This window comes from Leptodactylus fuscus, chromosome 1 (assembly GCF_031893055.1).
Source record: "Leptodactylus fuscus isolate aLepFus1 chromosome 1, aLepFus1.hap2, whole genome shotgun sequence".
Lineage (NCBI taxonomy): Eukaryota > Metazoa > Chordata > Amphibia > Anura > Leptodactylidae > Leptodactylus > Leptodactylus fuscus.
Window position 1 is genome coordinate 109,105,303 of NC_134265.1, and position 72,089 is coordinate 109,177,391.

Genomic DNA, 72,089 nt, shown 5'->3' on the forward strand with positions numbered 1-72,089 from the left:
AGTCAGACAATGGCACTGTATACCAGTAGTAAAAATTGTGGGTGCACGTAACCCCAATATATTCTTTGAATTCCCAGTCAGAAACTGGCACTATATGGCAGTAGCAAGAAATGAGGGTATTTGTATTCCCAATATACTCTTTGAATTCCCAGTCAGACAATGGCACTGTATACCAGTAGTAAAAATTGTGGGTGCACGTAACCCCAATATATTCTTTGAATTACCAGTCAGAAACTGGCACTACATGGCAGTAGCAAGAAATGAGGGTATTTATAACCCCAATATATTCTTTGAATTCCCAGTCAGACAATGGCACTGTATACCAGTAGTAAAAATTGTGGGTGCACGTAACCCCAATATATTCTTTGAATTCCCAGTCAGAAACTGGCACTATATGGCAGTAGCAAGAAATGAGGGTATTTGTATTCCCAATATACTCTTTGAATTCCCAGTCAGACAATGGCACTGTATACCAGTAGTAAAAATTGTGGGTGCACGTAACCCCAATATATTCTTTGAATTACCAGTCAGAAACTGGCACTATATGGCAGTAGCAAGAAATGAGGGTATTTATAACCCCAATATATTCTTTGAATTCCCAGTCAGACAATGGCACTGTATACCAGTAGTAAAAATTGTGGGTGCACGTAACCCCAATATATTCTTTGAATTCCCAGTCAGAAACTGGCACTATATGGCAGTAGCAAGAAATGAGGGTATTTGTATTCCCAATATACTCTTTGAATTCCCAGTCAGACAATGGCACTGTATACCAGTAGTAAAAATTGTGGGTGCACGTAACCCCAATATATTCTTTGAATTACCAGTCAGAAACTGGCACTATATGGCAGTAGCAAGAAATGAGGGTATTTATAACCCCAATATATTCTTTGAATTCCCAGTCAGACAATGGCACTGTATACCAGTAGTAAAAATTGTGGGTGCACGTAACCCCAATATATTCTTTGAATTACCAGTCAGAAACTGGCACTATATGGCAGTAGCAAGAAATGAGGGTATTTGTATTCCCAATATACTCTTTGAATTCCCAGTCAGACAATGGCACTGTATACCAGTAGTAAAAATTGTGGGTGCACGTAACCCCAATATATTCTTTGAATTACCAGTCAGAAACTGGCACTATATGGCAGTAGCAAGAAATGAGGGTATTTATAACCCCAATATATTCTTTGAATTCCCAGTCAGACAATGGCACTGTATACCAGTAGTAAAAATTGTGGGTGCACGTAACCCCAATATATTCTTTGAATTCCCAGTCAGAAACTGGCACTATATGGCAGTAGCAAGAAATGAGGGTATTTGTATTCCCAATATACTCTTTGAATTCCCAGTCAGACAATGGCACTGTATACCAGTAGTAAAAATTGTGGGTGCACGTAACCCCAATATATTCTTTGAATTACCAGTCAGAAACTGGCACTATATGGCAGTAGCAAGAAATGAGGGTATTTATAACCCCAATATATTCTTTGAATTCCCAGTCAGACAATGGCACTCTATACCAGTAGTAAAAATTGTGGGTGCACGTAACCCCAATATATTCTTTGAATTACCAGTCAGAAACTGGCACTATATGGCAGTAGCAAGAAATGAGGGTATTTGTATTCCCAATATACTCTTTGAATTCCCAGTCAGACAATGGCACTGTATACCAGTAGTAAAAATTGTGGGTGCACGTAACCCCAATATATTCTTTGAATTACCAGTCAGAAACTGGCACTATATGGCAGTAGCAAGAAATGAGGGTATTTGTATTCCCAATATACTCTTTGAATTCCCAGTCAAACAATGGCACTGTATACCAGTAGTAAAAATTGTGGGTGCACGTAACCCCAAAATATTCTTTGAATTACCAGTCAGAAACTGGCACTATATGGCAGTAGCAAGAAATGAGGGTATTTATAACCCCAATATATTCTTTGAATTCCCAGTCAGACAATGGCACTGTATACCAGTAGTAAAAATTGTGGGTGCACGTAACCCCAATATATTCTTTGAATTACCAGTCAGAAACTGGCACTATATGGCAGTAGCAAGAAATGAGGGTATTTGTATTCCCAATATACTCTTTGAATTCCCAGTCAGACAATGGCACTGTATACCAGTAGTAAAAATTGTGGGTGCACGTAACCCCAATATATTCTTTGAATTACCAGTCAGAAACTGGCACTATATGGCAGTAGCAAGAAATGAGGGTATTTATAACCCCAATATATTCTTTGAATTCCCAGTCAGACAATGGCACTGTATACCAGTAGTAAAAATTGTGGGTGCACGTAACCCCAATATATTCTTTGAATTCCCAGTCAGACACTGGCACTATATGGCAGTAGCAAGAAATGAGGGTATTTGTATTCCCAATATATTCTTTGAATTCCCAGTCAGACAATGGCACTGTATACCAGTAGTAAAAATTGTGGGTGCACGTAACCCCAATATATTCTTTGAATTCCCAGTCAGACACTGGCACTATATGGCAGTAGCAAGAAATGAGGGTATTTGTATTCCCAATATATTCTTTGAATTCCCAGTCAGACAATGGCACTGTATACCAGTAGTAAAAATTGTGGGTGCACGTAACCCCAATATATTCTTTGAATTACCAGTCAGAAACTGGCACTATATGGCAGTAGCAAGAAATGAGGGTATTTGTATTCCCAATATATTCTTTGAATTCCCAGTCAGACAATGGCACTGTATACCAGTAGTAAAAATTGTGGGTGCACGTAACCCCAATATATTCTTTGAATTCCCAGTCAGACACTGGCACTATATGGCAGTAGCAAGAAATGAGGGTATTTGTATTCCCAATATATTCTTTGAATTCCCAGTCAGACAATGGCACTGTATACCAGTAGTAAAAATTGTGGGTGTATATAGCCCCAATTCTATTGCTAGGGGACTTGCAGGGTATTTCTGGGGTGAAGGTGGGGGGGCACACCGTTGGAACGGGTATCGGGGTATATATCGGGTATACGGGAATACACTGACAGTGTATTCCATTCAGGATCCTGGGAAAGCTGGGTTGCGGCGATTGAGCCCGTCAGTGCCACGTTACACTGACAAGCTTCTCCCTGGAATTTAGCTCTTACAAGAGCTGTTGGTTGTCTTCTCCTTCCTATCCTAGCCTGTCCCTGCCTACCCAGAATCTAAGCCCTAGCTAGCTGGACGGAAACCTCCGTCCTCGGTGAATTGCAAGCTCAGAATGACGCGAACCTGGGCGGCGCTGTTCTTTTAAATTAGAGGTCACATGTATTCGGCAGCCAATGGGTTTTGCCTACTTTTTTCAACGTCACCGGTGTCGTAGTTCCTGTCCCACCTACCCTGCGCTGTTATTGGAGCAAAAAAGGCGCCAGGGAAGGTGGGAGGGGAATCGAGTAATGGCGCACTTTACCACGCGGTGTTCGATTCGATTCGAACATGCCGAACAGCCTAATATCCGATCGAACATGAGTTCGATAGAACACTGTTCGCTCATCTCTAATCAGTACCATTGTCTTTGACACAAGGGTGGGGGGAGTTTGGTATGTATGGGGCTTGGGCCATGGATATTTTAAAGAGGACACTGCACCACCTCAAACAAGTCCTGTTCATTACACATTAATTGATGCCATTCCACTGATCCTGAAACATTTGTAATTCCTGAGACATGAGTGCAGTTAGATTTGGTGCCTGATATCCTAATCATACTTTCTTATGTCAATAGGGTGATCTTTGGCAGGAGTGTGATTCAGTCAGAGGCAGACACTGTCAGAGCTTAGACTCACTCCCCCTTGTCTGCTTCTGCCTGAGACCACCCACTTAGAGCCACAGTAGAGAGCCTTATTAGCATATCAGGCTCCACAACTAACTACACAGACTGCCCAGAAATGGTAGAGGCTAGAGAAAAAAAATTCAACTGTGCTGGAATCAGTGTAGCAGTGCCTAGGGATGTTCAGAACTGGGGTTGGGTGGTCAAAGGTTCTCTTTAAGACTCTAACAATGCCCTTGGACCTAGTTTAGAGAAATAACCCTTAAACTAGAGAAAAAAAATCTAACTCAAACTTATTAGCAAGAAATCATCATCAATAGACCACTAACCAGACGTGACACTTTTTTTTTTTCATTAAAACCTTTTGGTTGGGGGAATTCGGATTCAATAATTTGTAGGCCTTTTGTACAAATCAAACAAAAGGCAGACTACAGATCACTAGGTTGACCAGCAAATTCCTTATGTTTCTATGCTACATAGCCATTGGCATTCCATAGCACCATTTTACACAGGCATTGTTATCATGTATATATCTTTTATATTTATCATGTCAAATAACTTTCATGTAAATGAGTTGTACAGGGGGACTAAATCAAAAACAGTCTCAGAGGTGGGTTAAAACAAAAAAGTGACCCCCCCTTCCTCCAGTCCCATTCTAACTGGTCCTATCTTAACACACAAAAAATGCTTGTTCAACCAATCACTGGCCACAACAATGATCAACCATAGAAAGTGATTGGCTAAACAGGCATTTCCTGCCACTCCCTGGACCATCAAGCAGAGGCCAGGAAGGACATGGTAAGTCTTGGCAAAAGACTAGAGATGAGCGAGTAGTGTTCAATCGAGTAGGTGTTCGATCGAATACTACGGTATTCGAAATACTCGTACTCGATCGAACACTACTAGCTGTTCGAAGTTTAAGGTTCGATGCAGAACCAGCGTTGATTGGCAGAATGCTATACATTCTGCCAATCAACGCTGGTTCTTCTCTTACCTTTAGAAGTCTTCTCCGTGCAGCGTCCCCGCGGCGTCTTCCGGCTGGAATTCACTCTGCCTAGACATCCGGCCTAGGAAGAGCCGACTGCGCATGCGTGGGCATGCCCTCGCATGCGCAGTCGGCTCAGCCTAGGCCCCGATGCCTAGGCACAGTGAATTCTAGCCGGAAGAAGACGCGGGGGCGCTGCGCCGGGAGAAGACTTCAAGGAGAATCCAGCCCGACCATCACTCGTGGATTTGGTAAGTATTATTTTATTGAATTTTGCCTACCCCTGAAACGAGCATTTCCCCCCATAGACTATAATGGGGTTCGAAATCCGTTCGAACAGTCGAACAGTGTGTGGCTGTTCGAATCGGATTTCGAACCTCGGACATTTTAGTGTTCGCTCATCTCTACAAAAGACTTATGATGAGGCTAGTGCTGATTCCAGATAAAAAACAAAAACAAAACATTCCTCTGCAAAACACCTTTGATGATTTATGTATTTTTATGGCATACAAATACAACGCCTGAATAAAATGAATTGGTATTAAAAGTGTTTATTATTTGTGTAGTAATTTGTTCATTAGATTAATTATTACCATGTATAGCACAGGTATCCTTTGCATACGGTGTGCTCCATATTTATATAATATATACATGTATTATCCTCTTACAGGTTTTTGTCTACAACCCTTGAGGTATAATTTCCAGTGTGTTGTGGCTGCCGTTTTTACTATTTTTCACAAACAAGACATATATATGTATTTATATGTATATTCTACTTGTTGTCATTATCTGCCATCTGATAAATAGCGCCCTGGACTATATAGTATCTGACAGCAATCTAATTTGACAGGTTTAGTACAACATATGCATATATATTAGAAATCAGTAAAGATATATTCACTTGTGGTAGGTTATTTGCAGAAATTTCTGAAAGTTTATCTGAATGATGTTGTGTGGTCCACAAGTACATGGATTACTGCAAGACCCATTTAGATGAATGGGACAATCACAGAAATGTGTGCAACAAATCTTCTGCATGTGAATATAGCTTTACTGATACTTAATGTATAGATTAAACAAAAGCATACACGCCAAGACTCATCCTGGCAACAGAAAACAGGCTTAACAAGTATGCTCAGTTACAACAAAAAGATGACAAAGGCTAAAACCAACTAGCTTGTATGCAGTATTTAGTGGGGGATGTAAGAAAAATTACCAAACAAAAGAAGAGGGAGAGGAAAAAACATGTTTGTGCTGCCATGAGGAACAGGTTGCTAATGTATTATTCTTATTATAGTATATAATAATAATACATTTTATTTATATAGCGCCAACATATTCCGCAGCACTGTACAATTTATAGGGTTCAGATACAGACATACATAACAAAGAACGTCATTTCACACAATGGGGCTGAGGGCCCTGCTCAAAAGAGCTTACAATCTATGAGGTAGAGGGGGTGACACAAGAGGTAGCAGGGGCGGCATTGCTTATACAGTGTTCAGACAATTTTGTAATAGAGGTTGCAGCCATTACACAAACAAAGCTTTGTGAGCCGTCACTAGTAGTGTCCTTTAACATGTGGATAGAGCTTGGACAACTATGTTAGGCTGAAAAGGCATCAAGAATGGAAGGGTTAGCATTAGGAATTGTGATAGACTTGTCTGAAAAGATGTGTCTTTAGTTTGCGTTTGAAACTGTAGAAGTTGGGAGTTAATCTTATTGTCCGGGGTAGAGCATTCCAGAGAAGTGGTGCAATATTATATATTATATTACGGCTGAATAAAAGAAATTTTCAGGTCGCCACATAAATTACAACATCTAGGTGACCATTTAGTTCCCAGATTGTAAATTGAGATTGATATAAATCATTTTGTTATACAGCAATGGTTTTGTGGGGAGTCTGTGATGGTTGACATCTGGCCTATGTCTACAGTATGCTGGATTTTAGACTGTTGAATATTTTGGAAGAGTTAAGGGGATATAGTCACTCCTTAGGCAAAGACCACCATATAGGTGTGTGGAGTCTTATTAAGCCATAGACGCTCCACTGTGAGAGATCATGGGAAGAATATGCAAATCTGTCTTCCATGATGTAAATAGGAAGACAGTGCCTCAGTCATGCAGCCCACTAAAGGGAACGCCCCCTAGTGGGCTGCATGACTGAGGCACTGTTCATATTTACATCATGGAAGACAGATTTGCATATTCTTCCCACTATTTTGGAAGAAACATACACAGGAGCAGAGTAAAAAAATAAAACAGTAGAGTGTTATTTCAACATACTGAGTACAGTGTGCTGACTATAAAGAGAAACATTGTTATTAATAATTAGCTACTTAGGATTATATTATGTAATTATATCATCATTGGAGTGGAGAGAAAAATTACAGCATAGACTATCGTAAAAATGACCAAATCTCCTTCATAGGCTAAAAACACATGATTCACTGCCCCTAGGCAAATTCTGAAGTTTGAGCAGCATATTGTATTACAGTATAAAGGGCATTCATCAACAAAACAGATGCAGAAGAGACAGAGTCTGACTCATCAAATGTAGGATGGAATATGTAGGTGTAGAGAATAGACGCATTTTACCTGTAAAGAAAATTGCATGGCTGTCCTTAGGTATGAAGGAAAGTCCATGGTATTCCACATATTAGTTTTCCCTGTCAAAGTATTTGATATACAAGGGGGCAACACGGTGGCCCAGTGGTTAGCCTTGTAGCGCTGGAGTCCTGGGTTCGAATCCCACCAGGAGCAACATCGGCAAGGAATTTTTATGTTCCCCCCTGTGTTTGCGTGGATTTCCTCCCATTCTACAAAGACATATTGATAGGAAAAAAAAAATGTACATTGTGATGTGATCCCTTATATGAGCTCACAATCTACATTTAAGTATTTGATATACAAAACAGTTCTAAAGCTGAGGTTACACATTGCAGGAAAGTTGCTTCTTTTTTTGCAAGTTTTGCTGCATTTTGTTGAGTAGGAGGTATACTTCCTATATATTTCTCATTCCTTCTTAGCTTGCAATAAAAACCTCAGCATCAATCTAGATCTCACTAAATATAGAGAAAAAGCACATTTGTAAGTAAGAATTGTGGACAGGACATAAGATAGATTGGATGATATTTCCATGTGTCAGGTCCACTTTAATCCACGCAGAATTTTGGACTAAAGCCGTGCTGTGGCTGCGTTGAAAAAAACTGTGTTTTACATTATCTGCAAAGTGGATGGGATTCTGACTAATCCCATCCACATATTGTAGAAAAAAAATCTGTAGCAGAAATGCTGAGATTTAAAAAAAAAAAAAAAAATGCAAGTGTTTTTGCAAATCTCGGCATGTCTATTATATCTACGGAAACGCTGGTGTTTTCCATAAAGGTATAACAGAAGCAAAAAGTCCGCAGAGGAAAACTCTACGTAAAAACACAATCCGCAATCAAGACAAAAGTCTACTAAAAAGGTAGGAGAAAGTCTATAAAAACGATGAAAATTTTTAAATATTTATATTTTCTTAAACTTTTAAATTGTCTACAAATTTCAATATGAATAAGTTCATAGGAACAACATGATTATAAAAAGTGAAGATTTACTTCAAAAATACAATCACAGTGATCGTAATATTGCAGAATGGAAATCTCTACTCACTCTGTAGAGTCCATTGTCACTTTTCCTAAATGTGTGTTACTAGAAACCTAATACAACATTCTGATCCTACAGAAATCAAAGGGTTGTTATTCTTAATGTCAAACAAAACCAGAAAAAAAGGGCAAAATCAGATGGTTACACAACCCAATAAATTCTGATATTAAAAAAACATCACAAGCCGCAGCTTACTACTTTTTAACTCCTGTTTGCATCAAAAATTGTTGTAAGTGGTGTCTATTTATGTATCATCCTTATCCAGTTTTCTGTGGTGACTGAAATCTATGCCAGCAACAATATTTCAGACTAGGAGTATAGATCCTAGAGAATGTGCCTGATTTATGATGAAATTTATGGTTTTGCTAAATCCCCCCATAATGTTATTGAACCAAAAAGACCCACAATTAGAAGAACTATATATATAAATCATGTTCTAATCTTATTGGCTTCTGTTTTTGTTTGATACATAACACAATATATGAATCCCTCCTGTATGCCCACTGATCCTTCTCTTATGATATACCCTTTAATTCTTAAATCATTGGATAACCAAAATTATAGCGTGCACCAATGTTATCTCCGTTAGATCTATAAGATATCAGAGATAATTTTGACTGGATATTTTTGTTCTTCAGCTAGACTATTCTTTTATATGGACTTTGGTTCTAATATCCTTCCCCATTCTCTGTCCACCAGTTCAGTAGTAAATACAATTTTAGGACTCTCTTACAATCAAGTGCTATAGTTAAGCTATATACTATGACCACATTATAACTTTTTTAGTTTTTTAAGGGGTTGGTAACTTTACGTTATTTTAACATATGTATTCCAAACAATATTATGTAGCACTAGTAATATATTTTTATTAGCAGACCAGCACTGATTTCTTATTCATTGAAGCCCCACCTTCTATTAAGTACAATCTTCTCTATGAACTGCATAGTGCTACCCTCTGCAAATGGCTGCCGATGAAAGGGATGGGACACATTGAGCAGTAGCCCCTATTGAAAACCATAGTGTATGGGATAGAAGCTCCATGCGTAACCCCTCTAATTCATTTTCCAGATGGTGATATAATATCTAATAAGCTATTTGGGAAAATTTGTTAAATACAGTCATGTTTCTATTACTTTTTTATTTAAACTGTGACAGAAGTGGGAACAACTTTTTACAAAAAAAAAAAAAATCACTAGATAAGCTGGAATTTATTATATGGAATTTCTGGTAGAATACTATGAGGTCAGTTGAAGAGTTATCATTATATCATTATACCTGTTTTCTTGCATCACTGTATTAAAGGTAAAGATTATATGAAGGGCACAATAGCCCAATTTTGGTCATTTCAATGTACATTTAAAAAAAAAAAAAATATATATATATATATATATATATATATATACACACACTTGTTATTTATATGTTTATCCTAATTTTTGTTACAGCACTATGTTTATAATATCCATGATAGATTTCATATAAGATATTTGTCAAACCAATTACACAGGCTCACGCTTTCAAAAATGTTGCTCAATTCAATATACTTAATAAATTGAATTCCAATTTTAAGTTATGTGTTTGATGATTTTACAAATATATAAGATATAATTTTATACTAAAAAAAATGTCTGTAAAAAGTTTTATTTTATTAGTAGCTTGCTGTTTACATAGACCACTTTTTGGTACATTTTATCTCCTATAGTTGATCTTTGAATAAATCTTGAAAACTATTTTGTTACTACTTTAAATGCCTTAGTCTGTGGGCAGCACCCTTTCATATCTATATAAAGGATCCCAGCTATGGTGCAAAAAATATAATTTCTATTACTTTCTAATTACTACTTTGTTAAACTTATCTTTATTAACTACACAATCATTTTACATTTTTATGAAAAATTTATGAAATCTAAGCTATACAAGTTTTTACTTTTATTCATTCAATCAATCAGGGAGATCAGGGATGTATAGTTTGCTGATTTCTCATCTAATTTAGTAAGAATGTAGACAACTATTTTTATCCTGCCAACATAAGCCTGTGCCTGGGGCCCCCTAAAGCTTAAAGACAGCAGCATTTTACATTAACTGCAAAGTGGATGGAATTCTGGCTAGCCCCATCCACACATTGTAAAAAAAATCTGCAGCGCAAAAGCTGCAATTTGAAAAATGTTTGCGTCTTTGCAAATGGCAGTATGTTAATTATACTTATGGAAATGCCGGAGGTTTCCGTATAGGTGCAATGGAAGCAGAAAGTCTACAGAAGAACGCTCTGTGGACTCTCCATGAAAAGTGCTGTGTGAAAAACCGCAATGCATTTCCACCGCGGTTTTTCCCACAGTTCTGCGGCTCATTACATGAGGCATTATTCTGTATTTGAAGGCTTTTGACTCCTGCCTACAAAGAGTGGTTGACAGCGTTTCCCGTATGGGCTGTCAGTCAGAAACATGTGGACTCACTGGCTCTCTTCATGAGTCTTGACAGCAATTGAATATATTTTTCCTCTAAAATGAGCCATGTAATGGCAAGACAATCTCAATGAAATGTGTGAATCTACCCTTAGACACAGCAATTTGCAGATCTTACATTCAAAATTTTTGTATACCTAAAAAATACTGTGGGGAAAAAAAACACAACAAATTTCATTTAACTTTTGCTGTGTTTTTTCTTCCCCTTTTAAATCTATAGGAAAAACACACGATTCCACAGCTAAAATTAACTAGTTATGTTTTGAAAACACAGATGAGATTAACCTGAATCTCATTCATTTTGTTGGTACTGAAAAGCACAGTATTTTTCCACAACATGGGATCTTATCCTCAGGTTAGATTCACCAGTTGCAAAATTTTAAGCCATTGATCTGATCACAGTATTACAAAGCATTACAAAGGGTGAAATCTTCAGCAAAGTGCCAAATCTGCATCAAAATTGCATTGAATTGAGGTATTTACTTACAATAAGCATCTTTACGGTGATAATTGTGAAAAACGTAAGGGATAAGGCTCCATGTAGCTAAAAATTGCTGCAGAGAAACATGCAGCTGAATTAATGAAGCAAAAACATGTTTTCTTTCCCACTGTTGTTTAGCACTGTTGCCTTGCAGTGCTGGGATCCTAGGCTCAAATCCGACCAAGGGCAACAGCTGCATTGAGTTTGTATGTTCTCCTCATGTTTGCATGGGTTTTCCGGTTCACTCCCACATGCCAAAAATATACTGATAGGTAAATTGGCTTTCCGTACAAACAACTGACCCTTGTGGGTGTTGGGGTTGAGCGCCTGTATGACAGCCACTAACTCCCCTACTCCACAATGCCCCCTGTGCTATTATTATAAAGTGTTTGCTATTAGTTTGCATTTTGATGCTCCCCATAAAAGTCTATGGGAAAATGTAGTATTTTTTCAGGGAAAATTGACATTCTACATTTTTCAAAACTGTAAGCATTTTGTACTTGTACTTGTACATGCTATAGAGTAAAAGTCTCATTTTTAGCACATAGGAAGTGAATGATAACAAAGTCCCTGACCTGACAGGATATGCAAAGTTTTTTGAATACCAAAAAAATACTTACAATTAGAGAAGTTGTCACTGTAGTCAGAGGCATAACTCCATTTTGTTGTGGAGAGGACTTGGGGCCCCCTCAGGCTCCAGGACCCAGTAGTTATTGCTACCTCTGCACCCCCCTATAGCTACACCCTTAACTGTAGTAATAAGGAAGATCTACAAAAATACAAAATTTCCTTTTATACATAAAAACCATGTTTAGCATTAGCAGAATGCACTTGTGCAAGGTAAGGTTTCAAATATTTTTACATTATGATTTTTGCATATTACTTCAACACAGACCATAAAAAGGAGCAAAGACACAACATATTTGTAGAATATTAATGCCTTACCCCAGAAGAATGTATTCATGAAAGCAATGAAGGAAAGGATGGGCTAGTGAGTATTATAACAGAAATAAAATGAGAGGCCTCGCCCTCAGTATGGCCAAGTAAGGTCTACTCTAGTGAATTCAATCCACACATTGCGAAAAAAATACACACAGCGGAAATGCTGGGATCTTCAAAACCGTAGCAGTTTTGGAAATCACAACCTGTCAATTATACCTAAGGAAATGCTTCCGGTTTCCCTATAGATATACTGAAAGAAGAAAGTCCACAGATAAAACTTTCTGTGAAAAGCGCTGCAGTAAGGAGCATCGGAGGCATGGATTTCTATCACTATGTCTCCCTGCCAGGTTTCTCCTCTTTTCTTGTGCTGAACATAGAGAATAATGTAAGCTGGTTTTTATTCTATTTCAGCATGAGGGGATCAGTTAGAAACTGGGCAACTGACTCAACAACATGCAATGGTTACTTTATTTAACACCAAAAATGGAGGAACTTGGAATGCAAAGTTAAGTGTGACAGCCAACATAATGTTATACCAAAAACTCAAAATCTTGCTTATGGATTAGAGTCACAATCCACTCCAGTAAATTGTGGTCCTTGTTAGTTTAACATTTCAGAATTGTATGTTTGTAACACCTTATCATTGTCATAAACTTGAAAGTATAGAGGCTTGCCTACATCATGTGAAGGACACAAATAAGATATGGGGAAGTTAGCTCGGTAGAAGCAGTGGTGCGGACCCAAACAGTCAAGTCAGGGACACAAAATGTGCAGCAAACTAGTTTATTTAGAAAAAAAATCAATCAGGAAAATAAATAAACCTTGATTTCAGGCATAAACAAAATAAATACCTGCTCGTCTGAGCCACTAGCTAAACAGAACGGATAACCTAACTACGTGTGGCTTACCTCCAGCCACACTAACAAAACAGGAGCAATATTATCTCACCGGACAATGGAACTGCACTAGAACTGCACTACAATGCAGGAGCTGCAGCCTTTTCTGGCCCAGTATCCAAGCCAAGAATCTACAACTGGGCTGAGGCCTACTCCAAATCCTCCCTGGACCACACGTCAGAAACCTGGGGCTGATATATCTGGAATCCAGCACTCTGAACTCCAGCACCTTCTCATAAAGTATAGTCCATCTCTAAGCCTTGGTATTGGTATGTTACTGTAAGCTTCAATTTTTCACTGGCTGTGAAGAATCTTCTTGTCAATGAGTACGATGTTAATTGATTATATGATTGTAGCTTAAATATGTATCTTCAAAGTTCTGAGTCCTAATCCTTTCTCAAACTTCTGGACAATATTACGGATCTTCACAACTTTTACTTTATTTTAAGGGCATCTACAACCCAATAATTGTTGTCCAAAAAAGGGATTTTAATGTCCAGGGTTTGACCTATTGGTGGGGATCCGACAACCAGATGGTGGGGGTCCAATCAACTATTCCAACTGCATGTGGGCACCAGGATCTAATACTGTGGATGGGGCAGGAAGCAGTTGTAGTTCTCCTATTCAAGTACTGTAGGTGATGCAGAGCTGTAGTACCCAGACACCACTATTATAAAGTGGACAAGGCTGCAGTTCAGCACCTATTACTTATATAGTAGCAGAGCGGCTAATAGCCCTGTGCACAGCAGTAGCTCAGAGCAGCCAGATCAGCTAATGTTGGACAATACTGATCAGATACAGATGTCCTGTATAAATAATGCTGTTGGGGAGCCCAGAAAACTACTACATCAGTGGATATAAGACTGCTGCCTCATATACATAAGATCAAACTCATTTGAACCTGCTAATTTAGGAGAGGCGTCTATAAAACTTATGTGTTGAGGGAGGTGTGCAGCCTCTCCTTTGATAGATGAGGATGGAAGAAAGATGGATCAGGCATACAGAATTTCAGTATGCCTAATCCTTGTGTTCTTTGGGGAGACCACTATGACTGTCTGCCAGAGGCAGCTAACTCACTATTTAATCTGTATAGCTATCTTAAAGGGAATGTGTCCTCAGAAAATGACCTATTGTTTAAATCAAATTTTTTCGTTAGATTTTTAAACCTTGCCCAACCTCTGCTGTAATAGTATCGTGGCTATCGGATCTTTATATCTGGTGCTGAGCAGACATCATAGCTTCGGGGTCACTGCTGTATTTTACAATGGAGACCGAGCAGTAATGCCCACAATCAGTGCCCACACTGATCGCGGACATTACTCCTTGCAGCCATGTATCTGACGACACAGAGCCCTGTAGGGATACTCTTTATTCTGTGGCGATAGTATTATTATGACTGCATGTATATTCTGTGGTCAGACTGACATATATTAGCTACTTTGGCATTATTTTTCTGACCATACTGTATTATCACTTCAGGCATTTTTTCCATAAGTGATATTTTATAGCTATTTGGGGGTTTCTCTCAGTCTTCGTTTGTGGGAGGGTAAGGTATTATACTGCCACTTTGTGGGGGGTCTTGTTCCCCTTGTTTGTCTTCCCTATCTTATATGTTGTTTTGATTTGGATTATATAGATTCATTAATAAAATTGTTTATATTTTATTATATTTTGAGAGTCTCAATTTGTTTGTTATATATGATTTTAAAAGTAAGACCTAAGTTTTAACCACAAAATTGGGCACCCACTGGCCACCACATACTAGTGAGGTTTTGACAACCTGCAGCTATTGCAGCACCAGTGACCAGCCTATGTGAAAAAAAAAGTTGCAATCAACTTTGTGACTAGAAAATTTTCTAACACAGATAGTCACAAGGTTAATTATAAATGGAGAATATTTGTAATTGCATGTTACTTTTTTTTATAGATTCAATGTAAAAACTTACATCACATACCAATAATACATGGCTCTGTATCATAAAGATACTTGGGATTTACAGACTATCATCTTTCCTTTATCTGTGCACTCAATTATAATCTGTTGTTCACTAGTATCAGCCATTTCAGGCTTGGGAATAAATGATTTAATTAACAATATAATATATTGTTCTCTCTTCATTATCAGATCAGCGGGAGTGTGACCCAGCCACCCCTACCAATTGGCTGTTGTGGTTGCTGAATCTGCATAGTTTACAGAGTTAGAAGCAGACAGCTCTATACACTGTGTAGTAGCCATTCTACTTTATTGCAACTCATTCATAAAATCGAAGCTGAGTGGTAGTATGTCCGTCATGGCCACTACACAACATACTGAGCTTTCTGCTTCTGGTTCAGTTCACTTTGCAGATTTGGAGCCCGCAGCAGCTTATGGGTAAAGGTACAGACTCTCACTGATCTAATATTGACACATCAGACAGATGTGGTAGATGTTAGAGTAGCGTATCAGAATCAGGTGTCAAAGATAAAAACTTAGAATTACATAGGATGTGACCAGTAGAATCCCTTTACGATGCAAGGCTGCTTTCACACTGAGTAATTCTCTGCTCATTCTGACACGAAGAGTGAGCACAGTAAAACAGAATCCCATTGACTTCAATGGGTTTGGTCTTCCGTGTGCTACCCCTTGAACTCAATGGGAGGCTTTTTTACCTATTGCTTTCAATGTGATACGCGCGTATCACATGGAAAGCAATAGGTAAAAAAAAAAACTCCCATTGAGTTCAATGGGTAGCGCATGTAAGACCGAACCCATTGAAGTCAATGGGATTCTGTTTTTTTTTGCTCATTCTGACACGTGTTTACGTGTCAGAATGAGCAGAGCGTTACTCTGTGTGAACTCAGCCTAAGGGTAAACCCAAAAAGAATACTGTGCTTGACCTGATGAATTTAGATGCAATACTTTATTGAAGACATGTTTTCAAACACACTGTGTGTTTGAAAGCGTGTCTTCAATAAAGTATTGCAGCTGAATTCATCAGGTCAAGCGCAGTATTCTTTTTGGGTTTACTCATATAACGTAAGGGGATTCGACTGGTCACATCCTATGTAATTCTACTTCTCAGTCTTGGGCTGTTTGAAGAACTGCTGCTATCAACACCTGTATTCACCAATTGAGTAGCCACCTTAACTTGGGACCTACCCAATAGACAACATTCAAATACTCAACAAGATCAGCTCGGTGCATTGACCTTTTTTACTTTAAAGATAAAAAGTTGGCTGAAATCTACATTAAATTTATTGATTCTAGCATTTGTGGATGTTCTATTATGGACACTGTACCTTAGGATAGGCCATCCATATTAAATCTTCAGTAACCTAATGTGCCAAATTTGTCATATTTCCTAATGACACATGCAAGTATGCAGTATAGAAGTAAACACATTCTTTTTTTTCCATTCATGCTTTATTTCAAATAGGTGATATGGATCATTTACACATGTATATCATATGTGTGTAGATCTACACAGCTAATCTGGTAACCCTAGCTTGATTAGGTTTAACTATTGCACTTTATATTGCTAAATTTATGTTAATCAAGATTATTGTAATCCTACTAATGAAGGATCCATGTAGAGATAAAGAGAAGGAATTGTTTTTGTGCAGATAATTGGACAAAAGCGTGTGTGGTGTTTTAGGAGGGGGGGTTGCCTTTTAGAAAGCATCCTGGCAGAAAATGTGCCACTGTGTTTTTAAGAAAAGGCTAAAGTCATTTACAAGGCAAATGTTCCCTCTATAAAGGATAGAGAACATGAAATCCACAACGTTTGCTAAAGGTGAGCTTTGATATATCCCCTTTACTCTGGGTATACACTACCTCACTATTTTGATGTGTTTGTGTATTTATTTTTTTTAAAAAAAAAAAAAGGAAATGTAGAGGATTCATACAATTTAACCAAACTTTCCCTGTATGTCTTAATATTGCCACAGGATATTTCTATGTTGAGTCAGCCCGGATTGTACCTTTTAGGGTCAGTTCACACGTGAAAACCGCCTAGCTTATTTGTGCGAGGTAAAAAACCTCGAGGAGTTTTTTTGACGCTGTTTTTTGCATTCCACGCGGTTTTTGACGAGGTTTTTGACGCGGTTTTCGCTAGCGGTTTTCGCTAGGGTTTTTTTTTCCTATATGTGCTATAGAAACTGCAGGCGAAAACCGCGCGGTTTTTTGCAAAAAACCGCGCGGTTTTGTGTGCAAAAAACCGCGCGGTTTTTTACCGCGCGGTTTTCGCCTCCCATTCACTTCTATGCAATTCTTCAGGCGTTTTCCGCCTGAAGAAAGGTCATGTCGCTTCTTCAGGCGGAAAACGCTAGGAGGAAAAAAAAAGCTAGTGGTCTACATAGACCACCATGTTAAAGGAGAGGTTTTTGAAGCGAATTCCGCTGTCAAAAACCTCCCCTTTGCCCACGTGTGAACTAGCCCTAATTCTTCTGCCAAAGACCTTTCGAAAGATTGCAGCCACAACACATGCATAAGGAAGTGATTAATTTTATCACCATTTTATTTCCCTATTGAAAGTTACCACGTTGGTTTGCATAATTATAATGATTATCTCTCTGTGTTTCCTCTGTGACTGAACATGCTGAAATCACTAATGATACTGATCACGAGCGCCTAATAAGAATTAACCCTGCCTATGCCAGCTGATCTGATTAGCTCTGGAGAATCCCTTTGGTCAAGCAGTACCCTCATCAGGATCCCCCTCCACACTTCCCTCTAGTAGTTATTTGTAGAACAGATGGCATTTCAGTTTGTTTCACTATTAACATCTGGGACTGAGGAGCTACAGTTTTAGGGAATGCAGAGTGCCACTACAATTCTCTGGGGGTAGGGGGATAGACAATAGTACACACTCAGTGCTGATTTTTACTTTTTCGGCTAATCAATGTTGTGTCAGCCCTTGTGACCCTGAAAGAGTTAATGCAATATGCAGTGCGTTCATACTTGGCAAGCATATTTACTGGTAAAGAATGAATTGCTTGGTAATGTCTTGGCAGGATATGCAGAGCTAGTATGTACATGTTACTGATAGATTTGCAGCCTCTTAGCTTTCACTATCATTTTCAGGAAAGGGTGAAATTGTTTCTAGAAACTTACATGTATGCCAACAGAGCAATGTTGATCTGCAAATAAAATGTTAGCATATGTCTTTAAGCTATTTTTCCACTTAGAACTTGTTAGCACATGTGGCATTTCAACTCTATTGTTCCTCTATGTTTTTTCAACTATTCAATTTTTTTCTTAAATACAGTAAATGAGAAAAATCGTTCACGAACACAAAACCTTGTTTATATTGTGTTGTTTGGATGCAGTATATCTATACGGCTCTGTTCACACTGCTGTTGAATGCCCTTTTCCGAGCCTCTGCCAACAATTTTCACAGCAAGAAAAGTATAAAACACATCACTATTGGCATCAAAGGAACAGAAACCATGATGGAACCCCAACAATCCCCAGTAACAGACCAAAGTAATATAGATCATATTCTATGTTTGTCCGTTTTCATAGATCTATCCATACTCTGTAATCCTTGAAAATGGGCTCCCCCCAGGTGCAAGATGGCCATAAAAAAATGGATGTTTTTCTCCTTTGTTGTCTGAATATAGGCGTTGTGAATAGAGATGAGTGAGTACTATTCGAAACTCCCGTTTCGAATAGCACGCACCCATAGGAATGAATGGACGCAGCCAGCACGCAGGGGGTTAAGTGGCCAGCCGCCGGCAAAGTCTGCATACCGGCCGCTTCCATTCATTCCTATGGGTGCGTGCTATTCGAAACGGCCATTTCGAATAGCACTCGCTCATCTCTTGTTGTGAATAGTAAGCTATGATACTACAGCCGCCATTGTTACCAAATCCATTGCATTAGTTAATGTGCTGCATATTGTGAAATAAAATGTGTCCTAGAATAACAACTATGCTCTTACCAAGGAAAATGGAAGGTAAAAATGGGGAAACAAGTGTACACTTAAATGCGTGCTTCCATCGTTTTCCACAGCTGTACAATATCCGGTTTATCTCTGGTTTTGATAAATCTGCCTCCTCACCGTTTTTTCATCCAACACAATTCATTCAATGAGAATCTACAAATAAAAAAATACCAGTATTCTTTGTTACATGTTGTATTACTGAATGAGGGAAGTATGTTGTCTCATGCAGTGACACACACAGTGCCTAAGGCCTTGTGTACAACTGAGTGTGCAAGCTGAGGGGGGCTGATTTTTTTTAATGGAAGGCACTCGGATCACAGGCAGATGACATCTGAGTGTCTTCCATGCTTCATTCATTGTAATACAGACCCATAGCAAAGTGTGCTGCCAACAGAATACATACAGTGAGTGGATACTGCTGTACGGTGACACATTACAGCATTTTATTATGGTGCGTCTCTTTTGAATGAGAAAGCCTCTGTAATAAAGCATTCAACAGAATGAAGTACAATTTTTCTTTTTGGCTGAAGCCCCACGTTGCGAAAACGCATTTTTTACAGTACCTGCACCTGTACCTGGCTTTTTCCATATAAGTGTAGAAAGTCTGCAGAGGAAACCGCAATGAAAAACGCTGCAGAAAAAAAACAATGCTTTTTCACTGCATTTTTTTTCCCCATGTTTTATTTTGCTGCGCTTCGTTTCGTGGGGCCTTAGAAAGAATTCAACAAAAAACCTCCACATGAAACATATAGCAGTGCAGTATGGCCTCATAGACTTCTAGAGGTGCCTTAGCAATCGGTATAATTTGGAGGTAGTATAGTGCTGTCATATGGCTGTGTGCAACATGTATCAACGTGATTTACATTAATTTACACTAAAAAATGGCCCACAGACTTTTTATATGTACAGCACAATGGAATTAATGCTGCCTAAAATATTAATAATATCAATAATAAAAGATTGGTTAAACTCGATGTAGTTTCACATACAGTGTACTATGGCACAGAACGTGTGACCTTTATGTGATAGACTTACTGTATTTTAAGATTTCAAGGCATTTTTAGTTTACGTCAATGGTATATTTCTTTTAGTGTGCAGTCTTTCGCTGTTGTATACAGCATCACAATCAACACCCTTTTGAATTTACAGCATCATCAATGTATATATACTATATATGCATTGCCTGTGCTGCTCAGCCTATTTTACTCATGCAAAATAGGTATTTTGCCTATCCACATGGGTATGTACACAGTACAATTCATGTTTTTTTTCCTATAGATGATGCAAAAAAACAACCTGAACCGTACGTGTTCAGCCCTCAGAGCAGGGTGTATGGCTGACATTCGATATGCAATGCAGGAGACGCTCAGGCTTGCCCATATAGGGGGTGGGTGAATTGCTTGTAGTGGCCCATCATTCCTGTACCTTATTATGCACCAATGCCAGACCATCCCTGCTCACAAGGACGCACAGCCCCCACTCTGCCACTGTGTCAGAAAATGTATGTATCCCATATGCAAATAACAGTACGATGGGGGCTCAGCTGCTTTATGCAAAGGGAATCTATAGGTCTGAATATACAATTAAGCTACAGAGAATGATGCATTACAGCTGATAGGCCCAGGAGACTCCATGTTTTGTACAGTATATGTATGAAGCTGGGCACACATGGCGCAAATGTTTCTTGAAATTGGATGCAATATTTTAAGTATTGGAAACAACAGTAAGTGGTTTGTGTAGAATTATTATCAGCTGTGTATTGTGACATCATATAAACGGTTTCCTAAAATTTCAGTATCGAAGATATATACAGACATTATAGATCAGTGTGGCGGAAGTTTGTGACCTGAGGTACCACTCAGAACCAGGGTACACAACAAACATGGTACCACAAACGTGTCATCTTCTATGTATCTATATGAGAAGAGACAAAGGTGAGCTGCTCCTGCCCTCACCAGCATAATAAAAATGAATGTCAGCATCAGATATGTGAGCCATTGCCAGTGATGAAATCATCCTAGAGAACACCTCAGAGTGATGTCAGACATTATATAGGGTGCCACTCCTGTGCCTAAGCCCCCTCCTCAACCACATATGTGCGTCGCCCCTATGCCCCGTATGCAGCTTCCTCACTCCATTCTCCTCCTTTCTTGTGCCATTCTCCACTTGTGCCGCCCTCTATTCTGTGTCCTGTGCCCTCCTCTCTCTCCCTCCTCCCCCTCCCCTCCAGAGCTGTGTCACCACCTCTCCCCCGTGCCCTCCTCCTTCGCTCTCTCCCTCCCTGGCTCCTGTTCATATTGCAGGTCAGGGGTGAGTCCCCACGTCACGCTTGAAGATGGCGGCCGGGTGGCTGTGAGATGAGGAGCTCGGGGCTGCACTGACAGAGCCGCTCACATGCAGTAAGGTAAACGGGGGGGATGTGCGGGTGTAGGGCTTGAGGTAAAAGATGGTGCCTGGGTAAGCACGGAGCACTATACGTGGTAAATTGAGGGGGGTCGGTGGGGGACTAGTGCATGGCATAGGGGTACAATGTAGAAAGGATGGTGCACGGGTGTATGTGATGTTTGGGCTCATGGTGAGTGTGTGGGCAGTGTTGCCAAAGCATTGGCTAATGGAGCTGTGCCTCCCGCAGCTGTGGGCACCGCTGCACGGTATCAAGGGGTGCAGGGGGCTGAGGGCAGCGCACGTATCCTGTACACAGCGCCGGGCGCCCACTCAGGGCTCTACACTTCTTCTTTGTGGGTGCAGGCGGACATTATAGTGTGGGGGGTGTGCCCGTGTACAGGGGCTTGTGTAAACACAGGGTACGTCCATAGCATTGAGTGGGTGCAATACTGGTCTCACAATGGGGGAGGGTAGCTGGTATGTTGTGTGGATAGTAGGTGTGTGAGGGGTGGGCGTGGAGCTAATCTTATCTTAATCAGTTTTCTGTTGCCAGCTGGCCCCAACCACCCTACATCACTGGCACAAAGTGGGTTTTCTTGGAAAGGGGGGAGGGGTCCCTTTATTCCTATGAGACTTTACTTGTCCTGGGGGGATGCTACAAATAAACTATTGCTATCAGTTGTATCTGCCTGGTAAGACACTTGTAGTTGGTGCACATGTCTACCATGCTAAATGCTTCCTGCAAGGTAAATGGGTTCATTTACTGTCTGTATACTCTGTCCATATTGTTTGTTTATTGGACCCAAAGAAGACATTAGCGTGACCCTAATGGATTCCCAGTATGTACACGTATGAAGCCCTCTACTGCTATAGGGCAATTGGTAGGAGATTGCAGTGGAGGTTAACTGTTTCCCTGCTGATGTGATACCTGACAATGCCACCCTATACTCCTCCATGTCTGTAGGAAGGTCACCTGCTCACCTGAAGATTGTGCGTAACAGCGTAATTACAGTATTGTCTTCTTGCTTTCAGTAGATTCTCGTAGGCAGCAATGCCTGTGCTTGCTGATCTGGCATGAATTTCAGGCTTTCACGAAGCCTTGAGAGGGTTAATGTGTGAGCGTTGGTTTGCTACGTATGCGATCTTTATGCTTCTCACGCATGTGTGTGTTGTAGGGATGGGAACCTGCTCTGCTATGGTATTAAGGTAAATAAAAGGCGAATATCTGCCTCGTCACATAATTTCTGTGTCTTGAAGGGGGTGTGTGCTGTGCTTCCAATTCCAGAAGTAAAATCTGGACGTTTACCTGGAAGCTCTGGTGAGGTGGTGGTTGTGTTTTTTTTGTGTGTTTTTTTTGTCTCCTTTATAAATATGGTGATATATCCTGTTTTTCATAGTAATGTCAGGATGTGGCATTAGAATATATCCTCCTAGCTGGTCGCCAGCGTCTTACATGTAGTGAATTAGTTCTGGATATCCAGCAATGCTCGATCAATTATGCTGATGTGTTACAGAATTCTCACTCTTGATCCCTGTCTCAGAGAAAAGTAGGAGAAGAATTTCTTATGCCAATAGGATCTTATTTTTCTGCTAGCGCAGGTATGGTGTCAGCTTATTTGTTGTTACATTTAACTGCTGTATGCTAGCCTTTGCAACATATTGTTCTTCTAATACAAGGCAGTGTAAAATGCTAATATATACGTGTAAGGACGTACATATGTAGTGATTAGTTTCCTCTGGATTAATAATAGCACGCTTGCACAAAGTGATTCCTAGATACCTGTATCATTCTGCTCACTTCGCTGAGTGGTGGAAATTGGGGTCACATTATGACTCCCATCTAGTCCCTACAGGGGAATAAGCTGCAAGCGATATTTTTCATGTGATTCCTATGCAAATTTTACTCTCCATGTAGCCTGAGCTTAAGACTTATGTTTACTTCTATGATCGGTCTAGCTCTTTGCACGGCTACCTTTTGTCGATCATCATTTTTTTTTCTCAGCTTTGTTTACCATTTATAAAAAGCATTTTAATGTTTTGTATATGAATGATAATGGATTCATGTCAATGGACCGTATGCATTTGGTAATATTACTTGAATGTCAAAGATGGGAAAGCCCTTTTATGCTGTGTCCACAGGATATGTGCACACCTCTGTCCTGTTGGTCAGTGGTCATCTCAGCAGGGGCATCTGCCAGACATTAATGGGCCTAAGATAGATAAACCCCTTTAAGAGGTTCTACATGTTTTTACTTGTCATCTGACATACATTGGCTCCTTGCCTATGGACTACATTTGGAATGACGTATCAATAGGTAGCTTGTGTGGACAGTTGATAATTGCTGGAAGATTTTGTCTAGGGCCACGCACCTACTCTTGGCTGTACAACGTTGCGATTGGACAAGCAATTACAGTGAATGCACTTGGGTCATGGCACCTTGTGGGTCACAATGTGCATTGCTTTGGCACAATGTAGTAATGTAACATTGGTGTCTTTTCTAGTGTAAGTACATTATGCCCTTTAGCCAGAGCCCTATGTACTTTGGCGATCTCGGTCATTTACAAGAAATTATTTTTCATTAAGTTCTGTTGCGTATGGACAGTTAAGGTGTGAAAAATACAGTTCATTATATTAGCTGTATTTCCTGGACTATACTTTGTCCGAGGACCCAGATTTACAGAATCCTCATTATGTGGTGCTGTGACTCCAGTACAGGACAGTAGTCCCATGGTGCACCAGTGACCCATGTGATACTGTGAGTAACTGCCCATGTGTCGCTGACCCAAGACTGTTCAAGATCTCTACCAGTGGATTAAAGGAGCTTTCTATGGCTTACATATCCTTAGGATAGGTTACTAGTATGTGATCTAGGGAAATCCAGCATCTGATAAGCTGGTCGAAGAGGCCACAATGTAGGGGCTGTGCTTCGTATTGTAGCTCAGCCCCATTCACTTGCGTGAGTCTGAGCTGCAACCAGTGAACATGACAGTTTAGGGAAGGGTAGGTTGCTGCACTTGTGAGCACAAACAGCTTATCTCTGGGGGTCCTGTGTGTCAGACCCGGCCAGTAACATATTTATGACCTAAGGATAGGCCTTCAGTTGTAAGTCCCAAGTGGTTATTTTTCAGAATTGCTTGTCATTACATTTACTCAATGTTAGGTGTTCTGTCTTTGCTATGGAGCACGAATTCTGTTTTCCCAAATATCCAGCATTCACATAGAGCCATAATATGTCCAGGATAAAGCTGAGCACAGATGGCTGTAAACGCTATGCCCTGTATGAGAACAGGTTCATATATTCATATTCCATACGTTTGCACATCTACCAGCTATATTAAAATATCAAAAGCATCCAGTTTAATTTTGCGGTACCTGCTGAGGTGAACTTCTTTATGCCTATTTTGCCACTGATAGGAATAGTGCACATTTTAGGTGAAAAGACTTTGGAGCAGTAACCCGATGTAAATGTGTAATGCTTGTGGATGTTACTGGCTTAGCAGCACACCTGGAATGTAAAACATACAGTCGTCACTCTTTTTTTCCCTCCTTGTGCCCCTGGCTCTCCTTCTAGGCAGAAGCCTGTTTGAAATTATAACCTTATGACACGGGTGGCATTCTTTCCCCTCTTACAAACATGTTTCTATCTGCTCTGCTACCAGTATCATGGCAGAGCGAAGGAGCTAGGTACTCCATATACCTAAATACATTCTCACACAGAACTATTGCCTTGCATTAAGCAGCTTCTCTTAGATCTTACAGACTGCTTCTTCATTCTGCATTAGTTTGGCCACCTTTGATTCAAGTTATATGTTCAGTACATAACTGAATAGTATTGTACTCTGAACCATTGTGTGAGTTGTCAGCAAGGTTAAAATGTGTTAGCCAGCTAAGATAGCGCCTTAGAATGGGCATGTGTTATATAAAGAATACATTAAGAAAAGAGCATTAATGGTGGTGTGTAAAGGTAGGCTACCTTTTTTTATTAGTTATTTGACAGCAGAGGCACTAAAGAAAGATTGCAAGAATGAAATGTTGCAGATTTCCCTCTTTATATAGAGAAGGGTAAATCCTGCCATGTTGGATCTCCTGTAGGCAATCTTCTCTTATGTATCCTGATGGAAAGTGGACCCGGGCTGTGAGCTGGATCTGAAGCGGTGTTCGGACATGGCACACCTGATCTCCAAATTATAGAATATTCCCCTCCCTGTTAGAAATGGGCTATGAGGTGCTACTGAGGTGGTAGGTGGTTCCATCACTCCATTCTCTCATATACCCCATGACAGACACACAGTGTAGGCGAAGAGTCACCACTTCATGTACTATGGGAACGTTTAGTGGTCTCCTAATTTTGAAGTGAGGTCTACCTGCTTATCTAGTACATTTTACATATCTTTCCTCCATTGGATGTCACAATTCCATCTATCTGCAAGTTTAGTCATAAGTTGATATAACATATATTTTTTTGGTGACTATAGTTTCTATAGCAGTGGTGTTTTGAAACCCTACATTGCAAAGGTCTTGTGGCAAGTGACCACTTATCTCACATCTTATCTGATACATTGAAAAAGTTAGAGGAAATGTGGCTGCTGTGGTGTTGCACATTCACCAGACCTACAGAAATCACCTTTCCCTGTTCCACTCCACTGACCCCACACCCTCTCTGACCCCACTTCTCTGTTTCTGTCCTCTCCCCTCCTTTCTGTCTTACCTGGATGTTTCTTTGAGTCTTTCTCACAATTCTACATCGTCTCCTTTAGTTACTGAAATCTAACCTTTTTACAGCCCATACAACTAGAAGACTAAGGCCAGGGCTGTATGGTGGCTTTGGTTGCAACCCCCGTCACAAGATGACTGTGTTGCCCTATGGCTTCTTTTTAGTGAATGGAGTCCCATTGAGACCCCCAAGGGTGCCATGATGAATTGGCAGCAAAGATTTTCCTGTAGATCACACCCCGGCTGCATTTAAAGTGGTGTAAATCTGTGGTAGACTTTGTATGTTGCAGCATTTTCATTTTTTCATGTGGAAAATGTCTCTATGTGAAATCTAATTCCTGTACCTTGTACTATAATCTGCATCCATCTTTTATACATCTTGTTTTTTTTGTGTGTTTTCTGAATTGAGCCTTACAGAAAGTAGGCTGCCTATGATGCATACCTTCTTATATATCTTTGCTGTTTGTTCTACCAAGCACTTGAACCCTTACTCTTGTAGAGCCAGTGCCATTTGCATGCTAATATAGGTTTCAGTTTGGATGATGAATTATTTATTATTTTAATTAAGTTACATGGCCGCCTCTATATGAGTTGACACCTATTGTCCTGAACTGGAGAAGTTTACTGAAAATCATTGCATTTTCTATTTCTGCTGGTAGGAAGATGTGGGATTTGGTCTTTGTCTAAGCCATGTTGTCTCCTGCCATGGGGTTAAGATCAGGAACTGCTTTTCCTACCATCTGTGTAATTATTGCACCCCCACCCCCTTTCTTTTCTTTGTTGGTCTTTAATTATAAAGTGCCACGTGCAAGCTTTGGCAATAGTTGAATGACCAGATCCAGGTAGGTTACAATGTTTAGAGCGCGGCGTTGTTAAATCCGAGCAGTTGGCTGTTTGTTTTCTGCTTCCCCTAGTCACTATGTATTGTTTATCGAGTGCAGAGTGGTTGGGGAGACCTCTTGGATGGCACATTTCCTGATGCCTCTCAGCACAAAGGAGAGAAGAAAAGAGAGATAAATTGCAACCCTGCAAGTGGCCAGCTTTTCACTAGCAATCTGATCCTGATGTCTTCAGGGCTATTATTTACAGGGGGTGGGTGACAGTTCCAGGTTTAATTATTTAAATCAGTTTGACCCCAAGGGGTCAGCACAAACTGCCCTTTTATTATTCAGAGGTAAGTCCCTCTCCACATATGATCATTGAGTCACATGATCATTGAGCATACATCCCTCGGTTCCTGGCTGCTTTGCTATATAAAATGCACATTGGATGCTTTTATGGTTTGAGAACAGACAGGATTGTAAAATGAATCTGGGCTAAATGAATCTGTGTCCTTTAGCCTTGGGGTGGTATAGATTTTGGCTAAGGTTTTATATCTGGGCGTTGCGTGGTTTTGTTTTACATGATATTTTTTTTGTGTGTGTTTGTATCTTGTCATGTATTTTATTAGTTTTTGAGTTTTCACTTCTCATTTTCTATATCTATGGCTGCTTTTCATGGCACCTCCCACTGCGTGCGTGTGCCATAACAGGGTTGCATATTACTCATTTCTGATTTGGAGAAGGTTGGATCATAGGTCGCCTATAAATAATGCACCAAATTTTAATTGAATAATTTTTATTTAGCAATCTCCATTCCCTAGTGAAAAATGAACTGTGGTTAGAAGATTGCTGCTGAACACTGAGCGCTTCTTTTTTAACCCGACTGAAATTGATCAATGCTCTATTTAGTCGTCTTCTGTAATGCATTCCCTTCTTAAGCAGATTATGAAAGGACATGCATGGAAATGACAACCATATTGGAAACTGTACATGCCTATCTGGTATAGCAGGAATTCTTGATGTACACAGTATTATCTGACAGTCTGATATTCGATATTTGTCACTTCTTAATGCGCTATTTTTGTGCTACTATTAGTATATGTAATTACTTAATCACTGCCTGAATCCACCAATAAGAAACAAATTGAACATCTCTGTTCTATCTCCATTCTGTTTTCTTACGTCTTGCTTCAGAATGGGTTAATGGTTACCGCAAGCAATTCCTGAAAAGTCTCTGTTCTGTAATAACTCCAAGCACAATGAAGCAAGGTTTGATCCGTCGCCAAGATAAATGCAGACACCGCACAGATAAAAGGCCTCACGGGCTGCCCTACCTGTTCCTCTGTAAGCGTCAGGTGTGACTGCTGCTGGAACCGGTCCCAGCAAACCAGCGGCCTGGGTAATCCTCCCACTTACTGCTGTGTGTGGGGCTTTAGTGAATACCTGTTAACAAGCAGGATGTGCGCAGTGACAGATCTAGCTGCCAGCGCTACATACTTGCACACAAATTGAAGTGTATAAGAACTAATGAGGCTAAAGACCTGTTTACACTGGCCAATTATCGCATCAGTCTCCTTCTTTCTCAGTGATAGAAATGATAACTGGACAGTGTGAATGCAAAGAAAGATAAACGATGAAACCGATCAGGTCACCATCAGGATTGTCATTATTTGCTGTACGATTTGTAAATAGACATCTACGACAGTTATTGCTACCTAGCACGTGGTTCCCACATTGGCTGTTGCCAGGCAACAGTGTTGCTGCCCGCTGGGCGTTTTGAGACTCCTCCCCTATGGCAGCCAGTATTGTCGTGATAAAAATATCAGATATGCAGAAAAAATATAGTTGTGCGTAGTTAACCTGGGACATATACGCTGTGCAAAGCGCACCAAATCATGCATACTTTGTGTATGGGCTCGCTGCAGATTTCACCCTATACTGTATTTTCTATATCCTATATCTTCAACATAAATTAACATGCAACAGATAAAGTCAGTCTTAAACTGGTTGATATGCGGATTAGGCAGCTTGTTCCTCAATGGATTCTGTGTTGAGCATATGATGGTGGATCTAGAATTTTAATTTACCTTTGAAATACACTGCTGCTGTCTTTGGGATCCATGTGGTGTGAATCTCAAGTCCTAACTGCTATGTAAAGATCTTAAGGGTGATTATTAGTAACTGGCAGGCTGAGATGATATTGATACATGCTAAGCCTAACAATAAGGCTACGTTCATATCTGTGGCAGAGGCGCAGAGTCCATCTACAATAAATCGCAGATGAAATTGTCTTGCTGGCGCAACTTTTTTTTTTTTCTCTCTGAGCAATATAGGTTCTCGGTAGCAGAACTCCATTGCAGGAACTAGTAAGTTCTGTTTCATTTTCTGTGTATTCAATTGGATTGTTCCTGATCTTGCTCATCTCTGACCATATGACTTTTGCTGCCTATCCAAACCATTTTTTTTTAATTTTTTTTACATAAATACATCGGGCACTGGTATCTAGACCTGTCCGGACCTTCTGCCTGTTTACATCTCTGAACGAATTCTGCCAGCCCCAACCTCTCGCCTGACCCCTAATGCTCCACACTAGAGCCTTTCTATCAATATCAGAACCTCTCCAAGTAGTAGAGACCCGGTGGTCTCTCCACAGCAAAGTCCAGATTTACAAGCTACAGTTATCTGCCTTAAAGGGCATCTACCACCTCCCCCAAGCATACTCAACTGCTACCATCGCATTACAGAACACATTACAGTGATAGACAATATACATTTTTTTATGTATGTGACTTCTGTAGAGGTGGTAGACTGCCTTTAAATATGTCCACCAATAAACTGGGCCAGTAGTCTAAATCGCTGCATTTTGCTATCCATTTCTTGGTAAACTGTCTACTGAACTGAATTCTACCTCTTCCTCCTAAAATGTAGATAATCCAGGATTAGTATTGTCATAATTGTAATGTTGCACAATGTATCCATGTGTAGTTTGTACATCAATATTACATGTATGATTTCTGTCCTACACCCACATACAAAGGCGCTGACTAGGTGCAATTTTGGGAGGAACCTACTGAATTTAAATGCCAGATTCACTGTATTGTCTTTAATAGGTTTGTGAGCTCATGGCAGATAATAATATAATTGTGTATTTTATTCTAAAAGAGGTATTGCCAAATAATTCCTTTTATCTTTGTCTACATAGTCCAACTTAATAGGCACCAGAATGACCCATGATATGCTGTTGTACGTACTATGAAATGTACACACAAAGTGCAAGACCTTAGAGTGATCTATTTGTAAGATCATGCTGGAAAAACCATGGCCAAATCATCTATCTGTTTAGTATGTTGTTTCCTTTGCCATGTTACTGGCTCCTGTCTTGGTTATTCTCCGGGTGCACTGTGAATAATACATAAGCTCATTTCTTTCTGGCCTCTCACCCCTCCTGCATTACAGATCAAGAGCCATTCTCCATCTCCCTGAAAGCTTCTCCATTACTCGGGGGCTTTTTTCTTTATTCCAATAATGCATCAACCAACGGAAACACTCTGTGTGATAAGTGTGTCCAGCATCCTTTAGAGCTCTCCCCTGAAGGTACCCACGGGGCTTGGTTTATGGATGGATTCCGGTGTTGAGAGCAGGGCCAAAATGTCCCTCAATCATGTTAAATGGTGCCCAAAATATATTGTAGGCTGCATGATCCAGTGCTAAATTTTTCTAGCTTGTCCCTTTAGTGGCTTCTACCTACACTATCCATATTATATCCTTAAAGAAAGTGTTTTGGGGGGGACATTTGAATGCGTCTTTCAGAATTAAAGGTGAGGTCAGGGGGATTCATATTCCTCTGTCTTCATATGTCATTTGGGCAGCGTGTGCACGCTATCTGGACAGAGTGCCTCTGCAGTGCATATCTGTATGACTGTTACATGTAGGTCAGGCTTGTAAAGCATGAATCAGCCTGTGTGGAGGAAACTCATTGAATGCATTCCAAACTGCAGGGCTTTTACTTGAGAGGCTGGCTGAAGTCCAGACCCAGGGAAATCAAAGGAAGAAGCCACTTTCTGCAGCCTGCAGCATCCCTGTATGGAGACGAGGCAGGCCTGTTACTGAATCAGTCATTGGAATGATCACATAGAGCCTTTTTATGAGGGTCAAAAAAAATCCCTGCCTGAATTATTCACTTAGTAATGATAGTTGGCGACTGTAATAGTGGAAATAGTGTTAGGACGACTATGTAAATGATTGAATTTGACGGTTTTGTTCATTTACAGAGTTTATAACTTTGTAGACACGGCTTTGTCTTTCCACACCCAGCTGAGAGTTGACGGAGGGAGAAGAGGCTGCCAAACTTCTCTGCCCCTGAGAATTATACAAAGGAGGACGCGGATAAAATATTAGCCGAGAATCTTATGTCTCTAGCCAATGAGTTCTCATACCTTCGCTAACTTCAAAGGGAGAAAGCTGTGCTTATACTTTGTGTTTTTATGTGTGGAAAGCTTTAACCTTTTACACAGACCTCTCTAGATGCCAGTTGGATTTTTGTGACTATTTTTTAATAAAATAAATGGGCAAAAACCAAATATATCATGACCAGTACCTACCTCTGTTAAAGGGGTTGTCCAGTGTAGGTCATTCGTGTTCATGTGCCTTTTCCAGGAATTCTAAGGTGCTGTAGATATATTGAAAACTTCCTGCCGGTTACCCCCTCAAATGGAGAGGATTGCCATTGGTGCCAGTAAAGGGTGCTTTGACGGGCATTTTGATGAAGGGGTTTCCCTAAAAGGACGACCTATACCCTACCCCTATCTCAATAGAGAAATGTTGGCACAGGCATTCTGCTGCCGCATTTATTTCTGTACAGCCATCACCAATCTACAACAATCTTTAAAAAGTAGGGGTGGTCCAATAGAGAACTCCTTTATGCAGTTTGTTGCTCTATACAGAAGCTAGGAAGCATTTAGCATAGGACAGATTATTTAGTATGTAATTAATTGTTCACTTTCCCTGCCTGAGCTCTTCAGTTACATGGGCAGATGCCAGCTTACATAGCGTGAATGGTAACAAGTGTCAGAAATTCCTGGAAAAGCATTTCCTTCGCTCCAGGTCATCCGAATACTGAAAGCAAAACAGACTTATGTTGGCAAACTGGCAGCGTTCCTGATGGGTGTATTTATTTATTAGCTTCAAGCACTCTTTTCTTTTAACTCTTAGTTTGTTCAGCTCGTGGATTTGCTTATGCCTAGCTGCCTGTATACCTGGATAGTCTACAGTATACGCTGTCCTGTATCACCCACTCCAGCCCACCCAAAAACAAATTATTGTCCTATTACACTACAATAGAGCTCCTCATTTTCTAGTATAATTGCTGCTTCTAGAAGCCTAGCCATGAAGAAGGTAAACGGATGTATTTAAATTTATATTCTTGTTCAAGGGGTTGTCTGACAAATAAAAAGAAATTAAACTTATAGCTTCCTTTCTGGTGTCGTGCTGGATCCGTGATTGACTAGATGGTTATTTCCTGTGAGTCAAGAAGGAATAGGAAGTGGAGATCCCAGAAGTGTTGGACTGGGGGCGGCAGCGGATTGGTGAGATTACTATTGGTAGTATTACTAATAATAATGTTATGAACATTCTGAGCCTTTATTACATTTGTTGGCTGGATACTTCCTTAGCATTTGTTGTTTTACATCCCACACAATGTAATTCCAATGTATGGTGGCACAGACGAAGGCATTTCTTTATTTACTAGAGCTTCTAAATAACATATTTTTCCTTTTGCAAAACATATGGTTTTAAAAGTAAGCTTCTGGTTTGTCGTTTTATGCTTTATCTATGCAATCGGGTTGAATCATAAAAAAGTAACTTTATCATGTAAAATGTGGTTTCCCTGAGATAAAGATTCTTGTTTAAAGTGACCAACTTGTGAAAGAGCAGATATACAGTACATGGTGTAGGAAGGAATTGAAATGTGTGTTTTTTGTATATGAAAGGAATTCTTTATTCGGAATGAGAGGCATTCACCTCCCCTTAGATCACGTGCATGCCCTATACTAAATGATGCACCTCAGGGTGAGGAGGTTAAGGGCCTGCCCAGTGACTGCAGCCATCTTAATAATTAATGTCTGGTTATTGCTGGGATCTGGAAGTTGTCGTCACATAATAAGCCTGGAAGACGAGATCTTATTAGCTTCATACTGTAAGTAACTGCCTGTTAAACCCCTGAGAGAGGTTTTGGAACTCTTTGGGCCATAAATGCCATCCTGTTGTGGGATCTATTTATGGTTTTCCCCATGATGCGGTGTAATAACCTTTATACATTAAAATGCATATGGACAGTAACCTGGATCTGCCACCAGCGTCTATACTGGGAGTGCTCATGTAAGGTCACCTACTCCACTGGCTTTTGCTTCTTGAATCGCCAAAGAACAGACATTGTTACGCAGGGTGTGCTTGTTTGGTTTGAAGAGCTACTCCTTAAATTATTGTATCTCTTTACCCTGCCCCCTCCTGTGAATGCCCCTTTCTTGGGATTACCTCCTCCAAGCGTCAGTTACATCCCAGCTGCCAGAGGCCAGGGGCTTGGTGTGTCTCTCCATCTTGCTCTTGTCACATTTAATGGCTTCTCATCTGCTTCTTTTAGGAAGATCTCTTTCAAAATTACAGTCAATGTAAGTTTCTCCGCAGCACCTGCCAGTTTTCATTACCGCTTTATTTCAGCAAGTGCTGTTTCTTGAAAAAGTGTATGTATGAGGGTAAGGAAAGAGGTGGCGGTGGAATATTGTCAGATTAATACTTTTAGAAGCTAGCTAATACGGCAAATCACAAGATTTTTCACATCGGCATGTATCATGACTAGGACAAAGAGCGTAAAATATGATTCTCCATATAACCCTTTGGTATATCTATGCATTATCACAAATCTAAAATGGCTTTTACTATTTATTTTATATCGCCAACATCTAAATGTTGGACGTGCCCAGAAGTCACAAAATGTCCAGTTAAGTTTCACTGGAAACCCATTTAGATGATACAAGAACCATTCAAATCTTATCCTATTATATATGACCTACGTGGACCAAAACTGCAATATCTTGCACTATTGCTACTAAGCAGACTGCGCCCCTGCTGGTGAGTGTGGCTAGTGTCAGATCGAATAGAGATGGGTTACCATATATGTGTGTTAGTATAGGCCTTCCAGATTGAACACACATAATGCTGTAAAGCTGCTTGTTCCTTAAATAAATATAACTTCTGTAACTCATTTGTATGCACAGTACTATATTTATCTTTGTATTAAATGTTCCTCTGGCTAGGAATACTACTTATTGTTTACCTGTCCTTTCTAGGAACACTCCCTAACCGCAGTTGTTGGGCACGATTCTGCCCGCAGGGTTCTAAATGCTTACCTGGTATTTTAGTACGTGGCAGAAGGAGGTCAGAGTTGTTGTTTTTTTACCTTTCTATTGTGGGCAGAGATTGTACAAATAAAACCTATTAAAAGATAGTAGCAATGGATCCACAGCATGCGAGAGCCAAGTAAAGATGACTAGCATGAAACTGGATCAGTTGCCGTAGTCTAGTAATTCATGACACTAATCGGAGCTGTACCTGTTCCAAACCACACATTTACCTACATGTACTTCAAGAACAGAAGTGCTCTTCACAGCCTGCCTTGACTTGTGCCCAAGCATACAGGGTGTTTTATAGTGGTTTAAAGAGGCAAATCTCTGTCCCTTTTCATAAAATTGTTTTTGTCACTATGTACCTTCCTGATGATCCCTGCCCCAATACACCCAGTTTCGGGGGGTTACCAGAGGGTCTCTTTAAAGCATTGTTTATAAAACATGATCTTATCATCAGATATGACCATATTTATTGAGATCTGGATATCTCTGAATTGTTTGAATATTTCTAGACAGCCCATATATGAAATAAAGCTGTTCTGGAATGACTGACACAGGTTAATCTTCTAAAAGCGCCATTGTACTGTATTTACTATTAGACTTGTTATACTTTTAGACAGGTTTCACAATGTTGGCTTAGGTGCAGCACTTTGTGGGCCGTGTGATAGGAACTGTGGGCCATGGATGAGATTTCCTTTAGGCTGAGGCCCCACATTGCACAAACTCTGCTTCTTTTGCCGCAGATTTTGATGTGGTTTTTTTTTGGGCCAAAAGGAATGAGAAATATATAGGAAGTTCTTATACTAATCCCTTCTGCTCAATCTAATCCTAGCTTTGGCTCAAAAAAACCGCAACAAAATCTGCAACAAAAGAAGCTGCGTTTCCGCAAAGTGGGGCCTCAGCCTTATATGGGCAACACTCTTTTACAAAATGGGAAACTTTTTATTCTTTCCATCTTGGCTTTCCTTTAAGACCCTGGAACATTATTGTTCAGGCTGCATACAATCCCTGAATTGAATGGGCCCTACTGTACCTCAGTATGCCTCCTATTTCATACATAAATAATGGACTACCTCCGGCTGCCTCACTACTGATGTACTCTCCCCTTGAAGCACTGGTATAACAATGCACTCTGTCTATGGAGACTCGGTACAGCATCCTGCACACATCTGTCTTGTGCAGTTCCAAACTTTACAAGCTTCTTTTTAGTAAAGGGATATATCTGGGATACCATGTGATAACCTAAAAGTAGTGATGACAGGTAGCAATAAAACCTGCAACATATGTCACTGTTGTAGTAATAACAAATATATGTTCATAATCTTATACATCTGAAAACCTTTTTAATCTTGTATAAAAGTAAAGCATGCCTATGAGTTTTGCCACGGCTTCTTTCCCTCCCCCTCTAGTTCTTGGTATTCACTGTGCCTCTGTTTAAAAAGGCATATAGAGTTGGCAAACACTTTACTGGGTGCCTGAGGCTGGTCTGCATTCCACAGAGCTTGAGACGCCTGCTGGGCAAGTTGGAGGGTGAGAGGTGGCGAATGTATAGTGGTTGTAGTTAGGATGGTGGAGGGGGAGGGGGGAATGCAAAACAATACTGGTAGATACCCACCTGGACACCTTTTGTGCTGGTTATCTGTGTAAAGGCCATATACATGGGAAGCCAATTTACTTACTACAATGTGTTAATACTGATGGATTCCTATTTATAGTGTTAATGCAGAGAGACTGTATTGTAACTAGTCATTCTATATAAAAATTTGGGGTTAAATACAACCCCAGTTCTGTGTAGATTTGCTTATCCCGTGACGGCCTTACATGATACGCTTTTAAATGCATACAACAGCACATTGTATTCAGTTACTTAAGTTCAGATGGACTTTAGTCTTCATGCGTCCTATATCTGTAGATGAAAGCGGACCCGCTGTAAGAGCACAGGCTAAATGTGGCACATATTTGCTGTTTGTGTGCGTGTGTGGGGTTTTTTTTTTCGTAACTTTTGTTTTGCGATCTCAATAGTATAACCAAGATTTTTATTCAGTATATGCCAAGTTTGGCATCTCATGTGCTGCTTAAAAAGAGAGAAATTTAGGCGTGCTAGTTTTTTCTTTTTTATAATATTTCTGCTAACTTGCCAGTCTAACCTAGTTTTTTTTTGTTTTTTTTTTTCCCATGACCTTTCATCTGTAAAAGTCACTAAGTTTTGTTCTAGGCCTCCAAATGCTGGATATACCCTTCTTTTCCCTCACCTGCATTTTGAAGCAATATAGGTAGAATACAGACGCACCTTGTGCCCCAGGGCAAGACTACCCCCGCCCCCCTTCCCTCCTGCTTTCTGTGATCCTTTCCCTGCCAGGGTGTGTCTGGAATGAAGGTTAACTATTTTATTGCCAGTGTCTTTGAGTTCCTGTCTTCAAAAAGTGAATAGAATATCATTTACTGAAAGAACAAGCAGAATGTTAACATGAATTAACATATGTGGCAATGTATTTCTATTCCAGATTTGGCCAGATTCACACTACCCTGTCCTTTCTGGGAACTCTGTCCATGTGCAGATTTCCCAGACTGAACGCAACTGTGAGCTGAACTCCAGAATGGCCAGATTGCTACAGTGCTGGGCTGACAGGAATTCAGATCCACTACAAATTCTGGCCAGAAACACTTCTGTCTTCCACAGCTGATTTAGCTGCAGAACCCGCCACACAATACTTAGGTCGATTAACTCAATGGGGCTAAGCCATAAGCAAACCCACAGCAGAAAGCTGAGGCTCTGCTTCAGTTTTCCGCTTTCGGATAAGTTCACACTGAGTTTTTTTTGGTCAGGATTTTGAGGCTGTATCAGCCTCAAAATCCTGACAAAAAAGACGGTCAGTTCTATTTCCCGGGAGCCAGTTTGTTTCGGCTCCCCAGAAAAGAAGCGACATGCTTATTCTTCAGGCCGTTTCACCTCGCGATTCTGCCTGAACGACACTCCCTCCTCCCGACTAGGCCCATTCATTGGGCCTAAACCGGAGCGGAGGACGCGACTGTATGCCGGTCTGAACTTACCCTTAGGCTCCAAAGGCCCGGAAGGAGACGAATCTGAGGCAGAAGGCAACTTCAACTTCCTTTCCAAATTCTTCGGGTGAACAGTCCCTTTGGCTTATACACACAATTGTTCCATTTTTGAGTCTAATATTCATGACCAATAGATCTGCCTGTCTGTTTTTGGCCTTATTTACATGACTGTGAAATTCTGCCATATTATTTTTTTTTTTTTTTTTTTTTTCATGACCAACACACAGCCTTTTAAAACCCATAAAAGTCTACGGCTGTAGTCAGGTGCCTGTCGGACAAAGGCTGTATTCACACTGAGTAACGCTGGCATTTTTTGTGCTTATTTTTGCACATAGTGCCGCGTTAACGCCGGGCAACGCCACCGCAAAATAGCGCGGCGTACACGCAGCGTTTACGCGGCGCTATGTACAAAAATAAGCACAAAAAACGCCAGCGTTACTCAGTGTGAATACAGCCAAAGAGCATGTCAGTTCGCTATGTTTTCGATGTTTATATACTGAAACCAATGGAGAGAAAAATCCTCCTTGCAGGACTTTTTTTCTCTGGCGATTTTAAGCGGAATCTGCGACGGAGTCTCCTAATGCTAGTGTGAACCTAGTGTTATGTGTGAATTTAGGCTCTTCCTTATATAGCTTGTAATAATCTGAAAGCTCAATTTTATCAAATTTTTGGAGAGGACATACTGTTTTTTTTTATGTGACAATTGTTCCCTTTTAACAGCAAAGGTTACGTCTACATCTGTGTTGAAGTGTCCGTTGCAGATTCATGAGAAATTGCTGGAGTAAATAGTTCTGCAAGTCTTATTCTTTTTCGTTAGGTGATTACAGTTAAAAAGGACAAACCCCATTATTGTCAATGGATTTCCTCAGCTTCCGTTTGTATCCATTATAGAACAAATCTGTTTTTCCATTATTCTGGTCCTCTGACCACAAGAATGGAAACGACACGTGTTAATCTATTAAGTATTATATAGGGTTGAGCGATCCAGAACGGATTCCGATCGGCGATCAAGAAAATTTCGCGATCGGAATTCCGATCCCGATCTTTTCGGGCGGGATCGAGTTCAGGGTTTATTTCCCACAATGCTTGGCTACTGGCCAATCACTTTGGGAAAAGCTTAGCACCCATAGGAATGGAAGCGCCCAGCCGCTTAACCCCCTGCGTGTCGGCTGCGTCCATTCATTCCTATGGATTTACCGCAGCCTGCCACTCTTCTGCTTCATCCCTGTTTTACCGTATACTCAGCTGAATATACGGTAAAAAGAGTGGCAGGCTGCGGTAAATCACTGTGTGCTGCGCTGCTGTGAGGAAGAGGAAGCAAGTTCACGAGTAGATAGATACTACTGTACATTGACTTGTCTATCTACTAGACAAGTCAATGTACAGTAATATCTATCTACTCGTGAACTTCGCTCAACTTATCTGCTCAGAAGTGCTGCCCCTGCCCTCCACTGGTCCGGTCCTCTGTCCTTCATGTGGCTTCAGAGCGCCCTGAACCCGCCCCCGCCTCCCTAGACTAGTATTATAGAGAAGGCGGGGCTTATGAGAGTGTGGGCGGGTAGTGGGAGGGGAGATGTGAGTGGTGCACTCACCTCTCCCCGCCGACACTCTCCAGCTGCACCAAGCCCCGCCTATTCCCTGCATCTCTACAATACTAGTCTAGGGGGGGGGGGGGAAGCACTCTGAAGACGTGTAGAGGACAGGACCGGACGAAGAAGAACTGGGAGCTGCAGCTGTGCAGGTAAGCGGACATCGGTGGTGGTGGTGGGGGGTTAATCACTACACAGCGTGGGGTCCAAAAATTGAATCAATTTTTGGACTACATGCTGTGTAGTGAATAGGATCGTTTTTAAAATCTGATCTCCGATTATTTTAAAAATCTCATTGACTTGCATTAGGATTGGGATTGAGTTCGAATGGAAAATGATCGGAAATCGGATTTTAAAAATGATCCTGAAATTTCAAGATCGGCTCAACCCTAGTATTATAACATTGCTATACAGTATGTCAGTTGGGAATTCTATGGGGCTTCCTTGTTAATTTAAAATTTTTATGCTTTGCACTAAGGTCACATGGATATCTTGATATTTAGTGGCATTGTGTCAGTGGTTCTTCCATTTGTCAACTATTTTTGAAGAAAAAAAATCAATACAAACTACATACAGATGACATTTGTTTATTTTCACAAACCCATAGACTTTAGTTGGTGGCCTTGATCTATAAAACAGAACAATATAGAGCATCTCTGTTTTCATGTTTATGGACTCTCTGTGAATAATTATATTGAAATAGGTGAGTCCATGGGATCCCATCTTTGTGCTGTCCGTTTTTCATGGATCAAACAGAATACAAATAATAGCAAGTTGGTTTAATAAAATGGTTGATCCATTTTTCACTTCCATAAAACACAGATGAACTATGGCCACAGCATGCCCATAAAATCAATAGGTCCACGCGCTGCCTGTTTTTCACTGCGAGTCACTGGAGCTGAGAAAAAAGCTTTCTAGTAATTGTATTGCATTGAACTGAAATCTGTAATTCTCCCTAAACCGCTGAATCGGTGATGGTGTTGCTGTTTCTGTCAAGCTGCTGCTGCCATTGTGCATTTGCTTTGGCATAGCATATATTTTTCATCTCCTCCTCTTGTAGGCAGGTATCATACTGCATTATATGTGATAGAAGTGCAGTCTTAGCAATACATGTTTTTTCTCCTAAAGCTCATGTTTCATATCACCAGTGATCTATGCCCCTGAACCCATCCTGCCAGCTCATGCTTACATTTCATTTTTTGGCACATAGTCCACCTGCGGCAGACTCTAGTAGCTTATCTATATGTAGTGATACTACTCAGGGCTCGTTCACATCTGCGCCCAGGAGTTAGTTCTGCAGGTTTCCAGGAGAACTGGGCAGGAGACGGAAACCTGCCGGCATCTTTCCAAACCCATTCATTTGAATGGGTTTGAAAAGTCTCCGGCCGTGAGCTCTCCGCAGCGAAACTGGTTTTTTTAAACCGAACGCAGAGTCGGACATGCTGTACTCTGTGTCCGGTTTAAAAAAAAAAAAAAAAAAAAAACTGTTTCGCCGCAGAGAGCATAAAACGCTCACCGGCGCTCATGGCCGGACTCTGTATGACAGGTTTCTGCATGCAGAAGACGGAAACCTGAGAACGGAAACCTGAACGCTGGTGTGAATCCAGCGTCAGATCCAAATGGTTACAAGAGGTTCCAATTATTATTGGTTAACCTATACAAACAAAACAATGAATATTATTTATAACACTACTAGACATACACAATTAATCTTCATAATAATGCTTAGCTCAACGCATGTTTATGGAGGTATAAACATGTTCTATATTAGAGATGAGCGAGTAGTGAAATATTCGAGATTCAATATTCGTTTTGAGTAGAGCCTCAATATTCGACTACTCGATCGAATATCGAATCCCATTATAGTCTATGGGAAAAAATGCTCGTTTCAGGGGAAACTACTATTCGACTAAAGGAGAGTCACAAAGTCCACGAATAGCAGGAGGAGAGTGTTTAGGAGGAGCGCTGTGCAGTTAAAGCGCACGGACCCCATAGATTATAACGGGTCCGTGTGCTTGCCGCACACTGCCCGCACGAATCATTCGTGCGGGCAGTGCACGGCAAGCGCGCGGAGCCCATTATAGTCTATGGGGTCCGTGCGCTTTAACTGCACAGCACTTGCAGTTGCGCTGTTCCGTTCGGGGGTGGGGGTGGGGGGTGTTCCTCCTGTGGACTCCTTCCGGACGGGAGGCAAGCGCTAATGTGAACCAGCCCTTACTCGTCTTGCAGAACCAACATTGATTGGCTGAATGCTATACACTCTGCTGAAGGCTCGTCTCTGACGAGGTGGAGTCTAAGATCGGACCACAATGGAGACTGCTGTGGTCCAATCTTAGACTCTGCCTCTTCACAGACGAGCCTCTGGCAGTACCAGCGTTTATTGGCTGAATACTGTACAGTGTATAGCATTCGACCAATCAACGCTGGTTCTGAATCGAATCTTTACTGCGAATAGCGAGTAGTATTCGAATGAGTACGAGTATTTTGAATACCATAGTATTCTATCGAATACCGACTTGATTGAATACTACTCGCTTATCTCTATTCTATATGCAAACTAGTCATCCTTAACATTAAAACAAATTAATATTGTGTAGGTCCCCCTTGTGCCAGCAAAGTGTTTCTGTCCATCAATGTATCAGGATGCTAACTAATACACCTACAGGACCATGTGGGAGAACATTTACCCATAGACATGCAGATGAAGTCGCGGGAAGTGCTAGTAAATGTATAATTGACAAATCATACAGAATTTTTTTTCCCTTAAAACTATATCAATCTGTTCAGCTCCTTCATCTCTGTAACTTATTACATTCTTTAGCTATGGCCACCTTCTACTGTTCCATGTTTGGGTCAGATTCTTATGTAACATTGCAGGAGTTTTTGGCATTGGACAAGGGTCAGGACTCCAACCAGTCTGTAGCCATATACGCAGCAATCTGTGATTCCTGTTTCTGTGTTCTGACACCTTTCTATCATAACCAGCATCTTTTGTAGGGTTAGATCACACGTGCTAGCCTTCTCCCTCTACATTAATCGGTAAACTTTGGTTGTTCTACCTCCAAACCACTTTTGGGAAGTAGCAATCATTGCACACCAAAACACATCTTCAGATCGGCAGTTTTGGAGATGCTCTCCAGCCATCACAATTTGGCCCTTGTCCAATACATTGGCTTCAATGGGTGGTGACACAATCTGTACCTAGATACGGCTATTTTCACTCCAATTTCAGCTGGATATAATCACTAGCCATGCAGATTTGCTGTTACCGTGTGGCCAGTAATGGAATGAATCAATATTTCATTGACAGAGAAACGAGAATATCAACGACCCGAGGACTGGATGCAGTTATAGCCGCATCCAGGTACATTACCTGTCAGCACCCTAAATGTTATTGGCTGATCAGTGTGTATGTATGTATGTATGTATGTATTCATCAGAGTGAATACCTAAACTTGATGTGTACAAACTCAACAAGAGTTCTGCGTTATGGATCAAAAGGCACTTTTTGTGCACTGTATTCTGCTCAAGAAGCAATGCTTATATGGTACAAAAGCTGTGTAATGTGAAATTAGCTCAGTAAGCCATGATTTTGTGCATTTATACATGGGAACCATTGAATTATATGGGCACATTATTGAAAGGGAACCACTTATCATGAAAATGCAGTGATTAGCAGTCGGCATATCATAGTGCAGATTGATCTATAGTTTTGCATGAAGATAATGCCCACCCCATTACATTTACCTTTTGTCTTCCTGCGGGGAACGGCTGCTCTTTTGTGACTGTGCCAGTGCACAGCAGTCCTGGCACTGTGCTGTAGGCTTCACTCAATCTCTACAGCACAGGCATGAGCAGCTACTTGGGGCTCCCATGCTTACACAATACAGATGGAGGACTCTGGCTCTTTTGCGCATGCGCGACCAGACATCACAGAAGGAGGAGGAGCCGTTTCCCGCAGAAGGAAGCCTTGACAGGAAGAAGATGGCTAAGTATGATGGGATGGATGGGGAGTATATATGGGTGAATATACATTTTTGCTTAATTGTGTCATTTAGAAAGTAGGTAGGGTGTTTAGATTAATGTAGAAAGTACATTTTATTCTGGACAACCCCTTTAAGATCTGTTTAATGCCTACCCCAAATATGGTCATTCCTTAAGAAAGCCCCATATGTGGCCATATCCCTTGGGTAAGAGCGGATGAGTCAGGTAGATTTGATTCAGAATCCATTTGTGCTACGGTTCCTCGATAGAATGGGCATTGCCGCTGATTTGTAAATTGGCAGCATGCTGACTTTTGTACTAATGAAGAAAATTGGATTCTGTACCAGAAGTATTTTTGCCTTCCTATGTATTAACATTTTACAGAAAAATTGTAACTATATAGTTGTGGTTTTCAAAACCACATCCACCTTTATTGTACTGTAACTTCTCAGAATTTTTATGACGCCTTTTAAAATTCCCTTAATGTGTCTCTAAAATTGGTACGTTTAGAATTCTATGAGCTCATGCTAAACCTACCTGTACTGCTGCTTTTATGCAGAGGGAGTCGGAAGAGTCTGCAAGGAAAAAAAAAAAAACTAAGCGTGTATGTTGCCTTGTGTGCTGGTAATACAGATCTACGTGGACTCTGCATTCCTCCAAAGGGAACATTCACATGTACAAACATACGGATTTGCTGTGCCTTTCAAATGTAAAATTCAGCAATGAAAATGTGCAAGGTGACATGCTGCAGATTAAAAGGGTTATCCAGGGAATAATAAAGTTTACCAAAGTATTCCCTAAGCTTTTTTTTTACTAATATGTACCCCGATTTTTCCCTGAAACCACCTTTTAAATGGGGGGGGTATATATTCGTATTAATAGCTTATAAATTACAAGGAATAAACATTATTATTCCTTGGATATCCTCTATTAAGGGAGTGTCCACATGACATGGGTACGCTGCAGATTTTTGGCGGTAAGAAGTTTACAGATGCAGAAAGCCCACCAAATAGTGTGCTGCGGCTCATTGCTGTGGGTTTGCCACAAGTTTCGCCTTATGAAAACTGCAACGTAATTGCTGACGATTTAACACCCATACCACAGGTCCCATTATGGATTCTCTTATAATCTGCCATTCCATGGTGGAAAATACGCAGCATACCTGCCCCCTGTGGTCTTAATAATGTCATATCACACCAGTGATCAGTTTGCACTGCTTGAGAAATTTCATCCTTTTATTGTTAATGTAATAATACTCCAGATTAAAATCTACAGCGAATGCGTCACATGTGGACATGCTATTAAAGGGGCTGTGCATGAAAACATGGCTGACTCCTTCTTCTTAGCAAGTGATCTCAAGTTCATTGGTCACATGGCAATGCTACAACTCAGTCCAGTTAAAATGGAAGAGAACCATGCATGTAGTTGTGAATTGTTCATCGATAGACTGTGTTCATCTATATCATTTGTGTCCAGTCACTTATATTATGTCTCAGGTAGACACAACTGATGGGTCTGATGCTCCATAACCTCTAATGGGTGACGGTTCTGGACCTGACAACACGCCAGATTGAAATATTCTGTTGGCGATGGAAGGAGACTTTGCTGCACCCTTATTTTGCCCTTAGGACTATGGGGTTTTTTTTGTTTTGTTTTTGTAGTTTTGTAGCTACTATTCTTAGGTGTCATTTGCCTAGGAACTATTTGGGGCCTAGAGTGAGATTGTATATAGATGTGTCTAGAGGGCAGGTAGGATATATAAGGATGCTCCATAGACACTAGTGATAATGTCTGTTGAATATACGGTACACGTTATAAAAGTCATTTTTCTACCCCTCATCTTTGAGATGGTTTTTAATGGTCTGTGGTACTGTACCTCAACCCCCCTCCCTTCTTGTTTTGCTATAGGATCAGTCCACAGTCTCCTGCTGAGCCTGGCAGCCTGTACTTTTGCGCGCACACACATTTTTCAGAATCTGTGTGGTCTCCTTTGTCCAGTCTGCTTGCAGTGCAGTGCCCGCCTGTGCCAGCTGCCTTTTTGGGAGGGAGGAAAAGAAAGGGTAGTGATGTGGGCTATTTTCCCCTTTCCTCCTTGGTGTCATGTCGGATCAGGTGTCAGAACACTTCTTTTCTACTTTTTCTTCGCTCATTCAATGATAAGCATTCATATTTTTAAATATGTGCCCTCCTGCTAAATCTGGAGGGAGAAGGAAAGGAGGGAGAAGTGCTAGTCCTTCACCTCGCACAACAAAGTAGGAGGCAGATTGAATGGGAATATTGTAACAATTGAGCATATGGCAGAGCCTGCTTATTGTGCTTTATTAGCTGAAAGGTACACAGTGCCGCTAAAAATGTTGTTAATGTGGGAACAATGACTAGCAGTCCAGAATATTTCAAGTATACATCACTGTAAAACATATAGAAAAAAATTATTCTTATGAATTGAGTATATAAAGCAGTGGTTTTCCTTCAGGTAAAGGCACATTAAGGCTAAGGCCCCATGCTGTGAAATAGTTGTTTGGTTTTTTTTGCAGATTTTGCTGTGGTTTTTGAGCCAAAGCCTTAAAGAGGACTTTTCATGTCCTCGGGCACACGTGGTTTTATATGTCGGCGTTCCTGTTATGTGCCTCGAGGCAAGAGATATCGGTGCAGTTACTGGTATCTCTTCACTGTCAGGAGGGAGTTTCTGACATTCTAGCCAGGCTGTGAGGAGCGCCCCTCCTTACAGTACTGCACGCAGCTCTGACTGTTGGGGGGGGGGGGGGGGGACAGAGGGTATATAGACTATAGGGTACTTGAATTGAAAAGTTCATAAATTCTGTAGCCGGTCTCAGGCAGCACATTTTTGCCATAAATCCACATAGTTGGGTCCTAATCCTTGTCGTGCCCGAACTAGCTATGCAGTAGAAAAACTGGTTATTTCTGCAACCTTTCCGTCTCCTCTCTTCTTGCTTGGGTTTTTATTATTTGCAGTTCTTCAGTCATTCTTTTATTTCACTTCTGTCTACTCACTGACATTCTTCATGATCTACCGTGCCTCTATTACACTGATGTACATTGTGTATTACTTTCCTGGGCTTTGTATGTCCTGGTTTTCCTTTCCTTCTATTTTCCTCTTCTTCTTTTGTTTTTTGTTTTTTTTTCTTTTCCTCTACACTTCTTTCTCTCGCTTGCTGTTTTTTTTTGTATTTTTTCTTCTGGCTGGGCCCCACAGGCAAGCTTGTGCATATGGTTTAAATTGACTGCGAACTTTGTCAGCTGAACTTTGCTTGACTCTGTGTAGTTTTTGCAGTACCATGAGCACTGTTCAGGCATTCCTTACGTGTGTCCTGCCTCTTCATTTTGCAATACAAAGAGCAAGGTTTCTTTTGCTTAGTTTTACACATTGTGGGTAATGCAGAACACATTGTAACTTACTACCAAGAGTACCTTTGTCCAAACACAGTACATGCAGGCACAAAAACGATTCTGGATAGGTTATTAAATCTTATTGAGTCCAGGTCCATTTCTGTAAAGAGAAATTCATTGAATAGTCATTGACGACGTTCTTCAGATATAAATATATAACGCTATAGTTTTATATATAGATATCAAGTCCAATGGCTAAAGTGAAGTTTGTTTGTTTTTGGGTTTTTTTTTTTATCCCATCTATTATAGCTATGGAAAATTTACAGGGCCATACAGTGTTGTAATTGGTACTATGTGTTAGAAAATATAGTTTATTTTCTATTTGCTAGGATTATTTGTGTATAAGTATTTTAGGTTTTGTTTTTTTGTTTTGCTTTTTTTTTAAACTATAGAACCTCAGCTGTGTGGCAAAAACACAGAGAGAAACTTATTAAGTTTCAATAAAGTCACTTGCTCTACAAAATGCCCTACACCTGAATTATTAAAAGGCTCCTCCTAATAATCCAAGTATGTGCCTGAATTTAGCTCCATGCCATTCAGAGAACTGGCTTAGGTTTCAGGTATAACTCACACCAGCTTTCTGGCATAAGGTATTCTCTCTCAATCCACTCACTTTTGTAAAGGTGGTGAGCAGAGCACAGAAGGAACAACTGGGTGCAAGAATGAACCATGCCCTACGTTTACACTAGTAGATGGGTTTATACATGTCCCCCTATCATGTAAACCTAACCTTGCCTGCAATTACCTATATTTTTACTGCATTGTAAATTGACATATATTTCTGAGACTTGCTATCCGGTCTGACAGTAGCCAAATGATCTCTGTATCTGAGCATGTCTTCTCTGGGTTTTCTATGATATTATTGCAAAAAATAAAAATCTGCATTGCCCTAGGCAGCTGTAGAAGTATATTAAATGTAGAATGTAATAGAAAATGCTCATGGGCCAAAATTAACATTTAATGAGGCGCTAAAATATGACTACAAAATATATTATAATTTAGAATATAACTTTTTGCGTGTTTGATTTTGTTTTCTAATATATATATACATCTTATTTTAACAGGCAGAGCACATTGAATGAAGAGGGGGAAATGGATCTGCCAAACCATGCCAAACAACTGCTGCTTCAGCTGAATCAGCAACGAGCCAAAGGTTTCTTATGTGATGTCATCATCGTTGTGGAGAATGCTTTGTTCCGAGCTCATAAGAACATTCTTGCTGCCAGCAGCATGTACTTTAAGTCTCTAGTCCTTCATGACAACTTGATCAATCTGGATACAGATATGGTTAACCCGGCTGTTTTCCGACAGATTTTGGACTTTATTTACACCGGTAAACTCTTGACATCCGACCAGCCAGGAGAGCAGAATTTCAGTGCTCTCCTAACCGCAGCAAGCTACCTCCAACTCCATGACTTGGCAACTCTTTGCAGGAAGAAACTTAAACGTTCTGGGAAGCCATTTGTTGGAAAGCTGGGAGTGCCCAGCATAGGCCGTGTAGGAAGAAATCACAGGCTTTCTGCTCCCCCTATTGCTCACATGCGATTTTCTGGGTCCTTGGATGGTAACAAGGGTTCAAACTCAAATGAGTTGTCGAAAACTGTCCAAGAAGATGAGGTGTTTGTTAACAACCCCATTCAAGAAAATAGTCACCCGTTAAGCCTAGGTACAGGAAGCAACAGTAGCCTCAATAATAGCACTAATGGGAGTGACCATGAGCTAGGCCTTGACCTTTCTAAGAAAAGCCCGTCCCTACCTGCACAAGAAGAGAATGTACAACCTGACAGTCATGTAGGCTCACCACAATCTGCCTCAGCATCCCTAGCCAACTGTGCCTCATATGATGAATCCGCCCCCCAAAAAAGAGACAGTGAATCAATGGAATTGGAAGAGAACCACTCTGAATCCGGGCCAAAGAATAACCTTTGCCACCCAACACGTAAAATGGAGTGGGATAGGAGAGAGAGAGAAAACTCTCCAGAAGTAGGAGAGACTATGCCCAATGGAGTTATTGTTGGGCCTATGTCAAAAGAGAGAAATTCTGGTGGAGGCTATGCTTCTGAGCAGAGTTTCCAATGTAAAGATGATGTGGAAAATGGTAAAGACGTCAGTGAGGAAAGTGGGCATAGTGAAAATGAAAATGACCATCCCAGTGCCAACTACGTTTACCGACAAGATGGATTTGAGACTGTGCCATTTGGCGACAACTTGTATGTATGTATACCCTGTGGAAAGGGGTTTCCTAATTCAGAGCAGCTAAATGCTCATGTGGAAATGCATACCGAAGAGGAGCTCTATATCAAAGAAGAGGATTCTTACTGCAAAGAGGAAGCAGAAGACCTGTCCACTCCCAATACAACATTTCCAAATGAATCACGGCCATTTAAATGCACAGTGTGTGAGAGGAGCTACAAGGATCCAGCCACGCTCAGACAGCATGAGAAAACGCACTGGTTGACCCGTCCCTTCCCCTGCAACATCTGTGGCAAGATGTTCACACAAAGAGGAACCATGACCCGCCATATGAGGAGCCACTTGGGCCTCAAACCTTTTGCTTGTGAAGAGTGTGGAATGCGCTTTACCAGGCAATATCGACTGACCGAGCACATGCGTGTCCACTCAGGGGAAAAGCCCTATGAATGTCAGCTCTGCGGGGGAAAGTTTACCCAGCAGCGCAATCTGATCAGTCACCTGCGTATGCATACCTCCCCATCATAAACCAAAGACTTTCTTGATACCCTAAGAATGTGCTTCTCCTCTGCACACAAACTAACCAATTTACCTTCCTGATGACTTGCTGCTTTAAGGGTACCTGTTTTCCAGTTAGGCTGTATCATCGTAGAAAGGGGGTGTAATACCTCATCTGAGCTTTAAGATTTAAAGAGTGATGACAACATTTCAAGTTATGGTACATTGGAGCAAGCGGTGTGTGCTGCCTCCATATCTCTCCCGTGCATCCTCAGGACCGACACAAAGACTTCAATGACCCACTTGCTCACAAAAAATTAAATAAAAGGCTGTAAATTGCTAGCATGAAGCTGGCAGAATTACCATGCTATATTTTGCAAGGTGACAACCTGGTAACGCAGTCAAGCTTGCATTTGGGTTTGAAGGTGTGTTTGGGTTGGAGGCATTTGCTAAAGGCATGTTTTTAGCACCATGAAATGTCCACACCTTTCTACATTATGGCCCTGCGTACATCTGTCCAGCCTTAAGAGGTGCTGGCTTCCCAGTTGTATCCATGAATGAAAACCAAGGAAACCTCACAACTCCCTCTCCTGGTTACCACTGTGGGCATCTGGATAGGCTCATGCCAAGTTGCTCGTCTCAAACACCAATGTAGAGAAGGCAGGCTGGCACTTTCTGGGGCACTTGGTATCTTTTTGGCTGTGAATTCTTTGCATGTTCCTTAGTATCTATCTTTTTTCTGAATGCCCTTTTCACCACAGACTGGAAACTAACATTTTGCCCAACAGTTGCACCAATGTGAGCCAGTGGGAGGGAGGTTTTCTGTTATCCCCCACCCCCTTCCTGTCCATAAATAGGTACTTGTCTCAGTGGTGGGCTTTGGGAGACTTGTTTGAATTACATTTGAATCTGTGAAATTTTGAACTGGAAGTTTAGGGATATTGTTTGGGGTGGTGGGTTAGTATTCTTGTTTTTCACTACTCACTTTTTACAAGATTGAACTTCTCTATGTATTGGGGAGCTCAAAAACTGAAGCATCGTAACTCATTCTGTCCTTCACAGGGCTCCCAGTGCTTTGTTACAGTGCATAATGTCCTGCTTACATGACTCAAGGTGTTGGCTGGTTGTAAGTTATGTATATCTTCACCACACATGCTGCCTCCAAAAAATGGGGTAAGAAATTCTCCTACAGACAGGTTAGCACTAAAGGCCGTCTGGCAGGAAAGAGCTCTCTTACCCTATTGCTGTTCATGGTGACGTGGTCACCAGTTAGGTACTCCTGTGTGTGTGAGTGTGTGCGCATGTGTGTGCATGCTTGTGTCAGCCTGGTTTGGCTGTGTATGTAGAGACATGTAAGATGAAGGATGCTATGGATTGGTCACTTTTGCTACCTCTTGAACTCTTGATAAGTGAGATGCTTTTACTAAGAAGCTTTTGCGTAGGTTTTTTTTTTTTCCGTGTAAGTAAATGTATAAAGTTAGAACATTTAAATTAAATGGGAAGCATTAAAACATCAGGAATGTCAGGAATTTGCCACAAAATTCACTGTATTAACATAACTTCTGATCCAAAAAAAAAAAAAAAACCCCAAAGAGATCCAATCTGAAACCAAAACCTACTAAACCATTCTTCAGCTGGTAAAAATGCTTCTTACTACACTAGCAGGCGATGAGGAGGGATTCTTACTGCTAGGACTAAATATGGGTGCAGTTAACAATTGCATGACATCTAGTGATTTCATTGGGAAGAGGCACAGGATCAATAACATTTTTGCAGGTATATTTTGGAATCTGTACTGTAAGAGTAGATATTTACGATTGAGCTGTGCAGGAGGATAACAAGTGTTCACTTCTGACTCTCTGCTTTGATAGTTCCTAAAACAGGGTCATGCACAGGTACTTTCTGTCTACATCATCATAAAGAAAAGTCACTTTATTCTGAAAGCCCCATATGAGTTAGGGTACTCCAGTAAACAGTGCACTACAGCGGGATCTGGTGCAGGGTGTACCACATTTAGTTACTCATTTCCTTCAGGATGAGACCTTTTTTAGTTTCTCTCAAATGTTCTTGTAGGGCCAAAAACCCTCAATGATACTTAACTGACCAAAGTATTAAGTAATCTGAATGTTAGTGCAAATGAAAATTGTCATAAGCGCCTAATAGTATAGAACAACCCAAAAACATCAATTATCCGTTCTCCCATGGCACTTGCGGAGTCTAGAAAGTTTACGTTAAGACCAAAAATATTTATGAAATGTGCCAGCCATATTATTTTCTTTCCAATGTAATATTCTAAATTCAGTCCTGTGGGTTAAACAATTCTCAAAGTTAGGCCCGGTTCACATGTGCGTTCGGGTTTCCATTCAGAGTCTCCTCCGAAAGGAAACTTATCCGCATAAAAAAGCGGTTACCTAAGGAAACCCGCAGACCCCATAGACTGCAATGGGGGTCCGTGTGGTTTTCACTCTGTTTCCACACGAAAAATGCAGAGGAAAGTACTGCTTGCAGGACTTTTCTCTCCGCCTAGTTCATGCGGATAGTCAAATGGAATGGCCCAAACGCAGATGTGAACCAGGCCTTAATCTGATAATGGGAAAAGTAACTAATTATATAAAGGAAACATACCTAAAGGACAAGGTATCGTTCTGTTCAGGAGGAATTGCATTTTTGTTTTATGCATTGTTTTTTTTCCTGAATTTTCTCGCAGTAAAGGATTCTGTATGAGCTTGAGGTAGCTTGCCTGCTTTGTTTTAACAATGAGTAAAGCTGGCTAGCCCAAATACCGTACCTCAAATGTGTAGCATTATTACATACTGTTTACCTCCAATATGGTTTACAGTAGTCAAAATTAGCCCTAAAGCATTAGAGCTCACATCATCTAGACTTGGTGTTACTTTTGATTCTACTTGGTTCTATAGATAGTTTCTATCCACGTAGCTCTTATCACGTAGTAGATTACAACCATAAAAGTGCAATTTATTTGGTTTCCAGAAGTCTAGTACCCATGTAGAACATTCAACAGAAACTTGTCTAAAGAGCAGTCCTGAACTATTTTGCACAATATTTGCAGAAAGACCTCAGTGCCATATAGACAGTCTTTACAGTATGTGAGAGTAGCTCTGATATTGGTTAAGAAGCAATAAGCGGCGAGCACAAAATGTTACCCACAGTGATTGATATTCTCCGTAAGCCTAGTCACACATATTCTTTTATAGAGTAAGGGAACATATGACCAGCCAGAAGATCTTGTCAAACAAAAATTAAACATTGTAGCTTTTTTTTTTATTTTTTTTTTTTTTATATCACTAGGGGCATTAATATGTGTACTGTATCTAGCTCTTCCAAATAATTCCACCAAAAAACAAAACAAAAAATAACTTGCTTAAATAGGTTGTCTTGGGGGGGGGGTCCTAAAATACACAAGAAATGGAGCAGTGAACAATGATGGCCGAATGCTTTTCATGTACCTGCTGTTCTTTACTTTTTCATTCCCTGTTGAGACTGAACACTTCCGAACCGAAATTGCTATTATACTCTGGGGTCTCTTCAGACTACAGAACATAATAAGCAGAGGCTCAGGAGAGGTGAGGGAAAAAAAATAGTGTTACACTCAACTCTAGTGTGACTCCCTGATGTCTTTGGCACTTCTGGCTGATGTCAGAGACTGGTTTCACGTGGTGTTACAATGCTTGCGCCTATGAGCAATCAGCAGTTCTTGACGTCAGCCAGATGCACCAAAGTTGCACAGGAGAGGTGAGTTTAATAGCAGTTTTAGTTCAGACTTGTTCGACCCAAACAAAACAGTCAAGCGAATCTCTTCGCCCAACACTTAATCATACTGTAAAGGGGGAGTGGTTTAAAAGGCAAATGACCTAAATAATCACCATTAATTATAATTGAGGAGAAATGCTTAATTAATTGTGAATTTTGATTTAGGCCATAATTGCCCAGCCCTTGGTGAAAGTTTTTCAGAGTGTGTTTGTTTTTAAAAAAAATTTTTTTCTTTTTCACTACCCCAGACAACCTCTTTAACATTGCGTTATATATATAATTTTTTTTTATTATTGAATTTGTAACTTCCTGCAATGACCTAATGATGTGAGAGCTAATAATCTGCTTCCAGAAAGGCTGTAAATTGTAATCCTTTGAAGATCTAGATGCAAAACTGTTGAATATAAAATGTTTTTGCAAATGAATGTTCTCTCCTTTTAACACATACCAAAAATTTGTGCCCTTTTCCTTTACTTACATTACCCTATTGGTGACTATATACCAATTTGTTAATTGCAGCCCTTTAAAGTAATTGACAATTCAAGCTTCACCTTCACCCATGTGTTTATGGAAATCATAACTCTTAGAATATTTTGCTTTTGACAAGCATTTTTTTGTATTTTTTTTTCTCAGCACTTAATATCGACACAAAGTCTGTGTATAATTGAGCGTTGTACAAACTTTTTTTTTTCTTTTAGCTAGCTGTGCAAGTTTGTGTTCTAGAAAATGCATTTAAAGGAAAATACATTTCCAAACTGTGACAACATTAATAACAATATTTCTCAAACTTCAGGGACTGGCTACCTCCAGGCAACAAACTTTCAGCCACATTTCTATGACATAGTATTGTATCAAACATTTTTTCTGTATTTTATGATAAAGGCAAAACACTAGTTTCATATGAAAGCAAATTTTAAGAGTTTTGGGACCTGGGTGGGGGAGGGCTGGGAGTTATATTCTACATATGAAATTGTGCTGTACATGGTAAAAAAAAAAAAAAAAAAAAATGCAGCAAATTCACAATATAAAAATGCAGGCAGTGGGAAAATGCTTGTTTAGTTCCGAAAATATTATAACTTTTTTTTTTTTTTTTCTTTTTGGAGTAACAGGAATCAATTTTTTTAAAAATGTAAACCATAAACGTTGATGTATTATAAAACCATTTAAAGAAAATTAAAAAAAAAAAGAAAAATAGCTTGTACCCAAATCCGTAAAACTATTTTTTAAACCAAAGCACATTTTGAAGAAACCAACTGGGCTCAGAAAATAATAAGAAAAAAAATAAGAAAAATAAAAAAAAAAGCAAATGGACTATTTATATTTAACTCATTGTTTACATAAGTCTTTACAGTTTCAGACCTCAACTACAGACCAGTCAAAATTAATTCCACATTTTCCATGGGTTGACTATGACCTCAGTGCTTTCCTGTATGAAATTCTCGAATTGTAAAGTATTACACGATAGTCTGGTTTGGTAACTAACCAATCAAAATTGGACAATTAACTCTTGCTGTGCTGGTGGTTGGCTTTAGCTCTTGTGGTGTGGGGTAGCCTGCCAATGGCCATTCAGAACATCAGTTTACAGTACGTGGACTGAAAAGTTTCAGTGGATGACCAAGTATATTTTGGAAAGACTCCCCCAAAACACGCTAGCTACACTAAACATTTCTTTGATTTACGAGCAGCACAATTTTCCATCCATAGAGCAACTATGTTTAATCTAAGTTGCCAACTCGCAGATCTTTCATGAAATTTTTTTTTTTTTTTTTTTTATAAGATCCCAGGTAAACCAGATTAAAGCTATTAAAATCTGAATTATTTTGACTATTCTTCAAAATGTGTGTTTAAATAAACTTGTTTTGTTTGTTTTTTTGACTTATGGACAATAGGCCATTAATTTTGTCTGGTCTTCAATAAATAATCAAAGATGGTGCAGAATTTTGCAGTGTTCGTATTGTTTCACTATGTATGTGCAGTTCTGAATGTATCTATCTCAAACCCCTGTGGGCAGCAGCATTGAGGCAGCGGAGTTCCTCATTCTTGCCTTTTGCTGTTTCTTTTCTCTCCGATTTAGAGTGGCTCTATGGAAAGGGCTAAGGAGAGGCTGCTCTGCAGGGCTATGATCCTTTTTCTGCCATGGACCAGCAAATTTTTTTTTTTTTTTTTTTTGTGTATCTATGGTAGAGCAACAACTTAAAGACTAAAGGATTTCCGTAAAAGAAAACCAGAAAAAAAAAAGACAATAAGCCTAAATATCCTCAGAGACTCAACAAATAGCCATAAATTACCAAGCAGGACTTTCTGTAGCTCTTCTGTTTCGTACTGGATATCTTCTGTGATGCTTTATTTTTTTATTGTTACAATCTCATCGGCTTCATTTGATATAAATATATGTATATTTTTTCTGCAAAATGTTCCCTCCTCTTCCCATGTTTTGTGTTTCCTGTTTGACAGAATGTAGAAATTTCTTCAGTCCTTTAAGTGCAGAAGGTGGGATGAGACCCAGAAGGCCCCAAACCCTCCCTATGTATAAAGCTATTGGAAAACTTAAGACTTCATTGAACACCCTACAAGTACTTGCCCCTAAAGTGTAGTAGTCTAATACATGGATTCGGGAATGTGGCTGCTTACATACAGATATGTTGTCTGCTGCTTAATAAATCACCTGTTTATGGCTATATGTACTGCATGTAAGTTGAGTATTGTACTTGGTGATTATACCATTTGTGTTGCCATCAACCCTGTTATATATGTAGATGTAAATATTATGCCAAATATACAGATGAGCTAAGTATATCTAGCTTTTTTTTTTTTTTTTTTTTTGGCTTCTCTCCCCTTTTTAAGGTGTAAATGTGTAAGTCAAGGCTGTACCAGCACATAACATTATAAACTATGCCCAGATGGTGTTTCGGTACATTTGTATGGCTGACAGTTTTCTACTCAACAAAAAGGCAATACTTTTGATGTGCATAGTGTAGCGACAATCCATAATAGACGCATCTTTCTTGAATGTTTTATTTGACTTGCTCAAGTTGAAAAGGGACCATTAAACAGGGTACCAAATGATCTAACATGAAGTCATTATCCAAAGCTGTATAGGGTATATGTGTGAAGGCTTCCAGTGGTTGACAGATATATGCTTTTCTGTTTTCATTACATGGAGAGATTGTTTTGTGTTTTGTTTTTTGTCTTTTTGTGTAGTTACAGTATAGGCAATGTGACTAGGAGAGAAACTTCATATCTTTCACTTTATCAAACCAAACATTTTGATCTCCTGAACCAAGTGTGTGTGAGTGAATCTTAGGTGTAACAAAACCCAAGCGCTTGTGACTTATTTTGTTGCTTTCCGGTACGAGGTAAACTCTTTACTTGAGATTTTGGTCCTTTTAGATATTGACACTGAAGTTAGCGTGTTTGGCAATGGAAAGACATTAAACACTGTCTGGGCACTAGTTTAGTGTGTCATGTTTGTGATTCCTAGAGAGAAGCTGGCTTCACCTGTCTGACTTCCAGGAACCTTGCCAGGGAGGCACCCTTTCATTGTGTAAGGGCTCACCTTGTTTATAGGTGAGTCACCCACTGCAGCTTAAAATAAAAAAAATTAGTGAGTACAATTAAAGATGCAATCACTCCTAAAAGGCATCTGCAACATTTGTTTGTCTCTCATGGGTTGGGCCATGGACTTTTTAAGTCCTAGAGCACCCTGGTGTTGTGTGGTTTTGTTTTTTTTATTCTTTCATGTTGCAGACACTACATGTCCAGTCCACATATCTGTATGAGCATGCCAGTATAATCTGATTTGTGGCCCTTTCCATAGACAAAAAAATAAATTAAACTGGAATGAGCGGTGTTAAATCCCTGTGCCCTTCTCTCTGTCCCACCTTTTGCCTCCTTGGGCTGGTACGCTTTCCTCATGGACTTCCTATTCAGGTCAGAGCACTCTTCCAGGGAGCTCACGTTATAGTGTCATATAGATAAAACGAAGATAATACAGAAGATTCTGGTGTTCTGAACATTCGAGAAACTTTCAGTCTTAATGTACAGTGATGAAAAACTGTTATTTTATGATCTTTTCATTAAAAGCTTGATTGAAAACAAGTTGATCTATGTTTGAATCTGGTATTTCATCCTTTTACTTTTGTTGTGCTGAAGGATTGATGGACTCTAAGGGCTAGTTCACAAAGGGCAAGAGGGGGCAGATTTTGGTGCGGAATCCACTTCAAAATCCGCCCGTTCACAAAAAAGGTCTATGTAGACGGCTAGCGATCTTTTAGCGAGCTGCCTTTTCTTGAGGTGGATGCCGCGTCAAGACAATCCCTCCAAACTAGGCCCATTTATTTGGGCCTACTACGGAGTGGGAAGCTGCAGCAGGCACATTTTGGTCCTGATTCTGACATGGTTCCCACATCAAAATCAGGACCAAAATACGCGGTCAGTAGCCCCGTGTGAACTAGCCTTAATACAGTTTTATATAGTAACAATAATCCATCAAAATCCTGACAACTGCAGACCTGAGGTACATTAGCAGCTAAACATTTTCTATGTACAGCCAATAAAATCAGCCCTGGTGCTGAACATCAACTTGGAGGTTACCATGCCAAGCAGTTTTCTGGCTGGTAACTATAGTATATTTATTTCAGTGCTACTCAAATTGATAAGTTGGCCCAAATACATCCACATTCGAGTCTTGTGTTAGGTTCACACCTGAGCTGGGGTTTCCGCCTCAGAAATGCAGAGTGAAATGTCCTAACATTTCTCTCTGCATTTTTCAAGCTGAATGGGGGACAGACTCTCAAGTGGTCACACAACACAAGTGGGACCGAAGCCTTTGTTGTTTTTTATGGCACCCTGTGCCGAACTCACATATGGTGTCCTGCAACCCATCATAAGAAAAACAAGAAATATAAAACACACATCTGTTGGTACCATACCTATACAAAAGTAAGCTTCAAATTCAGTAAAACAAAAAAATAAATAAAAATACATCACCGTACCAGTACTAACCTCATTACATTAATACAACAGCAGTACCAAGTTCACAAATACAGCACAAGAACCAAAATCTCATAACATAAAAACAGCAGCAGAAGCTCACAAAGATAAATGACAAAAAATTACTGCCATACATAATATGGACAGAACAATTGCCGGGATTGGATCTCAAACGCTAATCTTACTACCCATCATTGATTTTCAGATAATACAATGACTACAGAAATGATCAGACAGAAAGATTTGCAGTCATTGACTCATAGATGACGTTTCTTCTGCTTTAAGTTGTTTGCATTCATTTCTGTTCCGTCTGGTCCAGTCTTTCATGATTTCTCCCAGACATGAGTAATTTTTTTTTACATATTTTCTTGCCCAGGTATCTTTTGGCTATTCACTTTTGCTGCACATTTCAATACTGTGAGACCTACATATAATAGTGATATACACTTTGCTAATTTTAAATAATATCCACACGGTGCCAACGCCTTTTAAAAGTGCCCCCAGTTAGAACGGATTGTGCCCAATAATAAAAAAAAAATGCCCCCTCCTAATATGAAATATCCAACTGTTCCCCTGATTTAAAAAAAAAAAAAAAGAAAAAACTCACTGTGCCTTCTAAGGCTGGGTTCACACTACCGCCGCTGTCCGCCCCGGGACTTCCATCGTAAACCTTGGGGAAACTGTTGAATCGAACTGGGCTGTGAGAAACGCCGCCGTTCCCTGTCCAAATTCTTCTTGCGGTATATAATTCGGCACATCTATGAGGACCTGAAGAGTCCTCTTTAATATAATAAGGCTTTGTTTGGAGCTTTCATTAACAATTATGTAATGGCCCCAGTCAGTGCCCTCATTAGTAGTATACATGTGGAGATACTGTGAGGGCCATTAAAGTGATGACTCCCACAGTGCCCCGTACATATAATAAAATGCCCCCCCCCCCCCATCAGTGATGTAGCAAATGGTAAACTGCGTTCATTACTTGCCACCGAGGCAGATTAAGGGTACCATGGCCTCAGGCTGTTAAGAAAGTACCCCCTTCATATTCATGCCAAATATCCCTGTGACAGAATAATGTTTGATAGTAGCCCTCCTCCTAGTATAATCTATAGCGGCTCTCCATGCAGTATAAAGCACCATAGCGAAATTTTGGGGGTTTGTCATGCACTAGCTACTCCTTTCAGACCCTCAGAGTATAATTATAATGTGTGTGTATGTATATGTGTGTATGTGTATATATATATATATATATATATATATATATATATATATATATACTGTATATATACAGTACATACACACACATATTTATAATTTATTTATTTTTTCCTTTTTAAGTAAACAACTTTGTGATCAGGGCAAACCAATCTTGAAAAGTTTAAGCATTTAAGACGGTAAGAAGTTCAGCAGCTTTGTATTAGAATAGTGATGTGTGTGTCCTCCAATATACAGGACATGTTTTTATGTTAATGATTTCAAATACTAGGAAAGCCACTCACATTGCCTCCCTAGTCCACAAGTTGTGCGGTGTTACAGCTCAGCTCCATGGACGTTAATACAGTAATGTTGCAGTACCTGACACAACCAGTGAACAGGTGTGCGCTATGTTAGAAGAAATAAGATGTACTTTTCTAATCCTGTGCAACTCCATTATAACATGACAGAACTCTGACTCAAACAACGATGTTTCCTATTCACTTCCAAATCATATATATATATATATATATATATAAGATATATATAGTAATGGCTTGGTGACTGAGGGGAACTTCAGACTCCCTACATAAGAGTATGTCAGCATTGAATCCCCAGCTAATTTACAATTACATATTTTTGTATAAAGAAGGAAAACCAAAGGTTTTTGCTCCTCTCTCAATCCTATTTTCCAGACTAAAACACACACATATACATAATACTACTACTCCAACTAGTACTACTATTACGTTACTGAATATACTGTGGTCTGGGACGTTTTCCTACACTTTGGTATAATTAAGGGATCTGCCTCTGTTTTGGCTTGGAATACAAGCGTAACCTACAGAGATTGAGCTCCAGGAAAAATGTATCACGTTCCTCCATGTGTGTGGTTCAGGTTGGACTGTCAAGGCTTATATGTACAGACCAAGAAACTATTCACGTGGTGTATGACATATTCACTGAAGCTTTGCTGAATACACGACTGCTCACACAAGGATTGTGCAACCTTCATATACAGAAACACTGAGTAGGTTTTCTAGTTGGAAAAGGCAACTAGGAAAGTGAAAAGTGGTTAAGACTACACAAAGCTGGATATAAAATCGTGCTACTTATGCACTATGGCTCCTTTTTAGTTCTTCTGGTGCTACCACCCATTAGCTGAGCACATCCCCATTTACTTGTACGTTGGATGGACAGGAGCACTTTTGTGCTTCACTTCATTTTCTGGATTGACACGTTGTAATGGTGAAACCTCTACCGATCGTAATGTTCTAGCATATTCCCCACATAAGGCTAACCTTTAAAGCGCAACTAAACCTTCAGACAACTTTTGATTTTTAGGAAGTATTTGTATCATTAATAAATGTTCTAATATACATTAACACATTTTGTCATCTTTCTGTGAAATCCTGCGGAGAGAAAAGTACTTCATGAACTACTTTTCTCTCCGCAGGATTTGTGCGGAGAGCGCATGGAAAACACACAAACACCTTTAGACTGTATGGTGTCCGTACGTGTGCTTTCATAAGCTCACCGCTTGTCAATGCATTCGGTATTCCGTACAGGGGGTCCCCATGCGGACTCCTCGAACGGAATACCGAACACAGATGTGAACCAGGCCTAACTTGTGAAATTTTGTTTTGGCTGTCCTTTTTCTTCTTTAGCTGCTTCTTTGTCACTTTGGTAGTACATTTCTAAGGCTTGATTTTTTTTTTTTTTACTTTTTATGTAACAATTCATGTAAAGATGCTACAGAATCTCCTGTGTAGTGGGTGCAACAGTTAAAGCATCAAAAGCCTTTTGTAGCACTTGAAGATACATGCACGGCATCAATGTTTAAACATTTTGATGCTTTTTTTTTTTTTTTTAACCTTTCTATCAAATTATGTTTAGTTCGAATGTTGCAGCCACATTGCAAAAATATAGATCAGTTTTAGGGTACGTTCACACAGAAGAATCTTGGTGTGGCTTTTGATTCTGCCTCAAAATTAGGGCCAAATCCCCCCCCCCCCTGAATCTACTTCCCATTCAGTGGCGTAACTAAGAATGCCCTCCCCCGACTGACACAAACGCCGACTACCTAGACGGACCAACCGACCCCACCCCCACGCATTCCTGTGCGCTCTATTATGCCCCATAGTGGTCCCAGCACACAGTATTATGCCCCACAGTGGCCCTTGCACATAATATTATGCCCCATTTTGGCCCCTGCACACACTATTATGCCCCATAATGAACACCCATAACAATTATTATACTCTGGGGTCTTTACAGACCCCAGAGTATAATAATCGGAGACCGAGGGGGGATACAAACATAAAAAACACTGTCTCTTACCTATCCCCAGCTCCGCTGTAGTCCTTGGTGGTGTCGGCTATCTTCAATGACGTCAGGACATCACATGACCCAGGACGCAGGCCCCGGTCAAGTTACGTCAGGGTGCGCAAAACTAGGCCTGATGCCTATATGGCGTGCGGAGAGGTAAGTAACTGTGTTTTTATGTTCCCTTACCAATCTCAGGCCAACGATCATTATACTCGAGGGGTCTGAAAACTCCCCCCGATTATAATAATAGTGTTTGTGAGGCCCGTGGCGTCACTTACCGATCCCGGCCCCTGCGCTGCCGGCACGAATCATGTGGACAGGAAAGTAGACGGTGAACTACTTTCCTGTCTGCACGATTCCGCTGGAGATCTGGCGGTAAGCACACAGACCCCATGATATTCTACGGGGTCCGTATGCTTTTACTGCACCAGTGCTTACACTTGCGTTTGGTATTCTGTTCTGGAGGGGTGGACTACCCTGGACGGAATCCAAACGCTGTTGTGAATGAGGGCTTAGGCGGAAGACCACCTCCACTCTTCATTTTCTCCTCTCTTAATGGGCCATTAAGCTGGGGCACATACAACATACATGCAATAGAATTTCTTTCTGGTAAATTCAACAACTTGTTTACCTGAAAAACCATTGCATTGATGCTTCCTGCACACATAGCTATTTTCAGATTTCCTTCTTAACCGGATATGAGTTTGTAGCGTACATCCCATCCCACATCCCAAAGGCTGAAATCAGTAACTGAACACACAGCAATAATTGATATACTACATGTTTAAAATGCAAGATACTTTGCGCTGTCTCCTATCCATCACAAAATGTACGAGACCAGTTGTGCACATATTGCTTTCTAATAATAACAAAATAACCATATTTCACTAAGTTCACAATGAATCTCAATTGTCACACCACCTTTCACCCACAAAACTGAAGATCAATTGTATTTCTTGTTTCACTCACAGAGCATTGTTTTACATGGGTAAGGCTAGGTTCATATCTACATCGGAGTCTTCGTAACTGCAGATTTCACTGAACATCTGCTTTAATGGACTCAAGTCACACAATTCCTCTCCGTTTTCCAGCTTCCTGTTAGCCTACCCATAGTGGAAATCTCAGTTCAATGGGCTTAGTGAGTGGAGTGTCTGTGGACTCTGTGGTTGAATCATCCAAGGAATTTGGGGCAAGATCGACCAGGATGCTTATTGATTTTTAGATAAAATCCACTCTAAAAGCAGCGCCAAATTCCTCCATATAAACTGACCCTTACTGGGTTACTTGCAACCAAAAGAGAAAATGACTGGGGTTCAAAATCATAAATAATAATCAAAATACAAAAGCTTTATTGAACAAATCATATCAAACAATATACAAGGGAGGGCAGCATACCATCAGACTGAAGGACCGACTCAGGTAAATACAACAAGTATACACAAAGGTAAGTCTAGGAGGAAAAATTGGGTATAACAACAATGATGCACAACTGGAAAAGATATCAAATATATAAAACAGTAAACACATCCAGGGATAACCAAGAGTGTATGCTATAGGTATCACAGAGGTGAGCAAACTATGTTGCACCGCAAAATACAATAAATAGATGTAAAAGAGGATGTCACTGCAATAATGGCAGATATGCATCAGTGTATCAATATATCATGTATATATAAGAGTGGTGTATATATAGTGTACCAGTCAGTATACATCTAGTAGATAGGCAAAGTGCAATAAAGAGATGTAGAGAGACCTAAATGCATGATTGCAAATCTACATGAATATCAATCAGGGAGTAGGGAACTACGAGTTGCCCACTCACTCACTTAGAGCAAGCCCATAGTGACAAAGTAACCAAGTAAAGGTATTACCAGAGAGAGACAGAACTCCAGGGATCTCCTACGCGCGTTTCGGCGCTAACCTTCTTCCGGAAGGTTTTTTTTTTTGCAGATTTTGCTGTGGTTTTTTTGAGCCAAGGCCTGGAGTGGATTAAGTAAAAGGCAGAAATATTAGCGCTTCCTATATATTTCCCATTCCTTTTGTATCCATTCTTAAAGAGGACCTTTCATCAGATCGGGCACATGCAGTTTTATATACTGCTGGAAAGCTGATAGTGCGCTGAATTCAGCACACTGTCGGCTTTCCCGATCTGTGCCCGGTGTAAAGCGCTATCGGTCCCGGTACCGTAGCGCTTTAGTGTCAGAAGGGCGTTTCTGACACTTAGCCAGGGACGCCCTTCTGCCCAGCAGCGCCTATCGCGCTGTACTGTGTGAGCGGGGAGGAACTCCCCCTCCCTCTGCTCACACAGCTCGCCCATAGACGAGTATTATCAGGAGCGGGAGGGGGGAGTTACTCCCCGCTCCACAGTACAGCGCGATAGGCGCTGCTGGGCAGAAGGGCGTCCCTGGCTAAGTGTCAGAAACGCCCTTCTGACTGTAAAGCCCTACGGTACCGGGACCGATAGCGCTTTACACCGGGCACAGATCAGGAAAGCTGACAGTGCGCTGAATTCAGCACACTGTTGGCTTTCCAGCAGTATATAAAACTGCATGTGCCCGATCTGATGAAAGGTCCTCTTTAACTTTGGCTTAAACCGCAGCAAAATCTGCAACAAAAAAAACTGCATTTCGCAACATGGAGCTTCAGCCTCACCCTGGCATGTTTAGGTCAGTATTTTGGATTAGTATTTTAATAAAAAATAATTGCCTGTTTTAGACCCGGTTGAATTTTTTTTCCTTACAAATACTGATTTAAAACACTGGTGTGTGAAAGTGGCTTTAAGCAAACTCTTTTCTAATGAAAGTATTGTGAGACCATCTCTGCCTTTTACTTGGAATTGGCAGATATTAATGGGTGTGCTGGCAAGGAGTGTGACATCACTGCCAGGTGATAGGGAGAGGCTGAGGAGACGTGGGAAGCTTTTTATACATTTTGGTGTAGTCTTTCTGAACACACCTTTCAATGCCCTTATAATGTAGGGGGGGGGGTTACAGGACCTCACCCTCTTTCCCTGGTAACAAGAGCAGGGTTTTTAAGCTGTATAGATCCTATCTTCTGTAGAACTACTCCCATAGTCACAGTTCACAGCATTATGCCACCTTTCAGAATCTACAAACACTTGTATTCATTGACCGAGTCATGAGACCTGCAAAGCATAAGAAAATGCAATTCCCTGTGGTCATACCAGCAGCACAATATGGGGTATTTCTGCCCCTGTGTGCTGGTAGGACAGGCAGAATTTTTAATTAGCAATTAATTATACATGCTTGACTAGGCCCTATAAGAGGGCACAGAGACCCTCTGGATAGTGTTAGCCCCGCCCCTTTCGGCCATGTTGTTGTGGCCAGGTTAGCTACTGGGTGGGTGCGCTCTGGGGTAGCGCTTAGCCCTGCCCCTTTTGGCCCTTGTTTTTGTGGCCGGGTTAGCTACTGGGCAGGTGTGCTCCAGGGTAGCGCTTAGCCCCGCCCCTTTCGGCCGTATTGTTGTGGCCGGGTTAGCTACTGGGCGGGTGCGCTCTGGGATAGCGCTTAGCCCCGCCCCTTTCGGCCATGGTGTTGTGGCCGGGTTAGCTACTGGGCAGGTGCGCTCCAGGGTAGTGCTTAGCCCCGCCCCTTCCGGCTGTGCCATGTTGTTGTGGCCGGCCTTGTCTTTCTGGGCGGGTGCGCTCTGGGTAGCGCTTAGCCCCACCCCTTTCGGCCATGTTGTTGTGGCCGAGTTGGCTACTGGGCGGGTGCGGGGTAGCGCTTAGCCCCGCTCCTTCGTGGCCGTACCATGTTTGGATGGCCTGCCGGCCTTTTCTATGGGTGGGTCGTTCTTGGGGTTAGCCCCGCCCCTCCGGAGCGGCCTAGCTGGAACTGGGCTCTTCTCCGGAGTTTAGGGTCCCACCCACTTCTGGGCAAGACATTTAAAAGGGTAATTGTCCTCCCGAGATGTTATGCTCTGGGTGAAGGACTTTGTGGTGAGTCACCTGAGGTTTTTTTATTCGTTCCTCAAAAAAACAACAAAAAAAAAAAAAAAAACAGATAATGGTATCCTTCCTTTCTTTCCTAGGAGAATTACTTAAAGGGCTTTAAGGAGTCCTTTTCTCATGCCTCCAAGAAACGACGCTAAGGAGAGGCGCTTTTTATCCCTGCCATCCTTGAGCGACTGCAGGTGGAGGATCTGACTATCTCTTCAGATGAAGAGGATACTAGTTCCAGCAGACCGTTGTTCCCCATAGAAAAGATGGGATGGCTGCTGAAGTCCATCCGGTCAGGCGACCAGGATTCTGAAGGGGAAGCCTCCCCATCCACCTCTGGGGGTCTGAAGGCCTTTCAAGTGGATGCAGCTTTGGCCAAGCTAATGCAAGCCGAATGGAGACTTCCTGAGAACGCTCACCTCAACACCAGTGTTCAAGACTCTGTATCCTATTCCTCCAGCTCAAATGGATCTTTGGGGGGTTCCCCCTAAAGTAGATCTGGCAGTCGCTAAGCTCTCTCGGTGCACAGTGGTTCCTCTGGACGATGGTTCCAATCTGCAAGACCTTCTGGACCGACGTGGATGGGACCCTGAAGAAATGCTATTCTGCGGCCTCTGGCTATAACCTCTACATCCGTAGTAGATAGCATTTGCTCCCGTCTTGCTCAACTCGAGCGGGATATCGACTCCGGGGTCCTTAGGAACGACTTGCTATCGTCCATGTCCTCCCTGTTTCTGGTTGCTGACTTCATGGGCGAAGCATCCCACCAACCGCTTAGTATTGCCTACCATGACCATGGTACTTGAACCGCTTCATAAGGAAAAAGAGTTTCAGGATGGAGTCTATCGACTTGGTAACCTCCTTTCTCCAGCAAGGCAAGGTCATGGCTATTCTAGACCTCAAGGATGCATACTTGCATATACCCATCTTCCGTCCACACAGGAAGTATCTTCTGATTGCCATCCAGATTTCCGGTCACAGGGAGAATTACCAATTTGCTGCCCTACCTTCCGGCATATCTTCTGCTCCTCACACCTTTACCTAGGTGTGGCTCCCGTCACTGTCTCAAGCTCAGTCTCCTCAAGTCCTCCTGCAGCATCTGCAGTTACCCATCTCCTTCCTCCAGAGGTTAGGCTGGCTAATCAATTGGGAGAAGTCTGAGGTAATTCCCTCCACCCGGAGAAAGTTTCTAGGGTTCCTGTTGGACTCAGAGACCCTGCAGATCTCTCTATCCGCCCCCCAGAGGCTGAGGATAGAGGCGGCCACCCGTTTTCTTTACAGAACCCGGCGCGTGTCCATCAGAACCACCATGAGAGTCCTAGGCCTAATGTCATCTTCTGCCAGGGAGGTCCCCTGGGCTTTATGGCATTCCCGTCCTCTCCAGACGGAAGTATTGGCGACCTGGAACAGGTCTATGGAAGGACTCCACAAAAAGATCTGCCTTTCTCCCAGTACCCGTCTTTCCCTCAGATGGTGGATACACCTGAAAGATGGAAGGTCCTTGGTCCAACCAGTTTGGACCCTGTTGACAACGGATGCATTCCAGACTGGATGGGGAGCCCACGTAGACGAGAGGACTGTGCGAGGTCATTGGAGCAGACCGGAAGCAGAATCTTCCAACCAGAGGGAACTCAAGGCGGTACACCTGGCATTGCTTCACTTCGCTCCCTACCTGAGGGGCAAAGCTGTCAGAGTCCGGACAGACAACATGACGTCAATGTTGTACCTGAACAAACAGGGAGGAACCAGATCCAGACCTCTCCTGAAGATCACAGATCTGATCTTTTCCTGGGCAGAGAAGAACCGGGCTCCCTGAACATAGTAGCGGGTCAGTTGAGTCGGGGTATTACAGTATCAGGAGAATGGTCCCTCAATCCAGAGGTGTTCCAGCAGATTGTCCAGAGATGGGGTCTCCCAGAGGTCGACCTCATGGCAACCCAACTCAAAGCCAAGGTGGAGAAATTCTGTTCGCTGTATCAGGAGGACAATCCCTGGCAGTGCATGCCCTGTCCATCCCTTGGAGGTTCAGGCTGGTATACATATTCCCTCCAATTCCCATCATACCCAAGGTATTGATGAAAATAAGACAGGACCAAGTCCAGGCGATTGCCATAATACCATTCTGGCTGAAAAGGACTTGGTTCGCCCAGCTCATAGGCATGAGTCACAGCGAGTACTGGAGGCTTCCTCCTCTCCCAGACCTGGTCACTCAAGGAGGCCTGAGATGCCAGGATCTGGTGAGATTCAACCTGACAGCTTAGAGGTTGACCGGTCCCTATTCCTAAATAGTGGACTGTCAGAGGCCGTTCTGGACACTCTTGCCTGTGCCAGGGCAGAGTCCACAAACAAGAACTACCAAAGGATCTGGACGATCTTCGAAAAGTGGTGTAGTGGACGGGATGTATCTTTTTCTAACCCTCTGATGGAGGTCATCTTGGAGTTTTTGCAGAACGGCCTAGACAAAGGGCTATCTCCTTCCACTCTGAAGGTGCATGTGGCCGCTTTGTCCGCCTATCTGAGGAGGCGTCTATCTCAACACCCTTTGGTATCTGCATTCCTAAAGGGAGCCATGAGAATCAAACCCTTGGTGTCAGCTCCTGTTCAACAATGGGATCTTGGAACTGTCCTTTCAGCCCTCTGCGACTCTCCATTTGAGCCGTTAAGGGATGTTGATTTAAAATTTCTGGCCTACAAAACAACCTTTCTACTGGCAATTACCTCGGCCAAACAGGTTGGTGAGGTACAGGCCCTGTCATCAGAGGAACCTTACACCTCTTTTTTTGTGGACAGGGTACAATTGCGGTTTTTGCCAGAGTTTAGACCCAGGGTGCCTACTGTCTCAAATTTAAATCAACTAATTTCATTGCCGGTCTTTTTTCTTGCTCCCTCCTCTCCTAAATGACTCGCACGGAGTCATTTAGAAGGTCAGAGAACCTTCTGGTGAACTTTGCTGGGAGGTTCAGAGGCTTGAAAGCCATAAAGATGGTATTCTCCTCTCAAAGTCTTCCTTCTCAAGCATGCCTTAGGGCACACTCTATGAGGGCAGTCTCGACATCATGGGCAGAGCAAAGGGTGTTGCCCTTGGAACATATCTGTGCCTCCTGGTCCTCCCATTCCACATTTGTGAAGCACTATACACTGAGTTCACGTGCTTTGGACACTACTGCCTTCGGGCAGGCGGTCTTGGGCTCTGTAAGTCGAGGAAACCCTCCCTAAGGGGATTACTTATCATCTCCCCATATTGTGCTGCTGGTATGATGACAGGGAATCGTTGATTATGTAGATAATCTGTTTTCCCTTAGTCATAACAGCAGCACAAGGCTTCCCTCCCTAATTTTAATTATTACTCTACTTTTGTATTAACACGCGGGGGGGGGGGAGGTCTCTGTGCCCTCTAATAGGGCCTAGTCAAGTATGTATAATTAATTGCTAATTAAAAATTCTGCCTGTCCTACGAGCACACAGGGGCAGAAATACCCCATATTGTGCTGCTGTTATGACTAAGGGAAAACAGATTATCTACATAATTACGATTACGAGAACTACGATTACTTTGTTTCGTCACTTCATCAAATGTAGAACATAAACTAGTTCATTGTTAACAACACAAAAGCAGTGTTCAGAGAGTCATCCACAGCATGGCATAAGAAAGACAATATCGTAAAAAGGCTTCATAGTGGCCATAGACTTACAAGAGTATACTTAAAGAGGACCTTTCACCTTCTGAAGCACATGCGGTTTTATACACTGCTAGAAACCCGACAGTGTGTTGAATTCAGCGCACTATCGGCTTTCACATTCTGTGCCATCAGTGAAGAGCTATCAGTGCTGGTATCGTAGCTCTTCACTGTCAGAAGGGCGTTTCTAACAAGCAGTCAGGAACGCCCTTCCTCACTGTAGTGTCTATTGCACTGTACTGTGAGAGGGGACATTGCTTACCGTCCAGTGATGATGCTGAACCGTGAGAAATGTCCTCCCCCTCCCAGTATTCGTCTATGGACGAGTACTAGCAGGAGGGGAGGGAGGCGTTCCTCACCGCTCTCACAGTACAGCGCTATAGGTGCTACTGTGAGGAATGGCATTCATCCAACTGTCGGCTTTCTAGCGGTATATAAAACCACATGTGCCCCAAGTGGTGAAAGGTCCTCTTTAAGCCAATGTAAATACTGGTGTGTAGTATACCAGTCTTATCATTGCCTGAGCTGCCATGACCAGCACCTGGCTGTGCAGGATTTTTGTTAGCCAGGCAGGAGATGGCATAAATATCAAATGAGAATAACTGCTCCCAAATCCTGGCCCCAAGGGGGAATTTATGGGATCAGTCAAGCAGTGCTGCTCTATGCTGTTACTAAATCCTCCATAGTGGAGAAAGAGACATAAGGAAGCCGTGTAGCTCAGCTGTTTCCCTATTTTTCATTCTCCTCCAAGAGAATTATGGGGACAGCATAGAGCAGCACTACTCGGCTGTTGCCATGAAATAAGAAGGGGTGCAGTTATTTTCATTTCAGTGGAGATTTGCTGAATAATATATTTATAGCAATGGTTCTCAACCCACATTATGCATAATCCAGGGAGTATGTACAGTGCCTACAAGTAGTATTCAACCCCCTGCAGATTTAGCAGGTTTACATATTCGGAATTAACTTGGCATTGTGACATTTGGACTGTAGATCAGCCTGGAAGTGTGAAATGCACTGCAGCAAAAAAGAATGTTATTTCTTTGTTTAATTTTTTTTTAAATTGTGAAAAGTTTATTCAGAGGGTCATTTATTATTCAACCCCTCAAACCACCAGAATTCTGTTTGGTTCCCCTAAAGTATTAAGAAGTAGTTCAGGCACAAAGAACAATGAGCTTCACATGTTTGGATTAATTATCTCTTTTTCCAGCCTTTTCTGAATATTTAAGACCCTCCCCAAACTTGTGAACAGCACTCATACATGGTCAACATGGGAAAGACAAAGGAGCATTCCAAGGCCATCAGAGACAAGATCGTGGAGGGTCACAAGGCTGGCAAGGGGTACAAAACCCTTTCCAAGGAGTTGGGCCTACCTGTCTCCACTGTTGGGAGCATCATCCGGAAGTGGAAGGCTTATGGAACTACTGTCATCCTTCCACGGCCTGGACAGCCTTTGAAAGTTTCCTCCCGTGCCGAGGCCAGGCTTGTCCGAAGAGTCAAGGCTAACCCAAGGACAACAAGGAAGGAGCTCCGGGAAGATCTCATGGCAGTGGGGACATTGGTTTCAGTCAATACCATAAGTAACGTACTCCACCGCAATGGTCTCCGTTCCAGACGAGCCTGTAAGGTACCTTTACTTTCAAAGCGTCATGTCAAGGCTCGTCTACAGTTTTCTCATGATCACTTGGAGGACTCTGAGACAGACTGGTTCAAGGTTCTCTGGTCTGATGAGACCAAGATCGAGATCTTTGGTGCCAACCACACATGTGACGTTTGGAGACTGGATGGCACTGCATACGACCCCAAGAATACCATCCCTACAGTCAAGCATGGTGGTGGCAGCATCATGCTGTGGGGCTGCTTCTCAGCCAAGGGGCCTGGCCATCTGGTTCGCATCCATGGGAAGATGGATAGCATGGCCTACCTGGAGATTTTGGCCAAGAACCTCCGCTCCTCCATCAAGGATCTTAAGATGGGTCGTCATTTCATCTTCCAACAAGACAACGACCCAAAGCACACAGCCAAGAAAACCAAGGCCTGGTTCAAGAGGGAAAAAATCAAGGTGTTGCAGTGGCCTAGTCAGTCTCCTGACCTTAACCCAATTGAAAACTTGTGGAAGGAGCTCAAGATTAAAGTCCACATGAGACACCCAAAGAACCTAGATAACTTGGAGAAGATCTGCATGGAGGAGTGGGCCAAGATAACTCCAGAGACCTGTGCCGGCCTGTGCTTGTTTTGAAGCGCCGCACTTGGACACATGTATGCGTGTCTAAATGAGCGGCGCGCTTACGCCGTGTGAAGGGGCCCTTAAAGGGGTTTTCAGGGCTGTGTGGAGTTATTTCCATCACCCATCCTGTACACAATACAGAACTGGAAGCAGAAAGCACTGTCCACTGTGTAGTAGCTCCATACAGCTGATCGCTGATGGCTATGTGTGGAACCCACCCTACCACCACCGTATTTACGGACTATCCTGAGTACAGACCATAAAAAAATTAAGCTACGACAGCCCCTTTAATACTCCTCCTAATGCTGCACACACTTTAATGTCACAAATATGAAGTACATGTAAATAATATCCAGCTCACCCTTATATTTTTTTCCACCAAGTCGGGATGCACGGAACACAGGTAGACTTTAACCAGTTGGAATAGTATACAGACAAAAAAGAGCATGGATCCAGCATCAGCCAAGTGGTGATAAATAAAATTTAACTTTTATTCGGTTTCCATAAAAGTAGTCATCATATCCACAGGGAATATTAGACAGATGTAGAGTATAACATGGCATGTTATACTCTACATCTGTCTAATATTCCCCATGCTCTTTTTCGTCTGTACACTTTAATGTACCCCCACAGGATATTAGCCCCCATCACTTCCCTCATACAATATAATGGCCTCCATCCACAGTGAGGGGGAAACTGTATGGGGGTGGACATTGACCCACTTATAGCAGTATTAGGTCTACTTACCTAGCAGCTCACCCGTCCTGCTTCTTCTTACCGTGG

General features: G+C 41.3%; 1 protein-coding gene across 2 annotated transcripts; it reads left to right on the forward strand.

The window, feature by feature from the left end:
- Positions 1-21,381: 21,381 nt before the first annotated feature.
- HIC2 (HIC ZBTB transcriptional repressor 2) lies at positions 21,382-51,430 on the forward strand. Of its 2 annotated transcripts, none has more exons than XM_075275690.1 (2): positions 21,382-21,509; positions 47,539-51,430. In XM_075275690.1, exons 1-2 carry the CDS (start codon positions 21,505-21,507, stop codon positions 49,190-49,192), a joined length of 1,659 nt encoding a protein of 552 aa, XP_075131791.1. In that variant the 5' UTR covers positions 21,382-21,504; the 3' UTR covers positions 49,193-51,430. The 2 variants fall into 2 exon arrangements, with proteins under 2 accessions (XP_075131791.1, XP_075131797.1); XM_075275696.1 differs by having other exon boundaries at positions 21,383-21,514.
- Positions 51,431-72,089: the final 20,659 nt, after the last annotated feature.